Source organism: Hemitrygon akajei, unplaced genomic scaffold (assembly GCF_048418815.1).
Source record: "Hemitrygon akajei unplaced genomic scaffold, sHemAka1.3 Scf000102, whole genome shotgun sequence".
In the NCBI taxonomy this organism is placed as follows: Eukaryota; Metazoa; Chordata; class Chondrichthyes; order Myliobatiformes; family Dasyatidae; genus Hemitrygon; species Hemitrygon akajei.
Window position 1 is genome coordinate 1905263 of NW_027331988.1, and position 72089 is coordinate 1977351.

Sequence of the window (72089 nt, forward strand, 5' to 3'; positions counted from 1 at the left end):
TTCTGCCGTTGGGATTCCCGGTAAGCCGCTGTCACTCCTGCAAACGGCAGAAACTGAGAGTTAATTCCGATGTTCTGAAGTGTTTCTCTCGCTATTTGTTTCCACAGCCACCTGTCCAGTCCCCGCATTTCAGTCATGGGCGGAAGGCGCTGACAATATTAATCCCATTGCTTTCGTAGCAGGCAGTGTTCTATATATGAGTCGAGATGCTGCCTTTGACTGAAATCCTCTCCGCTGTCTCGATGTTATGGAATAATTATGAATAGCACAGCAGGACACCGGTCTACACTGCATCCGTGGGAGCCAGCCGACCTTCTGTTCTGTCCGCATGAATCGACTGTGAATTGCCTGACTGGGTGATGGAACAACGGGAATGGCTCATTTATTTTAGAAATGTGATCAGAGGGAATTGAAGATGTGGATTTCATTTCATTCCTGTGCGGCTCAGAGCCAGTGATTCTGATACTTATTGTCCATCCCTTACAGCGGACGAGGGGCATTTGAACAACTGCCATCTCAACGGTTTGGGAATTCAGCCAGATTTAACCCATCTACGGAACTAGCAACAAGTTCTCTGTCACGCACGTATCAGTGACTCATATGTCCTTGGTCCGGTTTCCATCATCTGAAGCAGGAAAAAAAACACGAGATCAAGTCTAATACTATTATAATTCTGATCTATTGCCCTGACAGGTCAGTAATTTCTCTGCTTCTTTCCCTCCCTCTTGCAGTTAACCTGGTGGCGATTGTTATCCTATCCCGGGGAAAGTGCGGTCTCTCCAAATGCATCACTCGCTACCTGCTGGGAATGGCAGCGGCCGATCTCCTGGTCGTTATCTCTGACCCTCTGCTGAAGTGGACTGTTTTCCTGCACTTTAGGTCTTCCTTCCTCTATTGGACTCCCGTTTGCAGGGTTGTTCGTTGCCTGCTCATAGGAAGCACCGGGGTCTCTGTCTGGCTGACAGTCGCGTTCACTTGTGACAGATTTGTGGTCATTTGTTGTGAAAAGCTGAAAACAAAATATTGTACCGAAAGAACGGCGGCTGTGGTTATCGGGACAGTGAGTGTTCTGGGCTGTTTAGAAAGTATCCCTTTCTACTTTACATTGGATCCTTGGATAATAATTAGTGGCGTTTTCTATGGCTGTGTGACCAAAGAGAGCTTCTATACGTCCCCTTTGTGGGCCGCACTTGAAACGATTCATCGCATTTTAATACCTTGTCTTCCGTTTATTCTGATATTATTGCTCAGTTCTCTGATAGTCAGACGGATTTTTTCCGCTAATAAAGTCCGGATGGGGCTCCGGGGCCGCAGCAACGGAAAGAATGACAAGGACCCGGAGATGGAGAACCGAAGGAAATCGGTCGTTTTACTATTCAGTATAACCGGTAGTTTTATGTTTCTGTGGTTAACACTGCTGGTTTTTGATATTTACGTTCTGATTGCAAACATTCCTCGTTACTCGGGCACGGATCCGATTTATATCGCAGAATCCACGGCGACGATGCTGCAGATCCTCAGCTCCTGCACCAACACATGTATTTACGCCGTGACTCAGAGCAAGTTCAGAGAGGAGCTCAAGAACGCGGTGAAATACCCGCTGGAACTGTTAACCAGATTCGTTAAATCATAGAACTACTTGTTGCTTTCTGCCGAAGAATTAAGTCAAACACCATGTTTCCTTCATAATCTATTCTCTTACCGATATGTAGAACCACGGGTAACAACTGAGCGCTGTGAAATGCGCATGAGTTTTGTGATGATATATTTCACTCGCTGTTTACCCCTTACGGGTGAAATGTGTCCTTCATCAAATATGTAATATGTAGCGGTCACCTCAGCTGTAATTCAGCCCGACGGAGTGTTTATATAGTCAGGTCCCTCCCCTTTTATTTTAATAAACTCCTTTACATCTGATAGCGTTTTCCTCTGTGTTGGTCCAGTTAGGAAGAATCCTCTCCCTTTTCTCCATTCTCACCGTTGTTTCTGATTCATCCTTTTCAGTGACGCTCACGGTGTTTTACTCCCAATATCCCTCACGTTGTCCTCGCTCACTACTTCCCCCACGCCGGTGAGGGGAACGTGATCAGACTGAAACATAGCGGAGGTGTTTGTGTGTGTGTGTGTGTGTGTGTGTGTGTGTGTGTGTGTGTGTGTGTGTGTGTGTGTGTGTGTGTGTGTGTGTGTGTGTGTGTGTGTGTGTGTGTGTGTGTGTTTCTTTCCTTTTCTAACTCCTTTTCCATCTCCGGACTGCTCCGCTTTGTCCTTTCATATCTGCCTCCTTATCTCCGTTCACATCCTGAGGTCCCGTGAAAATCTGTTTCCTCGGTTCCCTGTTTCTCTCTGTCCATACGTCCGGTCCCGTTCGGAACAGAATTTAATCTCATTGCTGACGAGTGAGTTTCACCGTGAGGGAGACATGATCGGGCTGGAACAGAGCGTGTGTGCGTTCCTTTCCTTCTTTTTCAACTCCATCTCCATCTCCGACCTGCTCCCCCGTTGTCCCCGCATCTCTCCGGCTTTATCTCTGTTCACATCCCGAGGCCCCGTCACCGTCTGTTTCTTTCCCTCTGTTTCCCTCTGTTCTCTGTTTCTCTCTGACCACACCTTCCGTCCGGTCGCATAATGAACAAAGTAAATTTCATTGCAGGAACATATTGATAACCAACGCGCGTTGAAATTTAATCAACTTCCAGAGCACCAGGGAATAGTTATTTTTTTTTTCTCTCTCTCTCGAACCAACTGAGCTCTACCTGGAAGTTTGATCGATGTTTGAAAAATAAAAGAATGATACTGAAAATCTGAATAAAAATTACTTTAAAAGACGTTGTACCACTTTGAGGCAGAGTATTACTCACTCTGTTGCATTTCCAGTTCCGTCTCACTGATGTCTGACCCGCCACCGATCAGCGTTACTCAACACCGGTGATTCTCCTCGCCCGGGGTTGACGGAAGTAAGAGTCGACATGACAGATATCTTTCCGAGCGCAGAATAGATTTATGCGCCTCGCGTCAGTTATTGCCAATTCAACGCTTTATCATAAGTAATGCATTTAGTGATACTTGAGGATTATGTCCAATCTCCGGTCACCGTGAACATAGAAACAGCGTGAATCCCAAGCGACGTCATTCTAGTCTTGGCGTATTTAACTCCCAATCAGACTGAGTGGCTTAAAGACTGCGACATAAGTGCCTGGCAAGATTAAATGACAAGACCATTGCATTCCGGAGTTGGTAATGATCCGGGGTTAATTTTGTCTCGTGTAGGCAGCGCAGGTTCTAATGTTGTTGACTGATTTTCAAGTCTAATCGCGAACTGGAGAACATCTGCAGAAGCTGGAAATCAAAGTAATACCCAGACAATCCTAAGGAGCTCAGCAAGCCGGCAGAATCTGTGCAAAAGAGTAAACAGTCAATGTTCCGGGCCGACACACTTCATCAGGGAGATCCCATTTAATAGGTTCGGACGTTTCTACTATCATTATATGTATAAGGTGATGAGCGGCATTGATCGTGTGGTTAACCCGAGGCTTTTTTTTTCCCCCGGGACAAAATGGCTAATACGCGGGGTATGCTTTTAAGGTGCTTGGAAATAGGTACCGAGGGAATGTCAGAGTTCAGTTTTCACACAGAGAGTGTTGGGTGCGTGGAATACACTGCCGGCGGCGGTGATTGAAGCGAATACAAAAGGGTGCTTAAGAGCCTCTTAGACAGGTACATGGAACTTTGAAACGTAGAGGTCTATGCACTGGGGAAATACAAGACAGTTTCTAGAGTGGGTTTCATGGTGGGTACATCATTGCGGGCCGAAAGGCCTGTAATGGGCTGGTAGGAGAGACAACTTATTTTCCGTCTAGGTGGCCTCCAACCTGGTGTCATGAATGTCGATAAAAAAGATCCCTCCTCGTCCCCCCTTCTTCTCTTCACCACTCTCGGCTATTCTCACCCGCCTATCACTTCACACGGCGTCCATGACTACTTCCGGTTTTCCTGTACTCCACTGTCCTCTCGTATCAGATTTATTCCGCTCCAGCCCTTTGGCTTTCAACTTTCCCTTCCTCACGTCATGTTATTCTAGCGCCATTTTGACCCTTACTTTCCAGACATGAAGAAAGATCACCGTTTATTTATCCCCATAAATGCTGCCCGCCCGGTTGAATTCACCCAGCGTTGTGTGTCTGTTGGCTTCGATTTCCAGCACCTGTTGAATTAGTTATGTTTTCAAAGTTTGAAATGGATGGATGGAGACTCACGGGCGAGTGAATCATTAAGAAATAATTTTAGAGATTTCGTTGTTGGAGAAAATGCGAAAAGGAAAAAAAATCATGTCTCATCTTGCTTTTTTTCCTTTCATTTAGTCCTGACGAAGGGTCTCGACCCGAAACGTCGAGAGTGCTTCTCCCTATAGATGCTGCCTGGCGTGCTGCGCTCCACCAGCATTTTGTGGGTGTTTGAATTTCCAGCATCTGCAGATTTCCTCGTGTTCTCTCATTACAAAATCAGCAGGAACAAAAACGGTGCTGCACCTCAAAATAACACAGAAATTGTCACACTTTATTCCATACAGACCATTTCGGATTCAGGAGTGGTAACAGAAATTCAGTAAATTTGTAGTAATTTATAATCACTGTAAAAAGAGAGCAGGATATCAGAAAGGCGAATCAGCAATACACCCCGGCAAAGAAATTGCGACCACACAGAACAATGCAGAAGACAGTTTTAGCATCTTCAGTGAAAACATGTCTCCAGCACCACGGGCCGATAAAGCGTCAGTAATTATGTAGCTTTTCAATCTGGCTTCTGCCACGACAATAATCAAACATTACGGAACCGGAAACAAAAATGTGTTGTGTTGAACATTTGAATCTTTCTCATTCATGCCCATGTCGCTGATAAATTGGATCAGACTTTCCAAATGGCAGATGGTTCTCTTCCTGCCACTGTCGAGAGCAACGCTGCGCTCAATTCGGATGAACTATTTAGAGAAAAAAAATCATTTCAGGATTGAAACCTGGAATATGAGGGAGTGTTTTCCACAACTAGAAAATTCAACTCATTTTCCAACTAGAGTGTAGGGAAATATTTTGCAGGAGTAACTGTAAATTATGGGCAGATCACCTTGAGTTTCGCATGTAGAGGTTAACATAATCTTCATTCCAGGGAAAAAAATTGCAAATCACTCGACAAGTAAGTTTGAGCAGAGAATCAATGTTGATTGTCAGCGATATAAAATGTGCTGTGAATACAGTTAGTTTACTCCCTCCCGGGGTAAAGACGAGGGATACATGAAACAGGGGCAAATGAACGGGTTGCACTGGAACGAGTTGGCAATTAGCGAGGTGGTTGTGTTCTGTAAAGACGTCGGCGCTGCCGGGTCAGTTCCCCGGTAAGAGGATAACACTGCTACTGAAGTACAGACTGATCGACATTCAGTTCATCCCTAAGACAGAGAACAACACCCGTACAGAGAAATCCGCAAAGCCATGAGCTTGAAGTGTTCCCGCTCAGTGACAAATGATTCATACAGAATGCCTACAACATCAAGCGATTATAATGCCAATTATATCTCAAATTTAAGAGATAACGCAGATAACAGAGATCTAGTGAAATTCAGTCAAAATGTTGGAGCTGAATAAACAGTCGAAGTTTTTGATTGAGCCCTTCTTTTGGATTTGTCTGGCGTCTTTATCGCCGGAGTACTTTGTTCTGCTGTGGAAGGACAGTTTGTTCGGGTGTGGAAGGACACTTTGTTCGGATGTGGAAGGACACGTTGTTCGGATGTGGAAGGACACTTTGTTCGGACATGGAAGGGCACTTTGTACGGATGTGGAAGGACACTTTGTTCAGATGTGGAAGGACACTTTGTTCGGACATGGAAGGGCACTTGGTTCGGATGTGGAAGGACACTTTGTTCGGATGTGGGAGGACACTTTGTTCGGATGTGGAAGGACACTTTGTTCGGATGTGGGAGGACACTTTGTTCGGATGTGGGAGGACACTTTGTTCGGATGTGGAAGGACACTTTGTTCGGATGTGGGAGGACACTTTGTTCGGATGTGGAAGGACACTTTGCCTTCAGGTGCTGTTACACAATGCTGGCACCGGGGGGGAATAAAAGAAACCGGGAAAATACGCAGAATGTCATCTGCTGGTCCTTTTACGACCATATGTGGCAAAGCTACAGCGGTCACATAGATCATAAAATTATTCTTCCGTGCCATGCTTACGAAAATGTAAAAAAGAACATACTCCGCTATGAAATCTGACAAACATAATGCAAGATCCAACAGAAACATTTTCTGTTACCATACAGGTTTCCATTCTGGGGTTCACTGACCCCTCGGACAATGACGGGAGTCCATGTGACAAGAATGTTTGGAAACCCCTGGACTACAACATAGTTAAATCTGATTTAATGGAAGGAAACTAAATTACACAGTACGATATTCCTAATTATTTTGCATAAACGCGGTAAAAAAGACGTAATACAGCTCACAAGTAACGAAAAGCACTGGGTAGCGATCCTGCAGGTGCCTAAAACCCATAAATGGTCATGAATTCCTGCACTCCTGATTACGTGTTTGTGACTGGAATGGCATGTCCCCAATCACACCCCGCTCCCCCACCAAGAATACATGTTGACGTCACAATACTGAAGATCTGCACGTGACAAAGGCTTCATTGATATCTGCGCGTGCGTAAGAGACCCTGACGGACAACCTGCATTTTAGATACAGCCGAGTTTCTTACACGCAACAGAAAGCTAAGTCAGAGAGCATCTACGGAGGGAAATTTGCAGTTGTAACTCCCGATGCCATTAGGAAAGGAAAGTAAAGGAAATGAACTGAGCAGAGGTCAGAGTAAAGTAATGTGGTTGGATTCGAGAACACATATTTCAAGTGCCAAAAAAAAGGTAAAACAGCGGCTCTGCCTTAATGATAGTTTCCACAGATTCAGCATCTAAACTTTCACAAACTCATACAGACTCACAGTGGTTTGGTCATCTTATCTTATTTTGCGTGTTCATTCTCTTAACTCGTGTCATCAGCGTACTTATTAATTTACTTTAAAAACTGAACTTCGTTGTTCTTAGTTCTTAGTTTCAGTTCTGCATCTGCCGCAAAGCACTTTGATCTAATGGTATGCGTATGAATAGTCACGTGGTGCGCATAGTTAATAATCATATCGTTGTTGCTTAATCTGCTGGTCACGTTTCCTTTCTTCTCAAATCTTTTTATTGTTATTATTACCCAAAATAACAAGAGTACATCGAAGTAAGTAACACTTAAAATGTCTCAAAGGGAAAAAAAAGACTGTTTTAATGATTGACACATATGGTGACACAAAAAAAAAGAAAAGAAAAACCCTACTAAAGCAAGAGAAAGGTGAGAAAAATAAAGAACCCATGAGGTGCTCAACCCCGGAGCCATGCGTCATACAAAAAGCTTCTAAAGATAAACATCAAACCGCCAGCAAGAAAAAAATATATACCAACGCTGACAATTAGATCATGGAGGAAATCTATCAATTAACTCAAATGGTGGTAACGAGCAAATGAACCCCATCTTTTCTCAAAATCAAACATGGGCTCGAAGGTTCGACTTCTAATTTCCTCCAAACTAAGACATAACATCACTTTAGTGAACCATTGTGACAGAGTGGGAGCCGACGTATCCTTCCACGTCAACAGAATGGCCCTCCTAGCTATCAATGTAACAAACGCAATCACATGTTGGTCAGACAAAGAAATACCACGAATATTTTGAGGAATTATTGCAAAGAGCACAGTTAATTTGCTAGGTTGTAAATTAATCTTAAGGTTGTTTTAGAAATTGTAGAAAAAACCTGACTTACAGGACTGTTCCAGTATAGAATAAGACCAAAACAGTGTAGCTATCCCAGTTTTACATCTATCTCAATAACTATCAACATTAGGAAACATTTTAGACAATCTCTCCTTAATCAAATAGTAACGATGTACAATTTTAAATTGAATCAGTGAATGACTAGCACAAATCGAAGAACAGGTAACCAAATTCAGAATTCGCGTCCAGTCCTCCGTTATAAAAGTCAAAGTAAGTTTATTTTCCCAGTCTTTTCCCAAGTCAAGTCAAGTCAAGTCAAGTTGCTTTTTATTGTAATTTCGACCATAACTGCTGGTACAGTACACAGTAAAGATGAGACAACGTTTTTCAGAACCATGGTGCTACGTAAACCAACACAAAAACTACTCTAGACTACAGACCTACCCAGGACTGCATAAAGTACAAAGAACAGTGCAGGCATTGCAATAAATAATGAACAAGACAAAAGGCACAGCAGAGGTCAGTACGTTGGTAGTCCGATGGCTTGGGGTAAAAAACTGTTCCATAAATAATCGGCTTAATAGCGGCGCCCGGAATTCCATCCGCTTCTGTACTCCCGCCGAGTATTTTGTTGCCAGAGATGTAGACCAATTTAATGTCCATTTGAGGGCAGAATGGATGGGAGGGCCGGCCGGCTAAGGCTTGCGTTTTTCCTGGCACGGACTCCTACCCCCTCGCCTCACTTCCGCTTCCTCGCACACCGCTTAATCTTGTTTAATCTTAAATAACGGACGCTTATCCCATTGTAATAGTAATTTATAAATTCTTCGAATGGAACCCTTCATCAAATGGTTTATACTCGTAATAGTATCTAACAGGACGGCATCCAATAAGTAAGGAAAATTGCTTAAATATTTTTTAAAGAAATGTCTAAATTGAAGGTATTGTAAAAAGTGAGAGTATGAAAGAGAATATTTATCAACTAATTGTTCAAAAGACAACAGTCTATCTTCTTTAAATAGATCCAAAAAATAATTAATACCTTTATTTTTTTCCAAAAATAAATGGATCACTCAAAGATTAATTCCGATAAATTAAACTACAAAGTTTAAATGTTTTAAGATTTAAAAAATTACGGAACTGAGGCAAAGTTTGTAAAGAATACTTTATCACAGAGTATAAATTTAAATTAGCAACTTCAGCTAATCATATAGTTAAATCAGCTTCCAATAATGAGGTTAAATAAAACTGTTTCACAGCTTTCAATTCCAATTCTACCCAAAATGGTCGCTCGTTCTTATCAGTCCAGTGTAAGCAAAAGGACATATATCGCACATTAACAGCCCAGCAATATATTCTTAAATTAGGCAAAGCGAGACATCCATCCCTTTTCAATTTTTAGAAGTGACATTTACTAATTCTTCATCTTTTATCATTCCAAATAAAAGACGAGATAATAGAATCAATCCGATCAAAAATCTTCTCCGTCAAAAAACAGGGATTTTCTGAAATAAATATAAAATAAAATTTGGTAAAATCATCATTTTGACTATATGGATGCGACCAGCAAGTGAAAATGTAAGCGTAGTTCTGTTTCTCACCGTCACTCTGCTTCGGGGAACTGATGATTATAAAATCACACTTCAGGGCTGTGTACAAAACTGATGCAGATCCAGGGTAACTGCCGAGATATTTGTCTACTTAACATCATTATATCGGCCAGACTGGGGAATGCACCGTGCTCCTTCTCTCCCGGGATAATCCCACCCCGGGACACTGGTGTCACAGACTGAGACCCGGTCTCCGAGCTCTTCCTGTCTGTGTAATTCCACCGGGTCTCACGTGGGGGAGTCTCGAACCGGCGGAAGCTGCGACGATGCACATGCGGCGGAAAAAAGTCACGGCGGGATCACTTCCGATGTCACAAAGCGCGATACTGGAGACAGTTCCGTTAGAAACGATGGGAATTAAACCCGGAGTGTGGCCACTGAAGGTAAGCGCGGGAGTTAAAGGGGAGAACGAGGAATCGGCCAAAATGCCCCTATCCCGCGGGCGGGGATGTTCACACATTCAGATGTTCAGACGGTCAATCTCAGTCCGGGTCTAACTCCCTGCATGGATCTCAGCTCCTTCTTCCCGGTCCAACTGAACTGATTCCCATACAGTCTGAAACCGATGGGAGAATAAAGATGAAATAAACAGATTACACAACAGTGTCAGTAATAGGGGACTGGGGTTAATGTTTCAACAACACTCACAGACAAATAGCACCAGAAAATCCGTGGATCCACTGATATTTTATCACATTGAACATTAATACAAACACTCACTCGATACACTCCAGACTCGACAGGGTCAGTATTAGGCGGCGGAGACCGGGGACAGATTGGTCTGTGAGCGAGTTTAATCCCAGGCTCAGCCATGTCAGTGATGGATTTCTACTGACGGCGATGAAGAGAACCTCGGCACCAGAATCTGTGAGACCGATATTGCTCAGCCTGGAGATGAGAGAGAGTGAGGGTGAAGGACACAGAGGCCAGGAGACGGTACAAATCCCCAGTGTTTATCAGTAACACAATTACTGATCACATTGATGTTCAGTGTCAGACACCCAGTGACTGTGAACACAATGTCACACAGTCTGGTACTTACCGCAGTTTCTGTATTTTACACTCCGGGCTCGTCAGAGCCGCAGACACCAGTTTCACTCCTGAATCTCCCAGTTCATTCCCTCCAAGTCTAAACACAAACAGACAAATTGCTGAACAAAGTGATTCAAACCATGTGTCTGAGGGGATTTCTCTCAATAGGTTATTTCAGGAAATATTAAACATTTCGCTCAATATTTTGTTGCAGAAGGAAGTGGGATGGGGAAGAGAGTTCCCACAGGAGGAAGGGGGATGGGGGATAGGATCCCACAAGTGGAAAGGGGATGGGGAAGAGAGATCATAAGGGAGGAAGGGGGATGGAGAAGAGAGATCCCACAGGAGGAAGGGGGAAGGGGAAGAGATATACCATAGGAGGAAGGGGGATGGGGAAGAGAGATACCACAGGAGGAAGGGGGTTGGGGAAGAGAGATCCCACAGAAGGAAGGGGGATGGGAAAGAGCGATCCCACAGGAGGATGGTGGATGGTTAAGAGTGGTCCCAAATCGAACGAGGGATGGGGAAGAGAGTTCCCTCAGGAGGCATGTGGATGGAGAAGAGAGATCCTTCAGGAGGAAGGGGTATCGGAAACAGAGATCTCACAGGAGTCAGGTGATTGGTGAAGAGAGATTCCACATGAGGAAGGGGGATGGGGAAGAGAGATCGCACAGGGGAAGGGTGTGGGTAAGTGAGATCCCACAGTAGGAACGAATGCTGAGGTAGATCGCTTGTGGCCGGAAGGTCTGAATTAGGCCCCATAATCGATGGAGGACATGACTATTTCGGGGCTCGGTAATGCACACAGTCACACAAGTGAAATTATGATGAAGGTCACGCACGGGGAAGCGCTTAGAGAGGAAAATTTCACAGAGGTAATTATCTACCTCTCACTGGGACAGTCCACGAACCGTCTCTTGTCCCTCATCGTGGAGGCTTTATAAAGCTGGGACAGTCCGGTGATGGTCTCTTGTCAAGGTTGGGACAACATGCTGTCGGTCTTTTGTCCCCCTCCAGGAATGGTGTGTGATCACTGACCCACCAGCTGCTGTCAGTGAGGTGGGACATTGGTGAATGGACGAAACACAGGGAGAAACACAGCCATACCTGTGATTTACTACCATTAAACAAATGGCCATTGTTCACTGATATGAGGAAGTCTCCAACATCCCTTCACAAGGAAACCCAAATTCCCCCCCTCCCCCTGTCCTTGGGGAGTTACTGACCGATCCCCTGGCATTTGTCACAATCTTTAAATATGATTTACTACATGTTTTACCCAAACGCTTTACATTGAAACAACACAACTTAGCAGTTTCACAGATAAGAGTGAAAGATACATCAAGTTACCTCAAGTCCTGACACTTGTGCAGCCCGGGTCCCAGCCGCTGGATTCCTTCACACTGAATGTGGCAACGATACAGGTCAAGCTGTTTTATTGTATCACAGAGTCCGATGACATGAGACAGCACCGCACAGTCAACCAGATTCAGTGTCATTCCATTGAATGAAAATGTTTCCACAGATTCCAGTGCGGCCTGAGCCAGTCCACGATTCTGAGACTCAAACAGGTAGTGCAATGTGTTCAGGAGGCTCCTTTTACCAGCTTCACTCTTTGTGTTTCCACTCTGGCGTTTAACCTCCTCCTTCACCCAGTCAATCACCCGGCAGGTTGTTTCATGAGGAAATGGACCCAGAAACTCCTCCAGGCCCCGAGCTGTCATTGGGGAGGAGAGACCAGCAACAAAACGGAGAAATACCTCAAATCGCCCATCTGTCATGCTGTGGGCTTTAGTGAGGAATTTCAGGATATCCCCGGGATGTGGATTCAGGAATTGTGAGACTGCAGCTATAAACTCTTGGATGGTGAGGTGTGGGAATGTGTATACCACGCTCCGGGCAGAATCCTGTCTCTCCAAAAGCTCCATCAGGAACCCAGACAGGAATTGGGAAGGCTGCAGATTGTAGTTGATCAAATCTCCATCAGTAAACAGAATCTTCTTCTCGGACACTCCTCTGAAGGCCATCTGACCAACCCTGAGTAACTCATCACGGGGGTTCTCAATCTCACGGCCGTGGTTTTTCAGGATGTTGTAAATATAGTATGAGTACAGTTGGGTGATGGTCTTGGGAACTCGCTGTGGGTCCCTGACTCTTTGTGTAAAGAAAGGGCCCAGTGCCAGAGCGAGGATCCAGCAGTAGGAGGGGTTGTAGCTCATGGTGTACAGGATTTCGTTCTCCTTCACATGTTTGAAAACAGCTGCCGCCACTGTCTGATCTTCAAAATGCCTGTTGAAATATTCCTTCCGTTCCTCACCAACCAATCCCAGGATTTCAGCCCAGACACCGATCTCCGCCATTTCCAGTAAATGTAACGCCGTGGGGCGGGTAGTCACCAGCACTGAACACCCTGGGAGCAGTTTGCCCTGGATTAAACTGTAGACAATGTCAGACACCTTGCACTTGAATTCAGGATCTGTGCATGAGTCGTGAGGTTCTGTGTCTGTCCTACTGTCAGCAAAATCAATTTTGCCATTGAATTCATCCAAACCATCGAATATGAACAGAAATCCCTTTGGGTTCTTCCAGATTTCTCTCAGGAAATTCCCAAAGTAAGGATACTGATCCAGAATCAGTTCTCTTAGGTTTATTCTGTTATTAATGGAATTTAAAACCCGGAATTTGAAACTGAAGATAAACTGGAACTGTTGGTATATCTTCCCGGTGGCCCAGTCATAAGCAATCTTTTGTACCATTGTTGTTTTCCCGATCCCCGGGACACCGGCCACTGCTGCTGAACTTCCAGATTTGGATTTACTTCGGGAAAAGCTGCTCTGGAACAATTGATCAGTCCGAAGTTTTTTCAGCTTTCTGTGGAGATGTTTCTCTCTCAATTCTTCATGGTCTCTGCCTCTTGCCAGCAGCTCATGTTCCACCAGTCTCCGATCTCGAACAGTAGAAATGACCGTGAGCTCAGCGTATCGATCAATCAGCTGGAAAACCTTCACCTTCTCCCTCATCAGGATCGTGTTCACTCTCAGTGTTTCAGTTTGTGCCCGCAGAGTCTCCTTGTGTTTCTGTTGAACATCTTCCATGGGAACAGACAGTGGACAAACTGTTAGATGCCTCAACTCAGAACTCAGTATTTAAGCACACAAGAGTTATCTCAAAGCTATTGCGTTAACTGAATTCATGAATGGATGCTGGTACAGTAAAGTAAATTTCATTAACAGACACCTGACTGGACAGAGAGGCCTGGTCTACATAAACACCAGATTATCACATTTCCATATTAACTGTGCTGTGAAGCTGAGTATTTCCCTGGTAGTTTATTGTCCCCCCGACTGTCCCGTGCCGGACACACGCAATGGAAAACACAATAAATATAAATATATACGATACAGGAGTCACTCTGACCTCAAGTGGTTCTGACTGTAAATTTTAAAACCGTGCTGGTGGTGGGGTGGGGGTTGTTAGTTGTGGAGGGCTGGCTTAGTCATTGGAGGTGTTGATCGGTCTTACTGCTTGAGGAAAGTAACTGATTTTGAGTCTGGTGGTCCTGCTGTGGATGCTACGTAGCTTCCTCCCTCATGGGAGAGGGGCAAACAGCCCACAGGCAGGATAGGTGGGATCCTTCTTGAAGCTCCTGTCCCTTTTCCGGAGCCTTTCACTATACACGTCCCTAATGGAAGGTAGGCTGGGGGTGCCGGTGATGCGTTGAGCAGTTTTGACTACACGTTGTAGAGGCTTCCAGTCGGCCACAGTTATGCAGCATGTTGGCCTGCCCTCTGCAGCACAGCTGTAGAAGGACGGGAGTGTAGATGTGAGTACAGGTCAGACAACGTCAGTGGAAAGGAGAGAAAGGGGAGATGCTACCGGTCTTTGACTTTAAATACAAGTTTGAAAACCATGCAGATTACAGTTCTGGCGGTGAAAAAGAGAGCAGAGACCGAGGAATTTCGGTAGCAGGTGGTTCAGGATTTCAGCTGAGACAGGTCCTGCATAGATCACAGAACAGCGCAGTAATAGGCCCTTCGGCCCACAATGTTGGTTCCAGCATGATGCCACATCGAACTTGGATGTTTAAACATTCTCCCCATTTAGATAACAGTCTGAAATATTGTTCCTTGTACCAAAATACATTATCATACATTTCCCAACACTGTATTCCGTCTGCCACATTTTGCCCACTCTTCCAATTTGTCTACGTCTTGCTGTAATCACATTGCTCCCTCAGCACTACCTACCCCGCCACCTATCTTCGTATCATCCATAAACTTTGCCACGAAGCTATCAGCGCCATTATCTAAATCACTGACAAACAATCTGAAAAGTAGCGATCCCAATACTGATCCCTGAGGGAAAATCTCCCTGCTTCTAGCCTGTCGGCATTCCTCTATCCATAGCAGTAACTTTCCTGTAACGCCATCAGATTTTATCTTGTTAAACAGCCTCATGTATGGCAACATATCAAACGCCTTCTGAAAATCCAAGTAAATGACTTCCACTGCCTCTCCTTTGTCCAACCTGCTTGGTATTTACTCGATGAACTCTAGCAAATTCGTGAAGCACGATTTCCCTTCATATAAACTAGAACCATAGATCCATAGAACATTACAGCACAGAAAAAGGCCTTTTGGCCCCTCTTGGCTGTGCCGAACCATTTTACTGCCTAGTCCCACTGAACTGCACCTGGGCCATATCCCTCCAAACCCCTCTCATCCATATACCTGTCGTCGTTTTTCTTAAATGTCAAAAGTGACTCCGCATTCACCACTTCATCAGGCAGCTCATTCCACACTCCCACCACTCTCTGCGTGAAGAATCCCCCCCAATGTTCCTTTTAAATTTTTCCCCCTTCAGCCATAACCCATTAACCCATGACCTCTGTATTGTTTTTCTCCCTTGGCCTCAATAGAAAAAGCCTGCTTGGATTCATTCTATCTATACCCATCATAATTTTATACACCTCTATCAAATCACCCCTCATTCTCCTACGCCCCAGGGAATAAAGTCTTAACCTATTCGACCTTTCTCTGTAACTCAATTTCTCAAGTCCCGGGAACATCCTTCCCTGCACTCTTTCAACCTTATTAATATCCTTCCTGTAATTAGGTGACCAAAACTGCACACAATACTCCAAATTCGGTCTCACAATTACAAACTCACCATTACATTCCAACTCTTATTCTCAATACTTTGATTTATAAAGGCCAATGTACCAAAAGCTCTCTTTACAACCCTATGTACTTGTGATGCCACTTTTAAGGAATTATGTATCTGTACTCCCAGATCCCTCTGTTCTACTGCACTCCTCAGTGTCCTACCATTTACCTTGTATGTTCTACCTTGGTTTAACCTTCCGAAGTCCAATACCTCACACTTGTTCGCATTAAACTTCATCTGCCATTTTTCAGCCCAATCCTCCAACTGGTCCAAATCCCCTTGCATCTTTGAAAACCTTCCTCACTGTCCACTACACCTCCAATCTTTGTATCATCAGAAAATTTGCTGATCCAATTTGCCACATTATCATCCAAATCATTGATATAGATGACAAATAACAAAGGACCCAGGACTGATTCCTGTGACACAGGCCTCTACTCAGAGTAGCAATCCTCCACAACCACTCTCTGGCTTCTTCCATTGAGCCAATGTCTAATCCAATTTACTACCTCTCCATGCACACCTAGCGACTGAATCTTCCTAACTAACCTCCCATGCGGGACATTGTCAAATGCTAACTTTGACTTATTTTATCTTTCGGCTCCAAATACCTTGAAACCTGAACATATATAACTGAACTGAATTGAATTAACTTTATTTCTTACATCCTTCACATACATGAGGAATAAAATATATTTACGTTACATCTCCATCTAAATGAGCAATGTATAATCATAGTAATTTAAAATAATTTATGGACTATAACACTTAGATTAGGCCAACTAGCCTATAATTTCACAAACAAGAGAAAATCTGCAGATGTTGGAAATCGATGATGAAGTTAAATGTGGAGATGTTGAGTGATCCAATTCAATCTGCGATGATGAAGCCTTACAATCTCTTGAGCCCATGCACTGCCCCGGGCTCCATTTTCACAGATATGATGGGCTTATGGATGTAGTGAGCTTCCCATCCAGACGGTCACAATTTAACTAATTGCAATATTATTTATAGATATTTTCAGACCTTTGCACCTTCCTTGCCGCAAGTCCACAACCCTCGGTTTCCCTGTCCTAATTCCCATCTCTCACCCTTCCACAGTGTCCATCACACAACACCGGCAGACAGGAATTTCAGCTTCTGTGGACTGAGCTGAGGAATATGTCCCCCAGTCTCACCCTCTCTAACACTGTAGCAGTGTTTGCACTAGGGAGTGCAGATGTGAACACAGCGGGGTTCATCTGCTGCTCTGTGGTTGAACAGACCAGTTGGGATGTTACCTGCTTTTCTAATTAAAGTGATGCTTTTATTACTATTCTGTGACTGGAACTTCAGTGGACGCCCAAGCTAAAAAAAGATAATCTGCAGGACCATGGGGAGTTTAGAAAATGGTTAAGGATGAGGCTGTTCAGTTGGGGACAGTAGCTGGCAAGAGAAGGCTTTGACTTTTTGTCTGAAGAAATATGTTTTTTTGCTTTCCCATTCTCCAGATCCCCCCTTCTCCACTCAGACTCCAGTGGGGATCTGTAGCTGCAGACCCCAGAGCGGTGTGAGCACTTTCCTCAAGCTCGCCAGCTCTCTGCCTCTTTACTCAAAATGTCCTTTGAAAATTCTCCCTCTAGCAAACGTGTCTCCCTGTGTCTCACTGTTTTCTCTGTCACAGTGACAATATTTACCTGGTCAGATCCTTGTGGCTAAACAGCTGAACTGCCCTACGCAAATTATAACCGTTGGTGGAAACGGAGGTCAAGTTTCAACTTGATGAACTCTGCTTCGGCCTCATCTGGGCCATTGCGTACCATTCCGATCGCCCCACTGTTGAGGCTTTAGTGAGGGAGCAGAAGTGGTTTACCAGGATGCTGTCTGGTTTAGAGGTCATGTGCTATCATGAGTGGCTGGATAAAATTAGTTTGTTTTCTCTGGATCATTGGAGGCCGAAGGGAGCTCTGACACAGGATGACAAGATTACGAGAGGCATAGATAGAGTGGACAGAGATAATCAGTTTGTCGTGGTTGAAATGTCTAACACCAGAGGGAATATATTGAAGGAGAGAGTGTAGAATGAAGGGGGATTTCAGGAGTAGGACTTTTAATCAGAGAGTCATGAATGCCTGGAACGTACTGCTTGGTTAGGTGGTAGAAGCAAATTTTCAGAAGCTTTTAAGAGACGTTTAAATAGGCACATGGATGTAAGGAAGATGGAGGAACATGGACATGGTGAAGAAGGAGATATTAGAGTTTGGGTGTGTTTGATTTATTTCTTAGCTATTTCGGCACAATATTATTTGCCTAATGGCCTATTCCTGTGTTATACTCTGCAATGTTCAATGTACATTCACTTACCTTTCAGTTCACTAAGAAACGTCAGTAAATGTTGAGCGGGAATTGGTCGATGGGATGGATCACAACCTGTTTGAATTTAAACAAATTGAGGAAACCATTTTTTTGTAAAATTGTAAAGTGTGCTGTGTTGCGATCCAAATTTAAATTAATCTCTGATATAATCTCACCATATATCTGTATTTCCTTCAGTATTTTGAACAGATTTGGCACACAATTCCACATTTTCACAAAGGTTTCCCACATCACCCTCGGGGCGCGGGAGCCTTTCTCCATCACCAGGCTCAGGAGGAATTTAGAACTGTCCGCCCGCTCTCCCTTATCAGCGAGATCAGAGATTTTCTGTGAAGAGTAGCAGTGAACATATTGGGGACTGACAGATTCACACAGAGAATGAGAAGTAAATGATGTGCTCTGTAACGGGATCACACTGAGCAGTCACCCGGACGGGTGCTGATCCTGTCTGGACATGGACTGTACATTCTGAGTGCAGAGCACACGGAGGGACATTCACCGTGAGACTGTTCCACCAGTCAATGAGATCCTGGCTGGTCTGTGACCGCTTCATTGACGTGGCTCCAAATCCATAAATAATTCCTCACCAGATTTGACAGTGTAAAACAGAAATCAGAAAATGATGACCACAGATTAAAAAAAGAAGTCAGGAGGGTTTTTATAACAGAGTGAGCAGTCTCAGAGAAGTTGCAGAAAAGATGAGGTGATTCACCTCCTCGGTCCGCCAGTGTCCAACAAGACAGTGGATTACCGGCTGACACCTGATGCCTTTCCTTTGCCTTTCCCAGTGGAGGTTTATTCAGTGATTACACATTACAACATGGCAGTATTCCCCGATCCACATTGTTTGCAGTTACAGATTGTAATGTAGTCGTCTCCACCCAGAACAGAACACACTCGAGCTCCTGTGGCACCCACTGATGATGCCCATGTTCACACTGACATCCTGAACCGAAATCTCCTGACATATTTCCATTTAAGCCCACATAACTGTTACCTGCTCAACTCATTCTGAACATTGAGCGGCTACCCACCAGTCCGCGGCATCTTTTCTCTCCTTTCTATCTCTGGTTCAGAGTCACATGTTTGTGATTGTATGTACAGTATTTATTTCCCAGTTGTTCTTTTATCTAATTTAATATCCGTTGAGTTGGAATTCCGACACCCATCAGTCCTGTGATGTGTGAAAATTCAACCCTATTCTCCCTCCCACTCACCCGATGTTCCTCTCCGCTGAACTGATTCTCGGCTGTTAACGCCAGGCTCACTCCATGCACCCCTCCTTCCATCGCCTGCTCCAGCCTGTCCCGGTAGATATCCGTTAACTGCAGCAGCTGGGAATCGTCCCAGCTTGCCAGGAGCTGGGTGATCACTGAGCTCGGACCTGTGAAACACAATGGGGAAAATTAAATAAATTACCGAGCCATAATGGGAAGCAACTTTCTCTCTGGAAACTAAAGATCACCAAACTCAGTCCAATATATATATGGGTGGGGGTTGTGTGGAGGAACAGCCTTGGGGGGCGCCGCAGGTGTAGAAGGGGTTATAGTTCCATCTGTTGAAGCTGCTTTTTCTTGTCCCTGGGAATATACCTCTCTGTTTGGAAAGGACTCTGCTTATTGCTGGGAATATAGTAACCCATCCCCATCACTCTCCTGGTACTGTCCACCACCTCTTTGCTCTGGGTTATTGTCTGCCTGCCTGATCAATCCCTTCCTCAGCAAATCTCTGGAATATCTCACAAAATACAGGAGGTACTCAGCAAGTCAGGCAGCATCTGTGGAGGAGAATAAACGGTCAAAGTTTCGGGCCAAGGCCCTTCATCGGACTGGAAATGAGCGGACAGAAATTCTAGATATTGTCACATTACTTTTTATTCCGTGTGGTCCTAATCCAAAACATCAAACGTTTATTCCTGTCCATGGGTGCTGCCTGACCTCATAAGTTCTGCCAATATTTTGTGTGTCTTTGTGCTGCCCAAAACTTTCAGCATCTGCAGAATGTCTTGTCTACTGGAGTAACTCTCTATTTTAATGTGCATCACAATCTGTTAGAGGAGCAGGAACAGATGGTAAATGTACTCCTTCCACGTGTGACTGTGTTTCCCCAGAGATGTCAACTCTCTCTCTCATCTCTCTGATCAGTTTTCACAGATATTTTGTGAATTGCCGATATTGAATTAAACCCAGATGCAGAGTCAGCAGAGTATTTATAAATAAAAATAAGTCGCCAACATACCCTTGTCCCTTTCCGATGCTGACGTCACTGGAACTCCTACCCTGCTCGCACCTTGACCCATTTTGAGGACAGGTGTGATCAGTTTTTGCTGCTCTGTAACAACAAAGAAAAACAAGAGGGTCAAAGATTAATTGGGGTTTAAAGGAGAACACTGTTTTGTTTTTAAACTGAGGCAAACACTTCCAAACATCTTGAGCCTGTCCACTGAAGCCTTGACATGGCCTGATCCACCTGAGCCCATCCACCCACAGCCACACAATGTCCATTTCCACTCTCTCCAGGGATTGTACACCAGACCAGCATTATCCAGGGTATTTATTCGCTATATTGCAGACAATTCCCTTTTAGGAAACAATCTTGTGTCTTGGTCTGGGAGTGATATGTCAACAGAATGGCAAGGCAGATTGAGCAGACAGCGCCCACGGCTTTGGTCCTCCTACCACTGGTGGCGCTCTAGTGAGTCATGGACAACTGTTACGCCAGTGTGTTGAAACATTTCTGCTGACCAATGGGATATCTACTCCTCTCGTCACTGTATTATACAGATTTCTCAGTCATACCTGATTCTCACTGTCTCTTTTCAGTTTAACATTGCCTAACATTGACGCCTATGGCAATACATGGGTTGAGTCTATCGAGAAACACTCTGCCATCCTGAACAATGCAATCTCACCCATAGCATCACGGCATCTTGTCCTGAAACACTACATTTTCTCCCACAGGACTTTAAGACCATTATTATCACCTAAACTCTGTCAAGGTTTCTTTGAACATATCACCTGGCTATTATCAGATAGTTACATGGCACCTTATTAAGCACAATGTAGAACAGCCATCCATCCACAACAGCAAGTTGGGAAAAGAATCTTTGACATAAGTAAAACAAAATGTTGGAGTCATTCCACAAGACAGTTAATATGTGAATATTTCAGGTGGAGGACCATATATCAGAACTGAGCCTGTGTGTGGGAGCCATGCATCTGTTCTCTGTCAGCATTGTATTCTGCGTTGTGTATTTATGATGCTTTTTATGGTAACAAGTCGCATCAGTGGCGTGTGGTAAACACAAAGGGACTCAGTTACATATTTGTGCTTTATTCCGTGTGATACACAGCTGCGGACTGACGGATATCATATCTTTTGTTACTATCCATTCAAATACACTGAACTGACATTTGGCTACACTTCAGTTTCAGCTCTTCGCGATTGTATGTTTGGTGATTGCCAATAAAGGACCGGATACAATAGACAATAGACAATAGGTGCAGAAGTAGACCATTCGGCTCTTCGAGACTGCACCGCCATTTTGAGATCATGGCTGATCAATTCCTATCGATACCCGGATCCTGCCTTGTCCCCATATCCCTTGATTCCCCTATCCTTAAGATACCTATCTAGCTCCTTCTTGAAAGCATCCAGAGAATTGGCCTCCACTACCTTCCGAGGCAGACCCCCACAATTCTCTGGGAGAAGAAGTTTTTCCTTAACTGTGTCCTAAATGACCTACCCCTTATTCTCAAACCATGCCCTCTGGTACTGGACTCTTCCAGCATCTGGAACATATTTCCTGCCTCTATCTTGTCCAATCCCTTAATAATCTTATACGTTTCAATCAGATCCCCTCTCAATCTCCTTAATTCCAGCGTGTACAAGCCCAGTCTCTCTAACCTCTCTGCGTAAGACAGTCCAAACATCCCAGGAATTAACCTCGTGAATCTACGCTGCACTTCCTCTACAGCCAGGATGTCCATCCTTAACCCTGGAGACCAAAACTGTACACAATACTCCAGGTGTGGTCTCACCAAGGCTCTGTACAAATGCAAGAGGATTTCCTTGCTCTTGTACTCAATTCCCTTTGTAATAAAGGCCAACATTCCATTAGCCTTCTTCACTGCCTGCTGCACTTGCTCATTCACCTTCAGTGACTGATGAACAAGGACTCCGAGATCTCTTTGTATTACTCCCTTACCCAACTCTATACCATTCAGATAATAATCTGCCTTCCTGTTCTTGCTCCCAAAGTGGATAACCTCACACTTATTCACATTAAACGCCATCTGCCAAGTATCTGCCCACTCACCCAGCCTATCCAAGTCACCCTGAATTCTCCTAACATCCTCATCACATGTCACACTGCCACCCAGCTTTGTATCTTCAGCAAATTTGCTGATGTTATTTTCTATGCCTTCATCCAAATCGTTAACGTAAATGGTAAACAGCTGTGGTCCCAATACCGAGCCCTGTGGCTCCCCACTAGTCACCACCTGCCATTCCGAGAAACACCCATTCACCGCTACCCTTTGCTTTCTATCTGCCAACCAGTTTTCTATCCATGTCAATGCCTTCCCCCCGATGCCCTGAGCTTTGATTTTACCCACCAATCTTCTATGTGGGACCTTATCAAATGCCTTCTGAAAATCAAGGTACACTACATCCACTGGATCTCGCCCGTCTAACTTCCTGGTTACATGCTCGAAAAACTCCAACAGATTAGTCAAGCATGATTTACCCTTGGTAAATCCATGCTGGCTCGGCCCAATCCTATCACTGCTATCTAGATATGCCACTATTTCATCCTTAATAATGGACTCTAGCATCTTTCCCAGCACCGATGTCAGGCTGACAGGTCGATTGTTCTGTTTTCTCCCTCCCTCCTTTCTTAAAAAGTGGGATAACATTAGCCATTCTCCAATCCTCAGGAACTGATCCTGAATCTAAGGAACATTGGAAAATGATTACCAATGCATCCGCAATTTCCAGGGCCACCTCCTTTAGTACCCTAGGGTGCAGACCATCTGGACCTGGGGATTTGTCAGCCTTCAGTCCCATCAGTCTTCTCATCACCGTTTCCTTCCTAATGTCAATCTGTTTCATTTCCTCTGTTACCCTATGTCCTTGGCCCATCCATACATCTGGGAGATTGCTTGTGTCTTCCTTAGTGAAAACAGATCTAAAGTACTCATTAAATTCTTCTGCCATTTCTCTGTTTCCCATAACAATTTCACCCAATTCATTCTTCAAGGGCCCAACATTGTTCTTAACTATCTTCTTTCTCTTCACATACCTGAAAAAGCTTTTGCTATCTTCCTTTATATTCCTGGCTAGCTTGCGTTCGTACCTCATTTTTTTATCCCCGTATTGTCTTTTTAGTTAAGTTCTGTTGTTCCTTAAAAATTTCCAATCATCTGTCCTCCCACTCACCTTAGCTCTGTCATATTTCCTTTTTTTTAATGCTATGCAGTCTCTGACTTCCTTTGTCAACCACTGAGGCCCCTTTCCCCCCTTTGAATCCTTCCTTCTCTGGGGGATGAACTGATTTTGCACCTTGTGCATTATTCCCAAGAATACCTGCCATTGCTGTTCCACTGTCTTTTCTGCTAGGCTATCCGTCCAGTCAACTTTGGCCAGCTCCTCCCTCATGGCTCCATAGTTTCCCCTGTTCATCTGCAACACTGACACCTCCGAGCTGCCCTTATCCATCTCAAATTGCAGATAAAAACTTAACATATTATGATCACTACCTCCTAATGGCTCCTTTTCTGCGTGATCGCTTATCAAATCCTGTTCATTACATAACACTAAATCCAGAATAGTCTTGTCCCTGGTCGGCTCTCGTACAAGCTGTTCCAGGAATGCATCCCGTAGGCACTCTACAAACTCCCTATCCTGTGGTCCAGCACCAACCTGATTCTCCCAGTTCACCTGCATGTTGAAATTCCCCATAACTACTGCGACATTACCTTTGCCACATGCCAATGTTAACTCCCTATTCAACTTGCACCCAATATCCATGCTACTGTTTGGTGGCCTGTAGACAACACCCATTTGGGTCCTTTTGCCCTTACTGTTCCTCAGTTCTATCCACACAGACTCTACTTCTCCTGACCCTATGTCCCCCCTTGCAAAGGACTGAATCTCATTCCTCACCAACAGGGCCAACATATCATCGATTTTTGTATCATCATCGGAGATGAGAAAACGCCATGCAAGTACAACAAATCGGTGTGAGTCACCAACAATGGCAACTTGGTTTTGCTAAAATTCATGCTACATTCTCAACCAATGTTTCTCAATCTGTTGATTATTTTAAATATTCTGTGGTACTTGAGTGTATAGACATTAAGAAAGAGGACGTGTTGGAGCTTTTAAAACGCATTAGGTGAAGTAATAAGGCTACCGTGGGAAACAAGGAAGGAGATTGCTGAGCTTCTGACCATGATCTGTGCATCATGGAGATACGTACTAGAGAATTGGAGGGTTGCAAATCTTCTTCCCTTGTACAAGAAAGGAACTAGAGATAACCCAGTAAATTATAGAGCAGTGAATCTTACTTTAGTGATGGGCACGTTGTTCGAGAAGATTCTAAGAGGTAGGATTTATGAACATTTGGAGACACATAACCTGATTAGGGATAGTCAACTTCGCTTTGTCAAGGACAGGTCATGCCTTACGGACCTGATTGAATTATTTGAGGATGCAACAAAACACATTGATGAAGTTAGATCAGTGGAACTGGTTTATATGGATTTCAGGAAGGCATTTGATAAGGTTCCCCAGGCAAGGAAAGTAATGAGGCATGGGATCCAATCGACGTTGGTTTGTGGATCCAGAACTGGCTTGCTCACAGAAGGCAGAAGATAGTTGTAGATGGAGGATCAGTGAGATCTTGGAGTTTGTGTCCATAAGACACTCAAAGCTGCTGCGCAGTTTGACAATGTTGTTAAGAAGACGTATGGTATGATAGCCTTCATCAACTGTGGGATTGAGTTCAAGACCTGTGAGACGTAGAAAAATAGAAACACAGAAACCCTACAACACAATACAGGCCCTTCGGCCTAGAATGCTGTGCCGTATTTACTTCAGAAATTACCTAGGGTTACCCATAGCCCTCCATTTTTCTAAGCTGCATGTTCCTATCCAGGAGACCCTTAAAAGACCCTATCGTATCCCCCTCCACCACCGTCGCTAGCAGCCTGTTCCAAACACACAACGCTTTGCGTTAAAAAAAAACTTACCCTTGACATCTGCACTGTACATACATCCAAGCACCTTAAATCTGTGCCCTCCCGTGTTAGCCATTTCAGCCCTGATAAAAAGCCTCTGACTAGCCGCAGGATTGTTAAAGCTATATAAGAAATTATTTAGACCTCACTTGGAGTACAGTGTTAATTTCTGGTCACCTCACTAGAGGAAGGATATGGATACTGTAGAGAGAATGCAGAAGAGATTTACAAGGATGTTGCCTGGATCGGAGTGCATACCTTATGAGAATACGTTGAGTGAACTCGACCTTTTCTGCTTGGAGCAACGGAGGATGAGAGGTGACCTGATAGAGGTGTATACGATGATGAAAACCATTGATCTTGTGGATAGACAAAGGCTTTTTCCAGGGGATCAAATGATTAACACGAGGGACCATATTTTAAGGTGCTTTGAATTAGGTACAGAGGGATGTCATGCAGATATTGGTGGTTGCATTAAATGCATTGGCAGCAATATTGCAGAGGCGGACACAATATGGTCTTTTCAGGGACTTTTAGATACGGGTATAGAGCTTAGAAAAAAAGACAGTTATGCTGTAGGGCAATACAGGATATTTTGTAGAGTAGGTTACATGGTCAGCACAACATCAGGGGCCGAAGGACCTGTAACGTGCTGTAGATTTCTACGTTCTCTCTTTTCATGTTTTATTGCTTCACACCGTTCAATCACATTTGATTTAATGTGTCTTTTCTGACAATGATCAACATAAAAATACTTAATTCGAAGTGAAAACATCTACTTAAAGTGATTTAAATCAATTCCAAATAGAAAACACAAAATAATTAATTGTAAAAGTATTCCTCCTCTTTTAATATGACACCTCATTCAGCACTGGTGCAGCCAGTTGTTTTTAGAAGACACATAATTAGTTAAATGGAGATTTTTTTTGGACACCTGTGTGCAGTCAAGGTGTTTCAATTGATTGTAGTAATATACACCTGTATCTGGAATGTCCAACTTCTGGGTGAGTCAGTATCCTGGCAAAAGACTACACCCCGAAAACAAAAGAACACTACAAGCAACTCTGTGAAAAGGTTATAGAAAAGCCCAAGTCAGGAGATGGATACAAGAAAATTTCCAAGTCACTGAATATCCCTTGGAGTACAGTTAAGTCAATCATCAATAAATGGAAAGAATATGGCACAGCTGTAAATCTGCCTAGAAGAGTTGTCCTCAAAACTGAGGAAACATGCAAGAAGAGGACTGGTGAGGGAGGCCACCAAAAGACCTATGACGACTCTTGAGGATTTACAAGCTTCAGTGGCTGAGATGTTGCCCGGGCGCTTCACCAGTTTTATGGGACAGTGGCAAAGAGAAACGCACTGTTGAAAAAACGAAACTCACACAAAATCTCGGCCAGAGTTTGCTGGAAGGCATTTGGGAGATCCTGAAGGTTCGCAGGCCTGATTAAGTCAAAATTGTGCTTTCTGGTCATCAGACTAAATGCTATATTTGGTGTAAGCCAAACACCACACACCATCAAAATCACAAGATTCCTACCATGAAGCACAATGCTGTGGGGACGTTGCACTGCAGCAGGCCCTTGAAAGGCTTATGAAGGTAGAGGGCAAAACACAGGGAAATACTGGAAGAAAACCTGATGTAGTCTGCAGGAAAATTGCAACTTGAGAAAAGAGTTTTCCAGCAAGTCAATAACCAAAATCAAAGCTATAGAGGAGGAGCATGAAAACAACAAAGTTAATGTCCTGGGGAGGCTAAGTCAGAGTCCGGACCTCAATCCAATCGAGAATTTTTGGTTGGGCTTGAGAAGTGCATTTCACTAATGATTCCCAGGCAATCTGACAGAGCTTGAACAGTTTTGCAAAAAATGAGGAAAAATTGCCGTGCCAAATGTGCAAAGCTGATAGCGACCTATCCACAAAACTCAAGCCTGTAATTGCTGCCGAGGTGTGATCTACTAAATATGGACAAGAAGGAGGTGTGTATATATATATATATATATATATATATATATATACATATATAAAATGAAATTTTATATAAGTAAATGCCAATAAATCTCACAACATGTATCAGTGATATTAAACCTGTTTCTGATTCTGAGAAGTTTTATCTAGCTGATGTGTAGTTCTGTTTTATGTCCGTTAATCCTCTTCCTCATACTGTCGTAGGTATCGTTCATCTAAGAGTACTCGAGTGTTATTTCAGTTCTTTTTTTAAGTATTCCAAGTCGGTTTCAGACCGAGCTGTTATGCCAAAGGAAGACGTTAACAGGCAGAGCGAACGTGTTTATTGCCTTTGTTTATTGTTACTATTCAGCTCAGTTTGGCAGACTTTCTTAAGCGTTGAATTAAATTTTGTTGAAACATTTCTCTTTATTACATTTTCTTTGTTTGTTGACATCCTTAATATACTTCTGTTTCGCATCCATCCATCTGTTGTATTGAATCCTGATGCTCTGTCATACACTAAAAGTTCTACTGCACATTTCGTAATGTTTAATGATATGTACTTTTCTAGTCTAAAGCTCATGTTTATGCCTTTGGAAATTAGTTACATTATTTTACTTAATTGTTTTAACTGTACTGATGCAAGATAATTTCAAATCATTCTGTGCAGCAGGTGTGTCAAGGTATAAGTTATTAGTGGTATGTCTTCCTGTTTTGATAACCGACCTTTGTCTGATTCAGTAAATTAGATAGCGGGTTTTAAACTAGAGAAAACCATAGTGGGCTTAGCGTTTCGCTCAAGAAAATGCCCTCATTTATTTTGATAACTTTAGTTGTTCCTTTGCGGTTGTTAATAGGGCGATTACTCACCGCCAATGCTTCAGATGTTGTATATTAGGAAGTTCTATTAGCCACGAGTGAAGGACAGAATCAAGTAGTTTTTGATAGACAATATAAGATTTCTGCTTTCCCCGGGGCTTGAAAGAATTACATAATCTATTGTCAGTTATTCCTTAAATCCGTTCATACCCTAACAGTATTCTTTCTGCTCTTCTGTAAGTATATTGAGGTTGTCTAAGTACTTACATTCAGCCTTTTATATCTTCGGCCCCATGGGAGTATGAGAAGAGAGAATGCTTGAGGTGGGTTAGAGTTCAGCATCAATGCTTTGGGCGGGGTTAGCATCTTGTTAACTTGATAGTGTTCTTCCAGGTGGTGACAAATGTGATGGATGAAGTTACACATGGATATTTTCTACTTGAGTGTTAGCATGGTATTTGACAAGGTCCCACATCGGAGGCTCATACAGAAACTTAACATGTTTGGGAACTGTGGAGAATTGCCTTTTGGATTCATAGATATCTTCCCCATAGCAAACAGGTAGTAATGTGGTTTAACCTGGCTGGTGCTCTTTGATCAGGTATGTTCCACAGGGAACCACACTGGCATCGGTTATGTATACACATATGTCCCTTTCCCCAGGAGTGGCCTCAAAACCTACCCAACAATGCTCTGGAAATTACTTTGCCAGAAAGCAACCCTGCCCACCCCACTGACTCACCTATTCCAATTTAGGATGGGAAAAAATGTTTGGACTGTCAAAAAGAGACACTTCCCAGAGATGCTCTCTCCATCCTGGTGAGTACATTTCACTAAATTCATATCCTGGAAATACTCTCTTATCTGGACAGCTGCATTTCCACCAATACACATCTGGAAATAATTAGAGCAAGTAGTACATTTCTTGTAGTGGGGTAAAGGGTGCTCCACTACACCACATGTACCACACCCATACTATTCCCCTCTTTGTGCAACCCTCCAACAAGGAATCACATTTACCCTCCTCCCTGCCGCATTTTGTGAACACATCACCCTCATATTTCACTCACCAGCTCCTTGTTGGGGATTTGACAATTCCGTGTTCAATGAGCTTCTGAGCTGACAGGCAGTCGCCTCATTTGTGCTGGTTCCAGGGTCCTGATCGGTGTCTCTGACGTCACTGTCTCTGGGCTGACTTTGCTCCCCTTCCTCTGTGGCCGGACTGTATTCAACTGGGACATTGCTCTCAATCTGACCCTGCTTTGGTGCATTGTTTCCGGTGTCCCGATCATCTTCACTCGATGAGTCGCCTAGTGACAAACTCTTGAATACTCTCTGTACCTGATTTAATTTCCCACCTGAAATAAAGTACGAATTATTAGTTATACTAGAGTGATTCAGAGCTCAGCAAAACAAGGATTTACAATGGGTGACTACAATAAGATCATAAGACATAGGTACAGAATTAGGCCATTTGGCCCATCGAATCTGCTCCGCCATTCAATCATGGCTGATCCTTTTTTCCCTTCCTCAACCTCATTTCTCGGCCTTCTTCCCGTAACCTTTGATGCCATCTCCAATCATATATGCCTCAAATACACCCAATGACCTTCACCACCCTCTGGTTAAAGAAATTTCTCCGCATCTCTGTTTGAAATGGATTATCCTTTATCCTAAGGCTGTGCCCTCTTACCCCAGACTTCCCCACCATGGTAAACATCTTTCAACATCTACTCTGTCTCGGCCTTTGAACATTCAACAGGGTTCGATAAGATCCCCCACCCTGTCATCTTTCTAAATTCCAACGAGAGAATTTCCAAAGTCATCAACAATGGAAGCAAGACTCTGGCTGACCAGATTTGGAGTGGAACCGTGCTGGTGAATGTGATCCACACTTCCTGCCAGGTGACCATCCCAATAAGCCCGTGACCAGACACATCCAGTCCCAGATACAGAACAGGATAGACACAATAATACTGATCACTGGCTATGCAGTAGTTGAACACACTGATAACCAAGGGATATTAATGGAATGGTGTCCAGTGATACCAGGAAATAACACTGGGATTATTTTCCACAAGCAAATTCTCCCTAGGTCACAGACTGTTCAGTCACTTGTGTCACACACAGATCAACCACTGAATTGCACACTGCATGATCCCCTAAATCATATACTCTCCGTCTGCTGTGTCAAAGTGTCCGATCCTTGGTTCACAGACTGACCATTACCTCGAAAAGCACATGTCCTGTCCCCTGAGTCACAGACTGACTATTACCTAGATACGCACCCTGTCCCTTCCACAGGGTCACAGACTGACTATTACCTAGATACGCACACTGTCCCTTCCACAGGGTCACACACAGATCAGCCACCGGATTACAGGAGACAATGTGTGGAGTCAACATTTAGCAGGTTTGCCATCCTTAGCTGCAGAGCCGAATACAGGCGCAGAGAGATCTTGTGACAAGGTTATAAACTGTTGTTTGGACCAGTTGGAATGACCTGTACAGTTCTGGTACCAATACTACAGGAAGGATGTATTAGTATCTGAGAGACTGCGGATTGAATATTCTATTCACAAAAGATTGAATCGGATGAGAACATTTTCTGACTTAGAGAAAGTACTTCCCCTCCATTAATGCAGCCTGACCTGCTGAGTTCCTCCATCATTCTATGTGTTTTCCACCCTAATTCCCCTCCGGAAATGCCATGGGATTCACTTCAATCCGAATCACCAATAACACTACGTTGTCCCAGTCGCCTTCTTTGATTCTATGCTTGTCTCCTGCTGTTTTATATTTCCTGTGCTATATCAGCATATCAACATTGAAGCTCATTAAACGTCTTTTGTGAAAATCAAGTTCACCATTTGTCCACAGCCTAGACATTCATTGGGGTGTGAAAACACCGAAACTCATCACAAATTTACCTACAATGAGCTGTCTCCTGATCCTCAGCAATTCTAAACGTTAGCAATGTTCTCGGCTGGGCTACAGAAAACAGATTTTGGAAACTCACTTCATCTCCTTTATCTTCTTTATTCGTCAAGAAAATTAAGGGGGGAGTTGCTAGCTACCTGACCAAAACCTGAACTGTTGTGTTATCACACAATCCCTGAAATCCAGGACAGGAAATGCTCCAATCATCTCGTTCTGAATTTTATAAATGAAAGTTGGAGATGTCTTTCACCTCTGAACAGGCCCTGATGTGCAACAATCCCTGAACCTGGACTTTAACGTACCAAACAGCACATTTTTGTCTGTGTTTTACTCTCAGCCACCTGATTCAGAACACCCTGCTGCTTCTAGTCAGGTGAAGCTTTGCAGGGTGTCCTGAGTAATTCCACCATTACCGGTGTCAGGTCCCTGCACTGGAACTGTTAAATTGATCGATTACTGAAGATCACTTTACAATGGAATTCAAAGTCCCTGTTCGATAAAACTTTTCTGTGCCCATTAGCATCTGTGTAAGTTACTTCATCTGATCTATTGTGCACAAACACGACGGAAGTATAATTATAAAGATCCCAGTGATCATACCCGTAGCCATTTTGATTCCGACTGACGATTCCTGGTTGTTGTTTTCTTGTTTACACTTTGGTTCCAGTGCAGAAATGCTCCACCTGCCGGTGATTATCTGAATTACACACAAGCAGGCAGTGAGTCGGAGATATAATTACTTTGTAAATATGACAGAACCTATATCCCCTGTATCAGAGCAGGAGTTGGCTTAGGGACCAACCATGCCCCGTCTGTCGGCATGTCTGTCCAGTGATATCTGGCGCATCCTACTGATAGAGTAACAGAGCAATAGAGCACAAATGCAGACCCTTCAGCCCGATGATAAAATGCTAACCACTGTGCCCACAGATTTGATCCTCTTTTTCTGTTTTAGGCCCATTTCCTCCTGGCATCCTCAATCCATCTGCTTCTGGAAATATACAATTGTGCCTGTCTCATCCACTTCCTCTGGCAGGTCCCTCCACATCATCACCAAGCTCTGCGTGAAACCGTTGCCACTCCTGTTTGTTTTACAATCCATTTACCACTCCTTTGCGCATTTAGATCCCCTATAAGCTATGATAATATTCATCATGAACACCATCTACTAATTTTGTGTCATTAGTGAACTTACTAGTCAAGCCTTGTACATTCGCATTCAAATCATTGCTATCAAATAACGAATATCAAATGTCCCAACTAGCAGTCTTGCGGCCTCTTTTTAAAGAAAAACCTTCAACCTTCACTCTTTGCTTGCTACTTTCCAGGCAATTTTGAATCCATCTAACTTTCTCACCCTGGACCGCATGTGATCTTATTTTCCAGACCGAGCTGTCATTTGGCACCTTGTCAAAGGCTTTACTGAAGCTCAATGTACAACGTCCTTTCCCCTGCCCTCAATGACACTCATCTTCAAAAACTGTAACAAGTCTTGTTGAACACAAATTCCCATGCACAATGCCATGTGTCTCCTGATCAGACTCTGTCGATCCAAATGTCGGTGCATGACTGTCACATATTGTGGAAAATTATCTCCGGCACCTCCCCTACACTTTTCTCCACTCACCATCGAAATGCCGATTTTATATCTATATAATCAACATCAGGAAAGTTGAGGTCAACAATGACAGCAACCCTGTTGCATTTTCACTTTTCGAAAAGCTGCCAAGTTATCTGCTCCTCATTATCCCAGTCGCTTTTGGGTAGGTATGAAGATTACTCCCTTCCCGTTTCTGACTATCATTCACGCTGTGTGAACATGGTCCCTCCATGATGTCCTCCGTTTCTGTTGCTATGATACCATCCCTGATAAGCAGTCACAATTGTCCCCATTTCACCCCCTCCTTATGCATTCTGAAACAACTAAACCCTGAAACATCAAACAGCCAATCCTGCCCTTGTAACAGTCAAGTCTGTGTAACGGTGACAACATGCACCTTTCGTGTACTGAACCATGTTAGATTTACTCTTATTATTAATACTTTTTGTATTGAAGTAAACACATTTCAACCCATCTAACTGACTACATGATTCCCTGTCCACAACCGATCCTTCCACAGTCTCTCTGAACATTGTATCTGCCTTAATCCCAACTGCTCCATCATCTGCACTAACACTTTGTTTGCCGTCCCGCAATGACTGAGTTTGAACCGACCCCGGCAGCTGCAGGAGAGTCGTTCATCTCAAGTACAGATATAACCCATCCCTTTGGTACAGGGTCAAATTGGAACATAACTTCGTTGCAGAACCTATTTCTGCTTAATCACAGGGTCGGAGGTTCTGAGACTTTATTAGTAGAAATATTTGATGAAGGCAGGATATGTAAATGTAAATTATCGATTGGCTTTTGCTTTTTGTGACTGAATGAAATGTGGTACTGGGACGTTTGGCATCAGATGGGTTGGTTCTCAGCAGAGGATTGCACAACCATATACTCGAAGGAAGTATATCATTATAGCTTGCAACAGGCAGAGGAGTCAATTTACATGTCATGTACGGTAGTTCCTGGTAGTTCTACATGTCTGAAATCACTACAGAACGAAGCAATTGCGGCGTCTCATAAAGGGAGGGAATTATCAAAGTATTTTGAGATGATTGTGACCTAACACAGCCAAGCAAGGAAACATCAGAAGTGATCTAAATCTATTTCAGAAGATGCAAGAGCTTGAGATTATCAAACACTGAGGGAATGGGAGTGGCTTTAAAGAACAGGGATCACTGACAGCACATTACCAGACCTGGAGTGATTGCAACTGGGTCTGACAGAGGCATAACTGGTTCTTCTGGGCACATTCAGTTTCACTCCCAACTATTTCCTAGCTTCCTTTGTACAGGTATGTAATGTCTAAAGGACCAGTGTTTGAGTAAATGAGACTCACCAAACTTTCTCCTAACTGAATCACTGGAAACCCTGAGTCTGAAGGGTTCTCTCCAGTTGATGCTGTCAGTCCTCGGGCTGGTTCACTTGTTGATCTTCCTTTGTCCTCAGTTGTGGTTTGCTTCCAGTTGTGGGCTTTTCTTCCAGTAAATCTCTCACCGCTGATCTAGCTTTAAAATGAAAAACAATGAAGCATATTAACAACATAAAGGAGAACAAATCATTACTGCTCAATGTTCCTAAGAGTAAAACTCACTGAAATTTAAACATTGAAGACAAATATAATGATCTGAGTGAACAAATTTGTATTTGTTCCTCACACGTCACAAAACGATATGGGATAAGGAGGAGCTATCTTTCAGTCAGGAACAGAATTATGTGATTTGATCCATCTGGTCTGCCCCACCATTCAACCATGGCTGATGTCATTCCAACACCATATTCCTGCCTTCCTCCTGTAACCCTGAAGCTACTAGGAGCAAACACAAATATATTAACCTCTGCCATAAATATACCCCAATAACAGCTTCATCCACCTTCTGTGGCAACAAATTCCACAGATCAGCAACACTTTACTTGATATTCTCCTCATCTCAATTTTAAAGGGAAGCTTCTTTATTCTGAGACTATGTTCTCAGATCCCAGACTCTCCGTCTAATGCATATATTTCAAACACAAGGCCCGCGGGCCAAATCTGGCCCACGGTAGAATTATCTTTGGCCCGCGAGATAATATCTAATTACTATTAAAGCTGGCCCCAGTAATCGAAGTGCCTATGGCGTATGATATGGCTAATGCTAAGTTTATTCAGGTACCAGTTTTTCAGGGTTTTTAGTGTTTATTCGGCAGTCTTCTTCATAAGAAACGGAGTTTGTAAAGTGAAACATTTTGTAGTTATAGCAGAGACTGAGACACATGAGACCAGGCTGAAAAAACGGAGGCAACGAAAGCTGCGTTCGCACGCGTCCGACTGATCCGGCCCGCATGAAGCTGCATCTTGCTCAATCCGCTCCGTGACCTAAAATGAGTTTGAAACCCCTGGTCTAATGGAAATATCCTCTCCATGTCCACTGTATCCAGGCTTTTCAGCATTCGGTAGGTTTCCTTAAACAAGCACAACACCCACCCCCACTGTCCCTCAGAACTTCGTTGAGAACAGGCCCAGGACCACTGACGAACAGACAGGTGACAGTGAGGGTAATTTCCAAATACACTTTGAACACTGAATCCTGGGTCCAATTCTACTGCTGCAAACATTTACTGACCATCTCTCCATGTGAGGGATGGTAGAGGAACTCATTCTCTCCTCAGATTAGAACTCATCGACTCCAAAGGAACTCCAGAAACAAGCATCTGACCACAGACCATAAACACTCTCTCAACACCTCATGAGCCTGAGCAGCTCGATCCCCAGCTCAATTTCACCAGGGTCAAAATGTGTGATAGGGTCACACAGCTGAACGTGCCACTTACCTCGCACATCGTCCCCACATCAGGGATTTCCCCACAACCAATGTCCAGCAACCCGAGACTTCTGATTCATTGTGGGGGGAGGAATATCCAACCCCATCTACTGAAGTACTGACCTGGTCAAATCCCAAATACTGACAGTTCTATATTCCAGGAGTCTACATACCAGGATTACAGTCCAAGCACCAATTTTCCCAGGACTCCCTTGCTGCCGGTAACATGCTGCAGTGTCTCGGTCATTCAGAGTTCAAAAATTAACACTCCTACATCAAACTGTGGCAGAATTGGAACCTGATAATCCTCTGACTGGAGCAGATATTGGGCTGGAAAACCTGGGCGCGGGTCACCAGTAGGCAGGGATACGTTTCACATTGTCTCCAGCAGCTAAACTGAAAGCATTTTATCATTATCTTATAGTTAAATGAGATTTTGCCCAGCACAATTGGCCGTCGCATTTCCTGTGGGCGAACAGGAATAACATTTCAAATTGAAATTAAATGCTGGAAACTCGGTACATCAGACTGGATCTGTGGAAAGAGAAACTGTGGAAGACTCAGTATCAGAAATGATGCTTTCGGATCTGCTGAACGGTTCCAGCATTTTCTCTTTTGACTTTAAATGATGCACAACTATTGACTGATCACAAGATGCTTGTGACGGCCTGAAAAAAGTCGCAAAAATGTAAGTCCCACATTCATTAGTTTTCTCTTCATTCCAACACAGGGTTAATACAGTCGACACAGTGAATGCTCACAACATCCTCCCCACCCCACTATCAGTCTGTTCCATCTACTCCCGAGGCCGCTAACTCTCAATGAGGGGAAGTGACCGGAGAGCGATTAAAATGTGCACCACTCCCTGCAGATCCTGGCTGCTCCTGGCAACAGGAAAATTGCCTCTCCAAAAATGATCAAAACAGGAAATAACAGATTCCACTTTAAACACTGGGAGTTTCCGTCTGACAAAGATTAACACAGCGGCCATTTGGTAACTTTGAAAGTAAAATTGTAGTGACTGTCTTTATCCTTCCACATTCTGCATTAGATAAATCCTCTGGTAGTTCCAGGTAACAAACTCCGATTTCAGAAATAAGTCCGTGAGGCAAAAGACTTCACAATGAAGGCAACGGTAGAAGAGAGGTTGGCGATATTTATAATCGAGGTGGTGGGATGCAGGATGGACAGAGGTTGAACAAGATGGTCAGGGATTAAGCAGATGGATCGGGTGGGAGAAGGGATCAAGGACGATCACTGATGGCCCTCCAGCAATGCACAGATACTGAATTAACAGTACATACTACTATGTAGTAAAATGAGAAAGATAGAACAGGAACTTTGGCATTTACCCTTCTCCCCGAACCAACTTTTATCAACACAGCATGGAAAATATCCCCAGGTTCGGAGTGAAGGTCTCACAATCCGGACCGACCCCGGCAGGTTTTGTCCAGGAAGCGGGGTGAGACCGCGAGTTCGGCGAAGTTACCGGGACTCACTGCCCAGCATCGCTCGGGACCGGACTCAGTACTCACCGCATGGATCTTGTCGGTCCCGCTCCGCAGAGACTGATCCGACCCCCCGGCTCCCCGCCCGAGGGGGCGAGGACCCTCTCCCGATCCGGATCCCGCTGACAATCCGCCGCTCCGGATCAACACAAAGAAAAAAAATCACTGCCCAGCTCGGGAATGTGAGCATGCGCAGTGCTTATTGCGTCATCAGAGCGTGGGCGGGTCCTCGGAGACAAACCCGCAGAAACTGCCGATTCAAGTTAAGTCACTTTTATTGTCATTTCGATCATAACTGCTGATACAGTACTTAGTAAAAATGAGACAACGTGTTTTTTTGGACCATGGTGTTTGTTACATGACACAGTACAAAAACTGTACTGAACCACATAAAAAATAACACAGAAAAAAAAACTACACCAGACCACAGACCTACCCTGGACTGCATAAAGTGCACAAAACAGTGCAGACATTACAATAAATAATAAACAAGTCAATAGGGCAGTAAGTTGGTGTCAGTCCAGGCTCTGGGTATCGAGGAGTCCGATAGCTTGGGGGAAGAAGCTGTTACATCGTCTGGTCGTGAGAGCCCAAATGATACGGAGACCTTTCCCAGACGGCAGGAGGGAGAAGGGATTGCATGAGGGGTGCGTGTTGTCCTTCATAATGCTGTTTGCGTTGCGGATGCCGCGTGTGGGGTAAATGTCCGTGGTGGCGGGAAGAGAGACCCTGATAATCTTCTCAGCTGACCTCACTGTCCGCTGCAGGATCTTGCGATCGGAGATGGTGCAATTTCCGAACCAGACAGTGATGCAGCTGCTCAGGATGCTCTCAATACAACCCCTGTAGAATGTGATGAGGATGGAGGGGTAGGATTGATGCACCATCAATAACTCTCGGAGACATGAGGCGAGATATAGGCTTATATTGGCTGGAAGAAAGAGCAAGCAGCAATTGACCACCACACTACATCCTGGAGACTGAGGCCGGGGCTGTGTCTCCAATCGCCTTTATACCGGGGTCCGTGGGAGGAGCCACGGTCAGTGGGAGGAGCCACAGGAGCAGTCAGCGGGGGGGGGGGGGCGTGTCTAGACAGGTAAATGTAGTTCACCACAGGGAGATGGACTTCCCTCAGCCTTTGCAGAAACTAGAGACACTGCTGGGCTTCCTTTGCTATGGAGCTGATGTTGAGGGATCAGGTGAGATTCTCCGCCACGTGAACACCAAGAAATTTTGTGCTCTTAACGATCTCTACTGAGGAGCCGTCGATGTTCAGCGGGGAGTGGTCACTCCGTGCTCTCCTGAAATCAACAACCATCTCTTTTGTCTTGTTCACATTCAGAGACAGGTTGTTGGTTCTGCACCAGTCCGTTAGCCGCTGCACCTCCACTCTTTAAGCTGACTCGTCGTTCTTGCTGAGTTGACCCACCACGGCCGTGTCATCGGCGAACGATGATATGGTTCGAGCTGTGTGTTGCAGCACAGTCGTGGGTCAGCAGAGTGAACAGCAGTGGACTGAGCACACAGCCCTGGGGAGCCCCTGTGCTCAGTATGATGGCGTTGGAGATGCTGCTCCCGATTCGGACTGACTGAGGTCTCCCAGTCAGGAAGTCTAGGATCCAGTTGCAGAGAGAGGTGTTCAGGCCCAATAGGCTCAGCTTTCCAGTCAGTTTCTGAGGGATGATTGTGTTGAATACTGAACTGAATTCTATGAACAGCATTCGAACGTATGTGTCTTTTTTGTCCAGGTGGGCCGAACTGCCAAGATGATCATCACTAATCAAATCTCACTGAGATTGCTCAGATCCTGTTGAATTTATTGCCAAGTGCACAAGTACGGGAAGGTACAGGTACAGAGAAACACTGACTTGTGGCAGCATCACAGGCAAGTACATTCAGATAACACACGGAACACAAATTATACGATTCTCTCTCAGTACTAATCTGTAAATTTGTTTTATGTCAATAACAATATGTAAAATACACTGCTTCATGAACAATATTAAAATGTGCATTTTGTGTCAATAACAGACTTGGAAATGTTGAATTTGGTCCCTGTCTCCATTCCTCCTGTAATCCACAACCAGCTCCTGTGTTTTTGTCACAATGAGGGAGAGGTTGTTTTCTTGACACCACCGTGTCGGGGTGATGACTTCTTCTCTGTCGACTGCCTCGTTATTATTTGAGATTAGGCCAGTCAGTCTAGTGTCGTCAGTAAATTTAATTAGCAGATTGGAGCTGTGGGTGGCGACACAAGTCATGGGAATACAGAGAGTAAACGAGGGGTCAAGAAGACCACCCTGTGGGGTATGTGTGCTGAGGGTCAGAGAGACAGAGGTGAGGGAGCCCACTCTTACCACCTGCCGCCGATCTGACAGGAAGTCCAGGATCCAGCTACACAAGGCAGGGTGAAGGCCGAGGTCTCTGAGCTTCTTGTCGATACTTCATGCCTTTGTATGGCTACTGCTCTGCCCATGACTGCAAGGAACTGCAGAGAACTTTGGAAAGCAGCGAACATCAGAGAAACAAGCCTCCGCTCCATGGACTCTTCCTACACTTCCCCTCCCTCGGAAAAGCAGGCCACGTACTCAAAGAAGCTCATAACCTGAACATTCTTGCTGCAAACCCGCTCCCCCATCGGGGAAGAGATACAAAAGCCTTAAAGCGTGTAACACCCGGCTCAAGGACGGCTTCCTGTCTGCAGTTATAAGCCAAATGAATGATAAAATGGACTCGACCTCACAATGTAACTCGACGTGACCCTGCACCATATGTCTATCTGCACTGCACTTTCTCTGCAGCCATAATGCTTTGTTACAGTGATTGTTCTGTCGTATATCAGCTCAATGGACTGTTGCAATGTATCTATCTGTGTGGATGGTACGTCAGGCAAGATTTTCACTGTAGCTCAGTACATGATGATAATAAACAAATTCCCCATTTTAATTGTGTGGAAATATTAGACAGACTGAGCTTCTGCTCTGGAACCTCAGAAGGAAACTGAACTGTTGTCATTTCTGTGGAAAGCAAATATATGGAAAAGGCTTCAATCTCTCATTACGATCTGCAGTAACTGGGATCAGGTGACCGGTGGTGGGTCTCCCATATCAATATCAGAATCAGGTTTAATAGCACCGGCATATGATATGAAATTCGTTGTCTCTGCGGCAGCAGTAGAACCTAATTCATAACAATAGATTTTAACAATTATGTTTTAATATAAGAATATAAATATTACATAGTTAAATTATATAAATAGTACAAAAATAAAAAAAATAAGAAATGTAATAAACTATTTTGATTGTGTGGAACTATTTGACTGACTGGGTTGTTGCTTTGGAAGTAATGGAGTGAAGCTTAACTGAACTGTAGACATTTATGAGAAGCTCAGAGAAATAGAAAAGGCTAAATTCTCACATAAATGGGTCAGACACCCAGAAACATCGGCTGCACATCAGCAGATAAAAACAGTGGAATGAAACATGCTGAAAATATTGCCGGAAAAAAAAACATATTGTCCACCACAACGAGAGGACGTGACCGATCCGGATCTCACTGCCTTGTCTGAACGGGGAAAGATGAAGCTACACGTACACGTAGAGCAGTAACCCGCAGATGCTGCAGATCTGCAGAAAAACGTGAACAGGAAACGGGATCACATGACGGTGGAGGGTCTCCCACCCAAGGCAGTGACTCCAGCTGCCCAATACTCTGTGGAAAGAAGCAAACTTGCCGCTCATAACTGCTACCAACTTAAATGTATTAGACATTTCAAGCTCCAGGAAAATATATCGTCTGTCTACTCTATCTATTCCTCTCGTAATCTTATAAATGTCCATCCAGTCTCACCCCAGCCTACGCCGCTCTGGAGAAAACAACACAAGCAGTGTCCTAGTAAACCTCTTCTGCGCCCTCTCCAAAGCCCCGGCATCCTTCCGAGAATGGGGGCGACCAGAACTGTATGAAACACTCCAGATGTGGTCTAACAAGTTTTATAAAACTGTGTTACGAACTGTAACGTTTTAGAAACGAACCGGCAGCAATAGAGTTCACACTGGAGTCTGCTTTTGATGTTAAAACCACTCTCTTTATTAGCATCTACTTATAATATAGTAACTTAATGAAATAAAGGAAAGTTAGCTGTGTTATGTGTATATATGTGTAAATATAACTGCCAGACTATCAAGCCTGAGGGAACAAAGCTCAGAATCTTGAGATGGTAAAGTAGGAAAGTTCAGTAATCCACGGAATAAATGACGGGAGAGAGATATTTGTAATCCAGGGTGAAACGTACAGAAACGGCCGTTACATCAAAATAACCGCCGACGACGTTCTTATCCGTTGAATCCGTCCACATACGAGTTATCAGCGAAAGTGACCTGTCACAGGAATACCGTCTTCCAGGGGTTACCACACAACATACCCAGGCAAGGGTTAACACAAGATATTCCAAAACCCACTCCTATGGATTATGCGAAGTGACAGCCACACACAGTCGTTGTGGTTCCGTGTACCGATGATCAACCCACTCTTGTGGGCAGAGGAGAGTTCCAAGCCTCAGCTGCGACTAACTGAAGCTATCAGCTTTTCCAGTCTCTCTCTCTCTCTCTCTTTAGACTGGCCGACTGCCTGTCTGCAGATCGCTCTCTCTCTCTTATGGTTCAGTCCGCAGTTAGCGCTGTCAGCCTGTGACTGACATCATAGTCCCGCCTCCTCACGCCTGCGCTCTTAAAGAAACAGTCACAGTACGACCGCAGGCTCGTAACAGCCGCAACACAACTTCCCGACTTCTGAACTCATTGCTTCAACTAATAAAGGCAACCATGCCATTTGCCTTCTTAACCACCCGATCAATCTCTGCAGTCTCTTTCAGGGAGCGATGAACTTGGAGTCTAAGATCCCTCTGATCATCGACACTGTTCAGGGTTTTGCATTTAACAGTGTACTGTCGCATACATTCGACCTACCGAGCTGCCAAGATGATCATCACTAATCAAATCTCACTGAGATTTCTCAGGTCCTGTTGAATTTATTGCCAAGTTCACAAGTACGGGAAGGTACAGGTACAGAGAAACACTGACTTGTGGCAGCATCACAGGCAAGTACATTCAGATTGCACACGGAACACAAATTATACGATTTTCCGTCAGTAACAATCTATAAAATGTTTTATGTCATTAACGATATTTAAAATACATTGTGTCATGAACAATATTAAAATGTGCATTTGTGTCAATAACAGACTTGGAAACGTTGAATTTGGTCCCTGTCTCCATTCCTCCTGAAATCCACAACCAGCTCCTGTGTTTTTGTCACAATGAGGGAGAGGTTGTTTTCTTGACACCACTGTGTCGAGGTGATGACTTCTTCTCCATACGCTGCCTCGTTGTTTGGGATTCGGCCGATCAATGTAGTGCCGTCAGGAAATGTAATTAGCAGATTGGAACCCGCCACTGCAGCCCCACAGTGCACTATGTACTGATTGCAAAGCTACGAAATTGCATGTGAATAGCCTCCCCTCCCCCAACTCCACTCTTTCTGCGTCACCAGCAGACTGGGACATCTCAGATCTCGCTGCCTCCGCCAGGACATTAAACTGCGAACAACTGTGGTCAGGGACTGATCTCTGGGGTACTCCAAAGGCTACCTCCTTCCAGTCTGAAAACCATCCACTCATCCAGACACACACTACCGGCAGTTTATCGATCTCCAACGAAAAAGCCTAATCACCTACTCCCGATGTTCAATACCATTGCTGACTCTGAGTTTACCACCGTCAAATGCCGGGAGAGACATAATAATCAGAAAGTCTCTAGTCACAGCCGTGTAAATAAAATGTGATCTCAGTAGGTGTGTGGCGCATGCTCAGACTGGGAAGGAGACAGACAAACTGAGCCAAGTCACAGACTGATGAAGGGGAGGAATGATCCATTTTGATACAGAGAGGGAAGCAGAGAGTTTGATATTGTGCCTGATACCGGAACTGTGGCCAGTTAGAAGATGAAGTCTTGTCCCCCCAAATTGTTTTGAGATGTGACAGTCTTTTAATCAGAAGGCACCATGGAGACCAAAATTATTTCAGTTGAAATGTTGTCCTTCACCCACCGACGTGCTTTGTAAACGTTTAGCTGTGTAGGAAAGTCAAAGGATTTGTGTATGGGAATCACAAACACAACAGCACGTTAGTTCCGCTGTATCTGTCAGTTCACCAGCGCTTGAATGCCGCCGATCCTTGAAGGTGGAGGCGGAGATGTTGGAGAAGACAGCGCCCCACTCGCTACAAGGAGAGCTCGAACACGTGTCCATGTCCGTGATCTGATTGGATACATTGCCATGACGTTGATAGCAGTGTGACGTCATTCACTGGCTCTCATTTTGGAAGGGATTCAGTCGGCCATCGCAGATACACCAACAGATTCGCTCTGGGAAGCGGCCGTTCACCTGCTCCGTGTGTGCGAAGAGACTCATTCAGTTAACCCACCTTGTGATGCTCCGGTGAGTTCATAATAAATAGAGGCCACATTTCTGTCCGGAGTGAGCAAAGAGTTTTACTCAATCATCCCAGCTGCTGCAACACCAGCAACTTCACATCAGGGAGGAAGTTCAAATCAGCTCCGTGTTAAATGTTTAACCATCACGGTGACTGAAGGCAGCTGCAGGTTCATGAGGGACTGTTACTGTCAGATTCTGCCGTTCTTGCGGCTGCTCATCGCACCCAGGACTGAACCCTGGTCACTGAGCATTGGAGGAGTCTGTTCTGCTGATGTTAGCCTTAAACTAGACTGGTGTTTAATATTGTGGATCTGTTGAAGATAAATCAGTTTGTATCAAATCCCGTGTCTCGCTTGATAGGCCACTCGGCCCAGCTGGTCCCTGCCCATGTTTCTGTTCCGTATCTGTTTATGAAAATCTATCCCTGCCGTTCCCCTCTCACTCTCCCTGAGATGACAGGTTGCAACTAGTCACCACTCCGTCGGATAGGAGATTTCTCTTCAATTTCATAGAATCACAGAAATCTACAGCACATTACAGACCCTTTGGCCCACAATGTTGTGCCGACCATGTAACTTACTCTAGAAACTGCTTAGAATTACCCTACCGCATAGCCCCCTATTTTCCTAAGCTCCATGTACCTATCTAAGAGTCTCTTAAAAGACTCTATTGTATCCGCCTCTACCACCGTCACTGGCGGTGCATTCCACACACACACCACTCTTTGTTTAAAAAACTTGGCTCTGATATCTCCTCTGTACCTACTTTCAAGCAGCTTAAACCTATTCCCCCTCGTGTTAGCCGTTTCAGCCCTGGGAAAAAGCCTCTGGCAATCCACACGACCAATGCCTCTCATCATCTTATACACCTGCATGAATTTCCTGCATGATTTTCTCCGGGCTGAATAAGACGATGAGCTCACTGTGGTTGTGACGTTCTTCAGGGCTCCGGACGAAGTTGGTTAAACTCCTTCTTCCCCGCTCTTTTCAACGTTTTGGGTCATTTTCACCAATTTTAAAGGACTGTGCCTCAGACAGCTGGGTTGTTGTAATTGTTACGTACCTTCAGCAATAGATCACTAATGGAGTCTGGTTTCGATGTGAAAACCACTATCTTTGTTAGTATCCACTCCAAATATAAAAGATTAAAGGAAATAAACAGAAGTTAACAGTGTAATGCGTATATATAGCTCCCAAACTATCAAGCCTGGGTAACAATGCTTAAAGTCTTCAGACGGTAAAGTGGAAAAGTTCAGTAATACACGGAATAAGTGAGTGAGAGGAGAGATTTGTAAATCCACACGAACAAGTAGAGAGAAGGCAATTACGAAGAATTCCACACACATTCCACGCTGGGTAAACGAAATAACAGTCGCCGAAGATCTTATCCGTCGATAAGTTCCGAAATCCACTTAGAAATATCACCAGGTGACAGTGACAGGAATATCGTCTTCAAGTGGTTACCACAGAACACCCCGATTCCAGGTAAGGGCCAACAAAAGTGATACCAGCAGATCCACACATATGGATGATACGAAGTGCCAGTCACACATCCGTTGTGCACTGCGTGCCGATGATCAACCCAATCTTTTGGGCATAGCAGTGACAAGCTGAAGTCTCTCTCACTCTTTCTCTCTTCCTCTCCTCCATTTCTCTCCATCCCCTCCCTCTCCTCCCTCTCCTCCCTCTCTCCTCTCCCCTCTGTCTCTGTGTCTGTGCTGCAGCGCCTGTGTGACGTCACAGCCCCGCCTCCCTCAGGCACTTAAAGCGACACTCACAGTAAACGAACCTGCGGTCTCGCAACACAATGCACCTCTAAAGTCTGACAGCAGACTAGCGAGTGAAACTTCGATGGTGCAGAATCAGAAACCAAAGAGTTGCCAGCCTGAGTCAGGGCTTTGGGGCTCCAGAGAGAGAATGGGTCTAGAGTTTAGGAGGAGGAGGAGGAGGAAGAAACAGATAAGCGGGATTTGGCTACAAAAGGAATATCAGAAAAATTTGGAAACTGGTTGACCGAAAAAAAAAGATGGTTAGTTTCTGCAAAATACTGGTGGAAATCAAAAGATCAGGCAGCAATTGTGGAGAGGAATAAATAAACAACTTTTAGATCGAGCATCTTCAGCATGCCTAGACTGTGTACTCCGCTGCCTAGTTGCTGCCTGAACTGCAGAGCTCCTCCAGCATTTTGTGTGTGTGCGTCTCTGTATTTCCAGCAACTGCAGAATCTCCTGTGTTTTATATCTGCATTTTACTTTGGCATTAGATACACGTTGATATTGAGTACATTGTTTACGTGAGCCGCTTCCTGCGTTAAAACAGCTGCAGATTTTTTCTATACACCCGTAAAAAATGAGATATGGACATTGAACAGGTGCTTCAAGAAATGCTTAATGGCACCGTTAGTACCCATAAGGCCCTACGCGAATAATTTTTATCAGGTGCTGAAGCACTGATGAACTGCGCAGGCGTCAGGCTGACGACGTTCCCGAGTCTCACGCATGCGCGCAGTACACAAGACTGAAAATGTCGGTTGCAGGTAAGAGCGGTTCTCCGTGTTTTTATCTTAAACACCGACTTCAGGATAATTCCTCTGAATTTCGGACACCGTGACCAGCAATCCCGGGACAGTCCTGCCCTCTTCCTTCTCTCTCAGCCCCACGATCCGTACACGGGCCCCGGGGAGCTTCCGGTTGATGAGGGAATGGGAACCGATGGATCTCTCAGACAGAGCTGAGCTCCAGCTATCCAAATGCAAGGATTAGGAACTGGGAGAAAGGGATCAAAACTTATCAATCACCCATCTGTGGACACTTTCTGGAGGTCCAAGATTCGTATGTTTATACGAGCGCTGGACTAAGTGTGTAAATGTAGGAGTGAACTATGTTGAAAAATAGATGTGCTAGATTTTCTAAAATTGACTCCTTCTACCTTAGGCCACAAACTTATCTATCATTCCTTATTTTTTTTTATCTATCTATTTATATATGTATATAAAAGCAGTATAACATCAGATGATCAGCCACATAAGATGAAAGTTTAAATCTTAGCCTTTGTTTTAAATTAGCACTTAGTCTTTCCTGTGATCAGAAAATAGGAATCTTGGCTAAATTACCAGACATAAAGTATGGTGAGGTACAGTGCTAGCATTGTAGATTAGCAAAGATTCTACTTTGGATTCGACTTCCAGAGCACACTTACTGGATATCCACAGGACAGTACTGTCGAAGACTAAGACAGTACTTTCAAATAGAATTGGAAAGGAAATGAGAGGGAAGTTTTGCAGTGATGCAGGGCAAGAGAAAAAGATTGGAATTGAGAGGATAGTTCTGGTTGATGATCTCCTTTCATGCCAACAATAATTTTATAATAATTATTCTGTGTGAAGCTTTCCCTGGTCATTTGCCACCTCTTCTTGTGATTCTGCTCCTAAATGTGAAGACATGGAGAAGTGAGTTTAAAATTATGCCATCGAACTGGTTGTAAGAATGGACCACACCTATTGGTCCTCATTTGCTTTATTCAGAGCCTTGTCAATAGCATGAATAACTGATTAAACATTTCATTAGAATGGGGTGGATTAAACTGAATATATAGGATCTTTAAATTATACCCCTTCCCATTTATTATTTTCGCTGGAAAAGAGATCTTGAAATTCTAAGTAATCCTGACTAAAGTGTAATAATGGTTTTTTTAAAAAAGCTCAAGGTCAAATAAGTGTGAAACATTTGCAGAGCATTTTATAGGAAGGGACATTAAAGACATTCATCATTCATGCTGATTTTTCCTCCCAGCACTGCCGCAAATACACGAACCACCCCACCTCCCTTCAAATCTACTCCATGCTGTGCCTGATGAACCAGCCAAGATTAGCAGTTCGACATCTGTGGGAAAAATTGAGTACAAATACCTAATAAGGTTGGGATGTGTACATTCGTCTCCCAATTTATGATGTAGGAGCATTGATATTATGCTGCTTTATGCGTAAAATATAAAATCCTCTTTGTTCAATTCTTTGTTTGCTAGTGAACTTACAAGTTTGCTTCAGGGAGTTAAGCAATTTAATTTTAAACAACAGTATGAATTGATAAATGTTACCAATTTTAAATAGCAAAAAGGTTATAGTATTTTTTTCCTGGGAAAAAATAAAAGGGGGAAAAAGAAGACTTTTGGTCTGAAGTTTGAATAGTGTTATGATGTGACTGCATTTTTCGAAAGAAAAGAACAAAAATTGTAGTTATCCAAATGCAGAAAGGTTAATCCTACATTAAATGTGAATTACGATTAAGAGATCCAAGATAATGTTAATTTAATAAAATAATTTAAATCCAATTATTGCTTTAAATCTACATTATACATTCAAGAATGCATTTTAGGTAGCTCAACACCTCATGCAGGTCAATCAGGTATCACTGCTCCCTTTAAACTTGCACGTTTCTGTTTCCCAGATGCCTTTGAAACTTACTTTGACCTTATTTTCTGAGCTCCTTTTAAAATTGCAGGTTATGTGGAATACATCATTCTGTAATGTGATGTCTAAAAACTGTGATTTGGAAGTGAGGTATGATGTACTAATATGAGAACATCTAATAATACAGAAAATCTGCTAGTCCGACACCCAAGACCCAACAATGGCAGGTTCACTAAGTTTTACTGTGGTTAGTCACAGGTTTGGAGGGCTGTCGCCTGAAAGTAATGATCATTAATCACCATCAATGTTACATAGTTCACACTAAAAATAAAAGCACAAGGGAGAAATCGGCCTCTGCAGCAGCTTTTTCTTTTAGAGTGCTCAGTGGTTCATTTGAAATCAGGTCCAGAATTTACCTGCACTTCTGATGGGAAATCTGTTGGATGTGTTTCTGACAAACGTACACCCAAAAAATGTTATGAGTCAATGCACAAAGTGGATTGAACGCCAGCACTTTTGAACGGTGTGTTTCAGCCTATTCTGTTTCAATCTTTATGAAACGTGAAAGAATCTGAAAGATCTAGAACTTGATAGAGGGCTAAAAGATTATGAGAGGCATAGACGGGGTGGATAGTCAGTACCTGTTTCCCAGGGCACCAATAGCAAACACCAGAGGGCATATGTATAAAATTAAGGGAGGGAAGTTTAGAGGAGACATCAGGGGTGTTTTTTTTACACAGAGGGTTGTGAGTGCCTGGAATGACTTGCCAGGGGTGGTGGTGGAGGCTAAAACATTAGGGGTATTTAACAGCCTCTTGGACAGGCACATGGATGAAAGAAAAATGGAGGGTTACGGGGTAGTGTGGGGTTAGTACTTTTTTTTAAGGTTTATATGGGTCGGCACAACATGGAGGGCTGAAGGGCTTGTACTGTGTTGTAGTGTTCTATTCTATGGCTCTAAAATCTTTTACATCACCAGTTGAGAAAGTCATCTTTGTTCTACCTCCAATCACAAAGAGGAAATCTGCAGATGCTGGAAATCCAAGCAACACTCACAAATTGCTGGAGGACCTAGGCCTCATATGGAGCCAGTGATCATTAATGGAGAATGTGTGGAGCAGGTTAAGACCTACAAGTATCTGGGAGTGCAGTTAGACGAGAAGCTAGACTGGACTGCCAACACAGATGCCTTGTGCAGGAAGGCACAGAGTCGACTGTACTTCCTTAGAAGGTTGGCGTCATTCAATGTTTGTAGTGAGATGCTGAAGATGTTCTATAGGTCAGTTGTGGAGAGCGCCCTCTTCTTTGTGGTGGCGTGTTGGGGAGGAAGCATTAAGAAGAGGGACGCCTCACGTCTTAATAAGCTGGTAAGGAAGGCGGGCTCTGTCGTGGGCAAAGTACTGGAGAGTATAACATCGGTAGCAGAGCGAAGGGCGCTGAGTAGGCTACGGTCAATCATGGAAAACCCTGAACATCCTCTACATAGCACCATCCAGAGACAGAGAAGCAGTTTCAGCGACAGGTTGCTATCGATGCAATGCTCCTCAGACAGGATGAAGAGGTCATTGCTCCCCAATGCCATTCGGCTTTACAATTCAAGCGCCAGGGGTAGGATATGTTAAAGTGCCGGGGTTAGGACTGAGCTGATGTTACCATTCAATGTATTTAAATAGTTAAGTATTGTATGTAATTAGCTTTGCTACAATAAGTCTATGGGACATTGGAAAAAATGTTGAATTTCACCATGGGGATGAATAAAGTATCTATCTATCTATCTATCTATCTATCTATCTATCTATCTATCTATCTATCTAGCATTAGTACTCTTTTCCATAGATGCTGCCTGGCCTGCTGAGTTCCTCCAGCATTTTGTGTGTGTTGCTTGTTCTAGCTCCTCTCGGTCTGCACTTTTCTACCGGTGAGAACATGCTTCCACCAATTCTGTCTGGCTACATAATGATATCAAACACCTTTGCCCTGGCCAACAAGTAGCTTTCACATCACAAATGTGCCAGACTCCGGTGAGACAGACTACTGCCCTTCCCTTCATATACGTTGGCATTGCCATCACTGAGTTCACCACCGTCAGTCATTGGGGGAGGGTTCAGAGGGAATATTTATGTACAATACTGTGTGTATTGTGGTGATGCAAGAGTTGCTGGAGAATTTTCAAGTGGGAAGAAGTGGAGTGATATTTGGAAATCTGAAATTTAAAGCATCATTTAGGTAGAAGATCACAAATAGGTGGTTTGTCAAAGCTGTGGCGAGTAAATCCTTCATTAACCTGTTACATAGGTTGTATGAGAGTGCAGATGAACTCAGTCAAGCCCAGAGGAGATTAAAGTTCTTACTGACAGTGATCTGAAATGAATATCTCTTGATTTGCTCGCTGTTGAAATGAATACCTCTCTATAAAATTCAGTTTGCACATGTTGTTGTCACTGGGTAAAAATTGTACAGCACAAGATTTTTGCACACACCGGTCATTACAAATTAGAGGGGACATTGGTGGGAAGGTGGGGAGACCTCCAGTGTCCCTGATGCCCTCAAGTAGAAGGTGTATATCCAGCTGCACTTTAAGGAGTTGGAGCTGGAAATGGATGAATTCCGCATCATCCAAGTGTCAGAGGGTGTGATAGGTATGACGTGCAGAGAGGTGAGTTACACCCAAGGTGCAGGACACAGGAAACTGGGTGAGAGTCAGGAAGGAGAATGAAGTTAAATAGCCAGCGCAGAGTACTCTTGTTGCCATCTCATACAACAACAGGTGGACGACTTTAGAAACTGTTGGGGGGGGGGGGATTACCTGGCAGAGGAAAGTCAAAGGGGGTGATAGGGGATTTGTTAGTTAGGGGAACAGAACTAGAAGGGGACTAATATCCTAGTGGCAAGGTTTGCCTGTGCTCCCCTGTGGGGTGGGTGGTTAAACTAAAGTTGCAGGGAGGATTGGAGCCAGAATGACAGAACAGATAGTGGAGAGGGTGAATTGAATTGAATTGACTTTATTACATACATCCTTCATATACATGAGTTGTAGAAATCTTTATGTTACATCTCTGTCTAAATGTGCAATGTGAAATTTATAATAGTTTATAATAAATACTATGTACAACAGGACAGTCAGGATAAATAAAAGTACAATTGTATCAGCATGAATTAATCTATCAGAGGGCCTGGTGGAAGAAGCTGTCCCTGGGCCTGTTGGTCCGGGCTTTCAGGCTGTGGTGCAGTTTCCCAGATGGTAGCAGCTGGAACAGTTTGTGGTTGGGGTGACTCTGGTCCCCAATGATCCTTTTTACACAGTGGCCCTTTTTACACACCTGTTTTTGTCAATGTCCTGAATAGTGAGAAGTTCACATCTACATATGTGCTGGGCTGTGCACACCACTCTCTGCAGAGTCCTGCGATTGACGGAAGTACAGCACCCATACCAGACAGTGATGCAGCCAGTCAGGATGCTCTCAATTGTGCCCCTGTAGAAAGTTGTTAGTATTTGGGGCCCCATCCCAAACTTCCTGAACCGCCTGCGGTGAAAGTGGTGCTGTTGTGCCTTTTTCACCACACAGCCAGTATGTACAGACCAGGTGAGATCCTCGGTGTTGTCTATGCCAGGGAACTTGAAGCTGTTCACCCTCTCAACCCCAGATCCTGGGTCAGCCTGTCTCCATTTCTCCTGTAGTCTACAGCCAGCTCCTTTGTTTCAGTGACATTGAGGGCAAGGTTGTTTTTTTGACACCAAACAGATGTCGTTCAGACCTCAGGGCATGAAATTAGGATGTTGTAGCCATTACTTGGACTTGCTTGCGCCCAACAGTCTGAGGGAATTCAAGGAACAAATCTGTAGAGAGATTGCGGACTATGCCAAGAAACAAAGGTTGATAAAGTGAGTGATTTTAACTTTCCATTTATTGACTGGACTCCTAGGCTGTAAAAGGACTAGATGGGGTAGAGCTTATCAAATCTACCTTAATCAGTACGTAAAATTCCCGATGTAGAAGTGTGCAATAAGCTATTGGGAAGTGATCTAGGGCTAGTGATAGAAATTAGTGTATGGGAACACTTTGTATCTACTGAACATGAGATTCCAAGTAAATACAGAAAAACAGAGGCCTGGACCTCTCTTGAGATTCTAAATTGGAGAAAGTCCAATTTTTATGATATTTGCAAGGATTTGACAAGCGTTAATTGGGACAGGATGTTTTTTAACAAAGGAGTACTTGATAAGTGGGAGTTCTTCAGAAGTGAAATTTTAAGAGTGTAGAGTTTGTATGTGTCTGACAAAATAAAAGTTGAATGGTAACTAGTGCAAGGAATCTTGGTTTTCAAGAGATATTGAGGCCCTGGATATCTCGTTCCTCTAAATGCTGCGGACTGTTGGGTGCAACCAAAACTCATTAATGACAACCATTTCATTATTCCACTCCCAAACTCATCTGACTTTCCTTTAGTTGTCTTCTGTTGGATTCTAAAAGCTTCCTAACGGTCTTTTGCTCTTTTGTTTGCCCTCTCCTCGGCTTTTATGTTGGTTTTGGATTCTCATTTAACCCACGGTTGTGCCCTGCTGCCTTTCCAATGCTGCAATGTCATTGGGATGTATCGATCACTCAGCTCTCGAATTGCTCCCAGAAACTCCAGCCATTGCTGCTCCATTGTCACTCCTACCTTTTCCCTTCCAAACAAGTTTGGCCAGCTTCTCTGTCACAGAAACATGGAGAAGTTCAGTGGAGAAACAGGCTATTTGGCCCATTTAGTCAATGCCAAAAACATTTAAGCTCTCTAATGCAACTACCTGCACCGGGATCATCACCCTCCATACCCATACCATCCAGGTACCTGTCAAACTTCTCTTAATGGTGAAATCGAGCTCATATTCACCACTAATGCTGACATCTCATTCCACACTCTCACGACCATTTCAGCAAAGTGCTTTTCCACATGTTCCCGTTAAATTTTCACCTTCCCCACTTACCCATGACCTCTGGTTGTCGTCCCACCCAATCTCAGTGGAAAAAGCTGCTTGCATTTACCCTATCTATACCCTCATAATTTTGTTTATTTCTAACAAATCCTCAAAGCAATGTATCATTTCCTTGTTTATGTTTAGAGCCTTTTTTAGGTGTATAAGATGATGAGGGGCATTGAGTGTGTGGATAGCCAGAGGATTTTTTCCCAGCGTTAGAATGGCTAACAGGAGGGGGCATAGTTTTAAGGTGCTTGGAAATATATGCCGAGGGGATGTCAGGGGTAGGTTTTTTACACAGAGAGTGTTGGATGTGTCGAATGCACTGCCAGCAGCGGTTGTCGAGGTGGATGCAACAGGGACTTTTAACACTCTCTTAGATAGTTACATGGAGCTCAGAAAAATAGAGGGCTATGCGCTAGGGAAACTCCAGGCAGTTTCTAGAGTAAGTTACATAGTCAGCACAGCACTGTGGGCCAAAGGGTCTGTAATGTGCTATAGATTTCTATGATTCTATGAAATTCAAGGGAAATCTCCAAACCCACGGAGTGGTGACTAGTAGTGAATAGTGGGAAAGTTACTGGAACGTATGTGCAGGAACCGGAAATATAAGTATTTGGATAGATGTGGACTGATTAAGGATAGACAGCATGGCTTTGTGCATGGTAGGTCATGTCTAACCAATCTTATAGAGTCTCTCGAGGAAGTTATCAAGGAAGTGGATGAAGGCAAGGCAGTGGATGTTGTCTGCATGGACTTTAGCAAGGCACTTGACAAAGTCTCATATGGGAAGTTGGTCAAGAAGGTTCGGTCACTCAGCATTCAAGATTAGACAGTAAATCGGATGAGACACTGTCTTTGGGAGAAGCCAGAGTGTGGTAGCAGATGGTTGCCTCTCTGACCGGAGGCCTGTGACTAGTGGTGTGCCACAGGGATCAGTGCTGGATCTGTTGTTGTTTGTCATCTATATCAGTAATCTGGATGATAGTGTGATTAACTAGATCAGCAAATTTGTGGACGACACCAAGACTGGTGGTGTAGTGGACAGTGAGGAAGACTATCATGGCTTGCAGTGCGAACTGGACCAACTGGGAAAATGGTTTGAGAAATGGAAAATGGAATTTAATGCAGACAAGTGTGAGTTGTTGCACTTTAGTATTACCTACCAAGGGAGGTCTTTCACAGTGACTGGTCGGGCACGGAGGAGTGTTGTAGAAGAAAGGGACCTGGGAATACAAGTCCTTAATTCACTGAAAGTGGTTTCACAGTTAGATAGAGATGGAAAGCAAGATTTTAGCCCAATGGCCTTCATGAACAAAAGTACTGACAACAAAAGGTGGATGTTATGTTGACTTGTAGAAGACATTGTTGAGGCCTAATTTGAAGTATTGTGTGCAGTTTTGGTCACCAACCTATAGGAAAGATGTAAAAGAGTTTGAAAGAGTTCAGAGAAAATTCACAAGGATGTTGCCAGGTCTGGAGGACTTAGGTTAGAAGGAAAGATAGAACAGGTCAGGACTTTATTCCTTGGAATGTAGAAGATTGAGGGGAGATTTGATTGTGATAGACGTATTTGCAAGCTAGATTTCTCCACTGCGATTGGGTGGGACTACAACCAGAGGCCATGGGTTAAGGGTGAAAGGTGAAATGTTGAGTGAACATGAGGGGAAACTTCTTCACACAGATGGTCATCCGCGTGTGGAATGAGCAGCCAGCACAAGTGGTGCATGCGAGCTCGATTTCAACATTCAAGAGGTTTGTGTTGGTACCTGGATGGTAGGAGTGTGGGAGTGGGCAGTTTAAATAGTTCAGCACAAACAAAATGCCCAAAGGGCCTGTTTCTGTGTTGTACTTTTCTACAAGAACCTGAAATATTACAAAAATTCACTCTAACCCCTTTTAACAGCTGTGCGGACCAACCATTAATCTCAGCAGGAATTTTTTATATGGTGTTAAAATTCTGGCACTTTAAGTTAATAACACATAAAAGAAGATCCCAGCTTCACGTGAAGAAAGACAATTTGCGTGAGACTGTTTCAGTTACTGTGGCGTCAGGCACCCATGCTGCTCAGCAGGAACAGGGAATAATACCAATGGAGAGAGTTAAACTGAGCCAGGTCACAGATTGGAGATGGCAGAAATGCCCCATTCTTATAGAAACAGGAAGAGCATCAGGGAATTGATGGTCATTCCAGATACCAGCACTCTGCCCAGTCAGGAGATGGTTTCTCTGTCCAACTTGGGTTGAACCTCACTGTAACAGTGTGATACCAGATTACACCTTGACAACTCAAGTGATCTCATCTGAAATGTTGTCCTAAACCCATTGATGGATTTTGTAAATCTTTTTACAGGTTAAAAATGAGAAGGAATTTGTCTCCAGGAATCTCAAACACAGCACACCAGTTTTGTTGTCTCTGTCTGGATATTTAAGAAGTGGAGCAAGGGATTCAATCGACCATCCTTCCTGCTCAGACTGTGGGGAGGGATTCACTCGGTCATTTGACCAACTGGTACGCCTGTAATTTACACAGGAGAAAGGCCTTTCGCCTGCTCAGACAGTGGGAATGGATTCACTCGGTTATCAGAATTGAAGGTACATCAGCAAGTCCACTCTGGGCAAGGCCATTTAACTGTTCTGTGTGTGAGAAAGGATTCAGTTGGTCTTCCCACCTGCGGACACACCAGTCAGTTCACACTGGACAGAAGTTGGTCATCTGCTGAATTTCTGGGAAAGGATTCACTTAGTCATCTGACCTAATGGCTTACCAGCGAGTTCACACCGGGGAGAGGCCGTTCACCTGCTCAGTCTGTGAGAAGAGATTCACTCACTCTTCCACCCTATTGAAACACCAGCGAGTTCACACTGGGGAGAGGCCATACACCTGCTCAGTCTGCGGGAAGAGATTCACTCAGTCATCCACCCTGCTGGTACATCAGCGAGTTCACACTGGGGAGAAGCCGTTCACCTGCTCTGTCTGTGGGAAGGGATTTACTCGGTTATCCCACCTACAGAGTCATCAGCGAGTTCACACTGGGGAGGAGCCATTCACCTGCTCAATCTGTGAGAAGAGATTCACTCACTCTTCCACCCTATTGAAGCACCAGCGAGTTCACACTGGGGAGAAGCCATACACCTGCTCAGTCTGTGGTAAGAGATTCACTGAGTCATCCAACCTACAGAAACATCAGCGAGTTCACACTGGAGAGAAGCCATTCACCTGCTTAGTCTGTGGGAAAGGATTCACTGAGTCATCCAACCTACTGGTTCATCAGCGAATTCACACTGGGGAGAAGCCGTTCACCTGTTCAGAATGTGGGAAAAGATTCAGTGAGTTATCCAGTCTACTGAAACATCGGCGAGTTCACACTGGGGAAAAGCCGTTCACCTGCTCAGAATGTGGGAAAGGATTTACTGATTCATCTACGCTACAGAGTCACAAGCGAGTTCACACTGGGGAGAAGCCGTTCAACTGCTCAGTCTGTGGGAGGAGATTCACTCGGTTATCCAGCCTACAGAGACATCAGCAAGTTCACACTGGGGAGAAGCCGTTCATCTGCTCAGTCTGTGGGAAGGGATTCACTGAGTCATCCACCCTACAGAGTCACCAGCGAGTTCACACTGGGGAGAAGCCATTCACCTGCTCAGTCTGTGAGAAAAGATTCACTCACTCTTCCACCCTATTGAAACACCAGCGAGTTCACACTGGGGAGAGGCCATACACCTGCTCAGTCTGCGGGAAGAGATTCACTCAGTCATTCACCCTACTGGTACATCAGCGAGTTCACACTGGGGAGAAGCCGTTCACCTGCTCTGTCTGTGGGAAGGGATTTACTCGGTTATCCCACCTACAGAGTCATCAGCGAGTTCACACTGGGGAGAGGCCGTTCACCTGCTCAGTCTGTGGGAAGGGATTTACTCGGTTATCCCACCTACAGAGTCATCAGCGAGTTCACACTGGGGAGAGGCCGTTCACCTGCTCAGTCTGTGGGAAGGGATTCACACAGTCATCCCACCTACAGAGTCATCACCGAGTTCACACTGGGGAGGAGCCATTCACCTGCTCAATCTGTGAGAAGAGATTCACTCACTCTTCCACCCTATTGAAGCACCAGCGAGTTCACACTGGGGAGAAGCCATACACCTGCTCAGTCTGTGATAAGAGATTCACTGAGTCATCCAACCTACAGAGACATCAGCGAGTTCACACTGGAGAGAAGCCATTCACCTGCTCAGTCTGTGGGAAAGGATTCACTGAGCCATCCAACCTACAGAGACATCAGCGAGTTCACACTGGAGAGAAGCCATTCACCTGCTCAGTCTGTGGGAAAGGATTCACTGAGTCATCCAAACTACTGGTTCATCAGCGAGTTCACACTGGGGAAAAGCCATTCACCTGCTCAGAATGTGGGAAAGGATTTACTGATTCATCTACGCTACAGAGTCACAAGCGAGTTCACACTGGGGAGAAGCCGTTCAACTGCTCAGTCTGTGGGAGGAGATTCACTCGGTTATCCAGCCTACAGAGACATCAGCAAGTTCACACTGGGGAGAAGCCGTTCATCTGCTCAGTCTGTGGGAAGGGATTCACTGAGTCATCCACCCTACAGAGTCACCAGCGAGTTCACACTGGGGAGAAGCCATTCACCTGCTCAGTCTGTGAGAAAAGATTCACTCACTCTTCCACCCTATTGAAACACCAGCGAGTTCACACTGGGGAGAGGCCATACACCTGCTCAGTCTGCGGGAAGAGATTCACTCAGTCATTCACCCTACTGGTACATCAGCGAGTTCACACTGGGGAGAAGCCGTTCACCTGCTCTGTCTGTGGGAAGGAATTTACTCGGTTATCCCACCTACAGAGTCATCAGCGAGTTCACACTGGGGAGAGGCCGTTCACCTGCTCAGTCTGTGGGAAGGGATTTACTCGGTTATCCCACCTACAGAGTCATCAGCGAGTTCACACTGGGGAGAGGCCGTTCACCTGCTCAGTCTGTGGGAAGGGATTCACACAGTCATCCCACCTACAGAGTCATCACCGAGTTCACACTGGGGAGGAGCCATTCACCTGCTCAATCTGTGAGAAGAGATTCACTCACTCTTCCACCCTATTGAAGCACCAGCGAGTTCACACTGGGGAGAAGCCATACACCTGCTCAGTCTGTGATAAGAGATTCACTGAGTCATCCAACCTACAGAGACATCAGCGAGTTCACACTGGAGAGAAGCCATTCACCTGCTCAGTCTGTGGGAAAGGATTCACTGAGCCATCCAACCTACAGAGACATCAGCGAGTTCACACTGGAGAGAAGCCATTCACCTGCTCAGTCTGTGGGAAAGGATTCACTGAGTCATCCAAACTACTGGTTCATCAGCGAGTTCACACTGGGGAAAAGCCATTCACCTGCTCAGAATGTGGGAAAGGATTTACTGATTCATCTACGCTACAGAGTCACAAGCGAGTTCACACTGGGGAGAAGCCGTTCAACTGCTCAGTCTGTGGGAAGGGATTCACTCAGTCATCCACCCTACAGAGTCACCAGCGAGTTCACACTGGGGAGAAGCCGTTCACCTGCTCCGACTGTGGGAGGAGATTCACTCGGTTATCCAGCCTACAGAGACATCAGCAAGTTCACACTGGGGAGAAGCCGTTCATCTGCTCAGTCTGTGGGAAGGGATTCACTCAGTCATCCACCCTACAGAGTCACCAGCGAGTTCACACTGGGGAGAAGCCATTCACCTGCTCAGTCTGTGGGAAGGGATTCACTCAGTCATCCACCCTACAGAGTCACCAGCGAGTTCACACTGGGGAGAAGCCGTTCACCTGCTTAGACTATGGGATAGGATTCACTCAGTCATCACAACTACTAGCACACCAGTCAGTTCACAGTGGGGACTGGCCATTGTTATGAATCCCTGGGTTTCCTTTGCTGAGGACTGTCATTTTAAGAGAGAGAGACAGAGATTAGGATGCCGACTCAGTCTGACTTGCAGCTTGTTTACATCGCTCGCAGCTTGTTTAGTTTTTACTGAGGACACAGACACTCAGAGTCAGATGGAGACGAATGAGGAAAAATGGAAGGATCGAAACAAGGCAACCAGTGGCCAAGGTTCACTGTTTGGAATTTTCCTATGCCCACAAGGGTAGGTTAATTATCGATTCACCGTACATCGAATGTATGGTTGTTACCTTGTTTGATCTATAGGATTGGATCTGATTTGGGGTATCCTGTGAAGACCACTGATGTGTTAACCCTTGCCTGGGTGTGGTGTGGTAATTCAGTTGAAGATGATACGCATTCTGACAAGTCAGTTTGGGTGATAATTAGTATGTGGATTTGGAAGGACGACAGACAAAATCTACAGTGACTGTTCTCTTGTTTTACCACCATGGAACCTGTGGAATTCGACATAATTGCCTTCTCTTGACATTTACCCTAGATTACAAATATCTCCCTCTCATCACCTATTCTGTGGTTGAACTGAATTTTTATACTTTACCATCTCAAGACTCCAAACCTTGTTTCCCCCAAGCTCAATAGTTTTGGATTTATATTAACACACATATATACACATAACACTGTTAACTTTTGTTTATCTTGATTAAGTTACTATATTATAAGTAGATTCTAATAAAGATAGTTTTAACATCAAAAACAGACTCCAGGTGTAGTCTATTGCTGCTGATTCGTTTCTAAAGCGTTACGATTCATAACAAAATTGGGGCCTGCGTCCGGGATATGAACTGCAATGGGGTATAGTCATTAATTATCGATTTAATTGGGGAAGTTCCTTTTGATTTATTTGTGTGTGGAAAATCAGCTGCAGTGGATGCTGTTAGATGTCTGGAAGCACCAGCCTGTGAGGCATTAGAGGACACCAGAAGGATTGAGTTGTTGAGCCTTGCTAGAAGGTTAAAACTTGCTAAGGTGAAATTGACAATGAGGAGGGCCCAGATGCAGAGGATAACAGCTGACCATTATGTATCTGAGGGTGTGTTTAAAGTGGAGGAGTTAGAGGTGTTTCCTGAAAGTAAACCTAGTGAGGAGCTCCAGTACAAGTGAGAAAAATTAAAGATGGAGGCTGTGGAAAGGCAGAGGCAGTTTGAGGCTGGAGAGGCAGAAAATCAGAGAGGAGGCAGAAAAGCAGAGGGAGGAAACAGAAAGTCAGAGGCTGTTCGAGCTGGAAAAGATAGATTGCAGCAAAGGGGTCCAGCGTTAGACTCTGGTGATAAGTTTGAGGCCAGTCTGGAAGTTAAAATGATACCTCCATTTGATGAGGCAGAGGTTGATAAATACTTACAGCATTTTGAGAAAATTGCTCTGAGATTAAAGTGGCCAAAAGAGGGTTAGATCTCTTACAAAGTGTAATTAAGGGGGAGGCTTAGCAAGACTATTCTGCTTTGTCAGTTGATTAAGCAGCTGATTATGACTTAGTGAAACAGGCTGTGCTCAAAGCTTATGAATTGGTCCAAGAAACATACAGGCAAAAGCTTAGAAATTTGAGGAAATCTGTGAACCAGGCTTATATGGAATTTGCTTATGAGAAGTTTGTGTGTTTTGACTGCTGGTGCACATATAAAATATAGATGATGATTTTAATAGCTCGAAAGAGTTGGTTTCAAAGGAAGAATTCAAAAGGTGTGTCCCTGAAGACATAAAGACGTATTTAGATGAAAAGGATGCTGCCACTTTGCAGGAGTCTGCTAGATTAGCAGATGAGTTTGCTTTAACTCATAAGGTTAAGTTTACCCAGAATAAGAGCTTCCAAAAGAGTAGCAGGGATCACCAGGGTAAACCAGAAATTAAAGCTGGGACTAGTGACAAGAGTAAGGATGAAGGGAAGCAGTTGAAGGAGAAATATTCTGGTCTTACTTGTTACTATTGTAAGAAAGCTGGTTATATTATGGCTAATTGTTCCATCCTGAAGAAGAAAAAGGAAAAGGATTCAGTCCCAAATGCCTGTGTTCAGTCTGTTGAAGCACCTATACACCCACAGGGTTCTGAACATTCTGTTGAGGCTCAGTTAAGGACCGAGTTAAGACGGGATTCGATCATTTTATGTCAAATGGGTTTGTATTAGTAAATGAAGGGTCAACCCCGGTACCAGTGAAAATTCTTCGAGTTACTGGGGCTTCTCAGTCACTTATATTAGACAGCGTTCTAAAGTTTGGTGATGAGACTGACACTGGTGAGGTAAATCTTATTAAAGGCATTGGGGACGGCGTGGTTTCTGTGACGTTGTACAAGGTAACTTTACAGTCAGGGTTGGTTTCAGGACCTGTTAAGACCGGATTATGCACCAGTTTACCGGTGGAAGATGTTACTTTGCTGTTAGGGAATGACCTGGCAGATGGTAAAGTTGTTCCTGCAGTGCAGTTGACAACTAAGCCAACCGCTGTCGACCCACAGATGGATTTTAGCATTTATCCTTCCTGCGCAGTAACTCGAAGTATGGCTAAAAAGTCTGCCGACACAGACGGTTCTGTGCAGCATGATTCTGATACCCATGATAGCCAAAATCGAGATTCAGGTTATGATAACTTGTCAGGGAATTTCTGCCTTCATTGTTTCAACAGGGTTCAGGTTGTAAGTCTGATGAGAAAAATTTATCCCTGTCTAGGAAGGAGCTTATAGCAGAAGAGAACCGAGACCCTGAGAGTGAAGCTTTGAAAGAAACAGCTCTCTCAGATGATGAGATTAAGAAAGTGCCAGTAGGGTATTATCTCAAGGATGGAGTGTTAATGAGGAAGTGGAGGCCACCTGCTATACCAGCGAGTGAGGAATGGGCAATTGTTCACAAAGTTGTAGTTCCTAATGTTTATAGGGCTGAAATTTTAACTTTGGCCCACAATATGCCCTTAGGTCGATATTTTGGAGTGAATAAAACTGTAAACAGGATTATGAAATAATTCTACTGGCCTAATTTGAGGAAAGGTGTTGTGACCTTTCGCAGAAGCTGTCACACTTGTTAAGTTGTGGGTAAACCTAATCAGGTCACCCCAGTGGCCCCACTGTTGTCTAAACCCGCATTCGGTGAACCCTTTTTAACATTTATAGTGGATTGTGCTGGCCCATACCTGTGGTTTATACCTGCATTCAGGTGAAATGCAATAGACCGTATGAAATAGTCTCTCAAATTAATGATGTGAATTATGTTATTAAAACACCCGACCGACGTAAACTAACACAGGTGGTACACATAAATATGATAAAGCTTTATTTTGTCAAGCAGTCACCATCTGTGAGTGTTGTTGTCAAAACATATGAATCTGGTAACCCTGAGAATGAAACAATTGACTCGTCTGAGACTTTTCACAAGCCAAACGTGGTCCCAGTTAGGCTAATGAATTCGGTTGTTCCAGAAAATATTGATAACAAGTTGGCTCATCTGCAGCCAAAGCAACAACAACAGCTGAAGGAATTAATTCTGAAGTTTAAAGATTTATTTCCCGATGTTCCCAGGCAAACCACGGTCGCAGTACATGACGTAGATATTGGTCAAGCCAAACCGATTAAGCAACACCCATATTGCATGAACGTAGAAAAGTGTAAATTAGCTGAGCAAGGAATTGAATATATGCTTAAAATGTTATTATTAGTCCTGCAACATCAGATTGGAGCTCACCCTGCGTTATTGTGCCCAAACCTGACGGTAGTGTTAGATTTTGCACTGATTATAGGAAGGTAAATGCAGTAACAAAAACAGATGCCTATCCCATCCCTAGGGTAGATGATTGCATCGATAAGGTTGGAATAGCTAATTTCTTACAAAGATAGATCTGTTGAAAGGGTATTGGTGTGTTCCATTGATGGACAGAGGGAGAGAAATTTCTGCATTTGTGACAACATCTGGGTTGTGTGAATACAGTGTTTTGCCTTTTGGAAGGAAAAATGCTCCAGTAACATTCCATAGAATGATTGATTCTGTAATTCGAGGGTTAGAACACATAGATGCCTATATTGATGACTTAGTCACAAGGAGTGGCACTTGGGAAGAGCATATCTCTGCAGTAGAAAAGCTGCTTGACAGTCTTTCCCTGGCCAGCCTTACAGTTAACTTGGTTAAGAGTGAATATGGCCATGCCACTGTGACCTGTCTTGGCTATGTTGTAGGTCAAAGCAAGTTGGCTCCTGTTCGGGCAAAAGTCCAGGCAATTTCTCAAGTTCCTATTCTGACTGGTAAGAAGGCTCTTAGAAGGTTTCTGGGAATGGATGGATATTACCGTAAGTTCTGTAAGAACTTTGCTGCTATCGCTCTTCCTCTGACTAATCTCCTGAAGAAGGGTGAAAAGTTTGTCTGGACTGAGCCCTGTCAGGAGGCATTTGATCGATTGAAAGTTATTATTTGAGATTAGGCCAATCAATGTAGTGCTGTCAGCAAATTTAATTAGCAGATTGGAGCTGTGGGTGGCAACACAAGTCATGGGTGCACAGAAAGTAAATTAGAGGGCCAAAGAGACAACCCTGTGGGTTATGTGTCCTGAGCGTCAGAGAGACAGAGGAGATGGAGCCCACTCTTACTTCCTGCTGGCGATCTGACAGGAAGTCCAGGATCCATCTACACAAGGCAGGGTGAAGGCCGAGGTCTCTGAGCTCCTTGTCAATACTTCACACCTTTGTATGGCTACTGCTCTGCCCATGACTTCAAGGAACTGCAGAGAACTTTGGAGAGCAGAGAACATCAGAGAAACAAGCCTCCACTCCATGGACTCTTCCTACACTTCCCCTCCCTCGGAAAAGCGGGCCATGTACTCAAAGATCCTCACAACCTGGACATTCTTGCTGCAAACCCGCTCCCCCATCGGGGAAGAGATACAAAAGCCTTAAAGCGGGTAACCCCCGGCTGAAGGACGGTTTCCTATCTGTGGTTATAAGCCAAATGAATGATAAAATGGACTCGGCCTCACAATGTAACTCGACGTGACCCTGCACCATATGTCTATCTGCACTGCACTTTCTCTGCAGCCATAATGCTTTGTTACAGTTATTGTTCTGTCGTATATCAGCTCAATGTACTGTTGTAATGTATCTATCTGTGTGGATGGTAGATCAGGCAAGATTTTCACTGTAGCTCAGTACGTGATGATAATAAACAAATTTCCCCATTTTAATTGTGTGGAAATATTAGACAGACTGAGCTTCTGCTCTGGAACCTCAGAAGGAAACTGAAATGTTGTCATTTCTGAGGAATGCAAATAAATAGAAAAGCCTTGAATCTCTCATTACGATCTGTGGTAACTGGGATCAGGTGACCGGTGGTGAGTCTCCCATATCAATATCAGAATCAGGTTTAATAGCACCGGCATATGACATGAAATTTGTTGTCCCTGCGACAGCAGTAGAATCTAATTCATAACAATAGATTTTAACAATTGTGATTTAAAATAAGAATATAAATATCACATCGTTAAATTATATAAATAGTACAAAATTAAAACGATGTAATAAACTATTTTAATTGTGTGGAACTATTTGACTGACTGGGTTGTTGCTTTTGAAATTGTGGAGTGAAGCTTAACTGAACTGTACACATTTACGAGCAGCTCAGAGAAATAGAAAAGGCTAAATCCTGACATAAATGGGTCAGAAACACTCAGCGAGTTCACACTGGGGAGAAGCCGTTCACCTGTTCAGAATGTGGGAAGAGATTTACACAGTCATCCCAACTACTGAGTCCTCAGCGAGTTCACACTGGGGAGAAGCCGTTCACCTGCTCATTCTGTGGGAAGAGATTCACTGATCCATCCACCCTACAGAAACACCAGCGAGTTCACACTGAGGAGAAGCCATTCACCTGTTCAGAATGTGGGAAGAGATTTACTCAGTCATCCCAACTACAAAGTCATCAGCGAATTCAGAATGGGGAGAGGCCGTTCACCTGCACAGTCTGTGCGAAAGGATTCACTGATCCATCCACCCTACAGAAACACCAGCGAGTTCACACTGAGGAGAAGCCATTCACCTGTTCAGAATGTGGGAAGAGATTTACTCAGTCATCCCAACTACAGAGTCATCAGCGAATTCACAATGGGGAGAGGCCGTTCACCTGCACAGTCTGTGGGAAAGGATTCACTGATCCATCCACCCTACAGAGACACCAGCGAGTTCACACTGGGGAGAAGCCATTCACCTGTTCAGAATGTGGGAAGAGATTTACTCAGTCATCCCAACTACAGAGGCATCAGCGAGTTCACACTGGGGAGAGGCCATTCACCTGCTCAGAATGTGGGAAGGGATTTACTCAATCTTCCACCCTACTGAGACATGAGCGTGTTCACACCGGTGAGAAGTTGTTCAATTGCACAGAATGTGGGAAACGGTTCACTCTGTCATCCCACCTTCTGGAACACCAGCGAGTTCACACTGGAGAGAGGCCATTCATCTGCTCAGAATGTGGGAAGAGATTCACTCGCTCTTCCACACTACAGAGACATCAGCGAGTTCACACTGGAGAGGAGCCATTTACCTGCTGAGAATTGCGGGAAAGGATTCACTCAGTCATCCCAACTACTGGCACACCAGTAAGTTGTTATGAATCCCGAGGTTTTGTTTGCTGTGGACTGTCATTTTAAGAGAGAGAGATTAAGAAGGTGAATCAGTCTGACTTGCAGCTTGTTTACATCACTCCCAGCTTCTATATTTTTAACTGAGGACACAGACACTCAGAGTCAGACGGAGATGAATGATGAAAAATGGAAGGATCGAAACAAGGGAAATAGGTGCCAAGGGTCACTGTTTGGAATTTTCCTATGCCCACAAGTGTGGGTTAATTATCGATTCAGCGTACATCGAATGTGTGGTTGTCACCTCGTTTAATCGATAGGAGTGGATCTGATTTGGGGTATCCTATGAAGACCACTGATGTGTTAACCCTTGCCTGGGTGTGGTGTGGTAATTCATTTGAAGACAATACGCCTTGTGACAAGTCACTTTGGGTGATAATTTGTATGTGGATTTGGAAGGATGACAGATAAAATCTACAGTGACTGTTCTCTTGTTTTACCACCATGGAACCTGTGGAATTCGACATAGTTGCCTTCCCTTGACATTTACCCTGGATTACAAATATCTCTCTCATCACCTATTCTGTGGTTGAACTGAACTTTCATAATTTACCATCTCAGGACTCCAGACCTTGTTTCACCCGAGCTCAATAGTTTGGGAGTTATATTTACACACATATATACACATAACACTGTTAACTTTTGTTTATCTTGCTTAAGTTACTATATTACAAGTAGATTCTAATAAAGAGAGTTTTAACATCAAAAACAGACTCCAGGTGTAGTCTCCACGAGGAAATCTGCAGATGCTGGAAATTCAAACACACACAAAATGCTGGTGGAACACAGCAGGCCAGGCAGCATCTATAAGGAGAAGCACTGTCAATGTTTCAGGCCGAGACCCTTCGTCAGGCAGTCTCAGGCAGTCCTGACGAAGGGTCTCGGCCTGAAACGTCGACAGTGCTTCTCCTTATAGATGCTGCCTGGCCTGCTGTGTTCCACCAGCATTTTGTGTGTGTTGTTCCAGGTGTAGTCTATTGGTGCTGATTCGTTTCTGAAGTTTTACGATTCATAACAAAATTGGGGCCTGCATCCGGGATATGAACAGCTATGGGGGCGTAGTCATTAATTATCGATTTCATTGGGGAAGTCCCTTTTGATTGATTTGTGTGTGGAAAATCAGCAGCAGATGCTGATTATTGTTTGGAAGCGGCAACCTCTGAGGCATTAGAGAATTCCAGATGGATTGAGTTGTTGAGTCTTGCTAGAAGGTTAAAACTTTCTATGTTGAAATTGGCAATGAGGAGGGCACAGTTGCAGAGGATAACAGCTGAACATTATATACCTGAGAGTGTGTTTAAAGTGGAGGAGTTGGAGGAGTTTCCTGAAAGTAAACCTAGTGAGCTTGAGCTCCAGTATGAGTGAGAAAAATTAAAGATGGAGGCTGCGGAAAGGCAGAGGCAGTTTGAGGCCATAGAGGCAGAAAATCAGAGAGGAGGCAGAAAAACAGAGGCTATTCGAGCTGGAAAAGATAGAGTGGTTGCAGCAAAGGGGTCTAGCGTTAGACTCTGGTGATAAGTTTGAGGCCAGTCAGGAAATTAAATTGGTACCTCCATTTGATGAGACAGAGGTTGATAAATACTTCCAGCATTTTGAGAAGGTTGCTTAGAATTTAAAGTGGCCAAAAGAGGGTTGGCCTATTCTCTTACAAAGTGTAATTAAGGGGGAGGCTTAGCAAGCCTATTCTGTTTTGTCAGTTGATTAAGCAGATGATTATGTCCTAGTGAAACAGGCTGTGCTCAAAGCTTATGAGTTGGTCCCAGAATCATACAGGCAAAAGTTCAGAAGTTTGAGGAAATCTGTGAACCGGACATATGTAATTTGCTTATGAGAGATCTGTGTGTTTTGATCTCTGGTGCACATATATGATGATGATAAATATATGATGATTTTAATAGCTTGGAAGAGTTAGTTTTAATTGAAGAATTCAAAAGGTGTGCTCCTGATGACATAAAGACGTATTTAGATGAAAAGGATGCTGCCACTTTGCAGGAGTCTGCTAGATTAGCAGATGAGGTTGCTTTAACTCACAAGGTTAAGTTTACCCAGAATAAGAGCTTCCAAAAGAGTGCCAGGGATCACCAGGGTAAACCAGAAATTACAGCTGGGACTAGTGACAAGAGTAAGGATGAAGGGAAGCAGTTGAAGGAGAAATTTTCTGGTCATACTTGTTACTATTGTAAGAAAGCTGGTCATATGATGGCTAATTGTTCTGTCCTGAATAAGAAAAAGGAAAAGGAGGCAGTCCCGAATGCCTGTGTTCTGCATGTTGAAGCACCAGTAAACCCACAGGGTTCTGAACATTCTGTTGAGGCTCAGTTATGGACTGAGAGTTCTGACCGAGTTAAGAAGGCTTTTGATCATTTTATGTCAGATGGGTTTGTATTAGTAAAGGAAGGGTCATCCCTGGTACCAGTGAAAATTCTTCAAGTTACTGGGGTTACTCAGTCACTTATATTAGACAGCGTTCTAAAGTTTGGTGATGAGACTAACACTGGTGAGGTAAATCTTATTAAAGGCATTGGGGATGGCATGGTTTCTGTGCCATTGTACAAGGTAACTTTACTGTCAGGGTTGGTTTTGGGACCTGTTAAAATTGGATTATACTCCAGTTTACCATTGGAAGATGTTAATTTGCTGTTAGGGAATGACCTGGCAGATGGTGAAGTTGTTCTTACAGTGCTGTTGACAACTAAGCCAACCACGGACGACCCACAGATGGATTTTAACATTTATCCTTCCTGCCCAGTAACTCGAAGTATGGCTAAAAAGTCTGCCGACGCAGACAGTTCTGTGCAGCATGACTCTGATACCCCTGATAGCCAAAATTGGGATTCAGGTTATGATGACTTGTCAGGGACTTTTCTGCCTTCATTGTTTCAACAGGATTCAGGTCATAAGTCTGATGAGAAAGATTTATCCCTGTGTAGGAAGGAGTTTATAGCAGAACAGAACCAAGACGCTGACATTGAAGCTTTAAAGGAAACAACTCTCTGAAATGATGAGATTAAGAAAGTGCCAGTAGGGTATTATCTCAAGGATGGAGTGATAATGAGGAAGTGGAGGTCACCTGCTATACCAGCGAGTGAGAAATGGGAAATTTTTCACCAAGTTGTAGTTCCTAAAGTTATAGGGCTGAAATTTTAACTTTGGCCCACAGTATGCCATTAGGTCGACATTTTGGAGTGAATAAAACTGTAAACAGGATTATGAAATAATTCTACTGGCCTAATTTGAGGAAAGATTTTGTGACCTTTTGCAGAACCTGTCACACTTGTCAAGTTGAGGGTAAACCGAATCAGGTCACGCCAGTAGCCCCGCTCTGGCCTATACCTGCATTCGGTGAACCCTTTTTAACATTTATAGTGGATTGTGCTGGCCCATTGCCAAAGACTAAAGCTGGCCATCAGTATCTGCTAACTATTGTGTGTACTGCATCCAGATTCCTAGAGGCAATACCTCTCAGAAATATTAAAGCTAAAACTGTGGCGAAGGCTTTTACCAAGTTCTTTACTTTATCTGGTTTGCCTAAAGAAATCCAGTCTGATCAAGGAAGTAATGTTACATCTGGATTATTCCAGCAGGTAGTTTATGAACTGGGAGCGAAACAAATTACATCGTCTGTGTACCATCCGGAATCACAAGGGGCTTTAGGAAGATATCATTCTGCTCACAAAACAATGACTCAGACATACTGTGTTGAAAATGGAAAAGACTGGGATGAAGGAATAAATTTGCTTTTGTTTGGAGTAAGAGAGTCGGTACAGGAATCACTGGTCTTTAGTCAATTTGAACTTGTATTTGGTCATAGAGTGAGGGGACCTTTGACCTTGTTAAAGGATCAGTGGATTGATGGGGATGTACTTGTTAACTTGTTAGACTTTGTTTAGAAGTTCAAGAATAAACTACACCAAGTCTACAGACTTGTCTAGTGAGACAAAACTTAAAGATTTCTCAAAACAAAATGAAGTGTTGGTTTGATAAGTGGGCTTGAGAAAGAAAATACCAGGTGCGAGATAAGGTGCTTGCCTTATCTCCAATATTGATGAATCCACTTCAGGCGAAGTTCAATAGACCGCATGAAATAGTCTCTCAAATTAATGATCTGAATAATGTTATTAAAACACCCGACCAACGTAAACTAACACAGGTGGTACACATAAATATAATAAAGCCTTATTTTGACAAGCAGGCACCGTCTGTGAGTGTTGTTGTCAAAACATATGAATCTGGCAACCCTGAGAATGAAATAATTGACTCGTCTGAGAATTTTCACAAACCAGATGTGGTCCCAGTTAGGCTAATGAATTCGGTTGTTCCAGAAAACATTGTTAACAAGTTGACTCATCTGCAGCCAAAGCAACAACAACAGCTGAAGGAATTAATTCTGAAGTTTAAAGATTTATTTTCCGATGTTCCCAAGCAAACCACGGTTGCAGTACATGATGTAGATATTGGTCAAGCCAAACCGATTAAACAACACCCATATTGCATGAACGTCGAAAAGTGTAAATTGGCTGAGCAAGGAATGGAATAGATGCTGAAAATGGTATTATTAGTCCTGCAGCATCAGTTTGGAGCTCACCCTGCGTTATTGTGCCCAAACCTGATGGTAGAGTTAGATTTTGCACTGATTATGGGATTCTGGTGCAGTGAAGCATCCCCACAGCTTGATGCAGCCACCACCATGCTTCACAGTTGGGATGGTGTGTTCTTGATGATGTACTGTGTTTGGCTTTTGCCAAACATACAGGAGCATTTAGTTTGATGGCCAAAAAGCTCAATTTTGGTTTTATCAGACCACAGAACCTTCTTCCAACTGACATCTGAGTCTCCTGCATGCCTTCTAGCAACCTCCAGTTGAAATTTCTATTTTTTTCCCCCTAACAGTGGTTTTCTCTTTGCCATTTTCCCATAAAGCTGCAACTGGTGAAGTACCTGGGCAACAGTTGTTATATGCTCAGTCTCTCCCATCTCAACCACCAAAGCTTGTAGCTTCTACAGAGTTGTCATAGGTCTCTTGGTGGCCTCCCTCACTAGTCCCCTTCTTGCATAATCACTCAGCCTGCTCCAAGCAGATTTGCTGCTCTGCCATATTCTTTTCATTTCTTGATGATTGACTTAACTGTACTCCAAGGGATATTCAGTGACTTGAAAATTTTCTTGTATCCATCTCCTGACTTGTGCTCTTCAATAACCTTTTCACTGAGTTGCTCAGAGTGTTCTATTGTCTTCATGGTGTAGCTTTTGCCAGGATACTGACTTACCAGCAGATGAACCTTCTAATGACAGGTGCATTTTTACTAAAATTAATTGAACCACCTCAACTGCACACAGCTGATCTCAATTTAACTAATTATTTGACTTCGAAAACCAACTGGCTGCACCAGTGCTGATTTGGTGTGTCATATTAAAAGGAGTGAATACTTAAGCAATTAATTAATTTGTTTTTTATATTTGTAATTAATTTAGAGAATGAATGATTCTGTAATTCGAGGGTTGGAACACACAGATGCCTATATTGATGACTTAGTCACAGGGAGTGACACTTGGGAAGAGCATATCTCTGCAGTAGAGAAGCTGTTTGACAGGCTTTCTCAGGACAACCTTACAGTTATCTAAGAGTGAATTTGGCCATGCCACTGTGACCTGTCTTGGCTATGTTGTTGGTCAACGCAAGTTGGCTCCTGTTCGGGCAAAAGTCCAGGCAATTTCTCAAGTTTCTATTCTGACTGCTAAGAAGGCTCTTAGAAGGTTTCTGGGAATGGATGGATGTTACCGTAAGTTGTGTAAGAACTTTGCTGCTATCGCTCTTCCTCTGACCAATCTCCTGAAGAAGGGTGAAAAGTTTGTCTGGGCCGAGCCTTGTCAGGATGCATTTGATCGATTGAAATTTATTATTTGAGATTAGGCCAATCAATGTAGTGTTGTCAGCAAATTTCATTAGCAGATTGGAGCTGTGGGTGGCAACACAAGTCATGGGTGCACAGAGAGTAAAGGAGGGGGCCAAAGAGACAACCCTGTGGGTTATGTGTCCTGAGGGTCAGAGAGACAGAGGAGATGGATCCCACTCTTACCACCTGCCGGTGATCTGACAGGAAGTCCAGGATCCAGCTACACAAGACAGGGTGAAGTCCGAGGTCTCTGAGCTCCTTGTCGATACTTCACGCCTTCGTATGTCTACTGCTCTGCCCATGACTGCAAGGAACTGCAGAGAACTATGGAGAACAGAGAACATCAGAGAAACATGCCTCCCCTCGTGGACTCTTCCTACACTTCCCCTCCCTCGGAAAAGCAGGGTATGTACACAAAGATCCTCACAACCTGGACGTTCTTGCTGCAAACCCGCTCCCACATTGGCGGAGAGATACAAAAGCCATAAAGTGCGTAACACCAGGCTGAAGGACGGCTTCCTGTTTGCAGTTATAAGCCAAATGAAAGATAAATTGGACTCGACCTCACAATGTAACTCGACGTGACCCTGCACCATATGTCTATCTGCACTGCACTTTCTCTGCAGCCATAATGCTTTGTTACAGTGATTATTTTGTTGTATATCAGCTCAATGTACTGTTGTAATGTATCGATCTGTGTGGATAGTACGTCAGGCAAGATTTTCACTGTAGCTCAGTACATGATGATAATAAACAAATTCCCCATTTTAATTGTGTGGAAATATTAGACAGACTGAGCTTCGGCTCTGGAACCACAGAAGGAAACTGAACTGTTGTCATTTCTGAGGAATGCAAATAAAATAGAAAAGGCTTCAATCTCACATTACGATCTGCGGTAACTGGGATTAGGTGACCGGTGGTGGGTCTCCCATATCAATACCAG

General features: G+C 44.0%; 2 protein-coding genes across 2 annotated transcripts; one reads left to right on the forward strand and one right to left on the reverse strand.

Annotated features, from left to right (window-relative positions):
* Positions 1-8953: 8953 nt before the first annotated feature.
* On the reverse strand, positions 8954-31528 carry LOC140723154 (NACHT, LRR and PYD domains-containing protein 3-like). The gene is made up of 11 exons (XM_073037779.1): positions 31519-31528; positions 29049-29336; positions 20207-20299; positions 19186-19352; positions 18124-18295; positions 17957-18022; positions 12999-13535; positions 11798-12857; positions 10458-10544; positions 10136-10303; positions 8954-9971 (listed from the first exon to the last, which is right to left on the reverse strand). Exons 1-11 carry the CDS (start codon positions 31526-31528, stop codon positions 9884-9886), a joined length of 2736 nt encoding a protein of 911 aa, XP_072893880.1. The 3' UTR covers positions 8954-9883.
* A 23379-nt stretch (positions 31529-54907) lies between these two features.
* Positions 54908-65310, forward strand: LOC140723139 (uncharacterized). Its single transcript, XM_073037769.1, has 2 exons — positions 54908-58502; positions 64727-65310. The coding sequence occupies exons 1-2, from the start codon at positions 55447-55449 to the stop codon at positions 65160-65162; spliced, it is 3492 nt and encodes a 1163-aa protein (XP_072893870.1). The 5' UTR covers positions 54908-55446; the 3' UTR covers positions 65163-65310.
* The last annotated feature ends 6779 nt before the right edge of the window (positions 65311-72089 follow it).

Excerpts from the sequence above, each read along its gene's own strand:
- LOC140723154 (XM_073037779.1), bottom strand. Across the intron at positions 10,545-11,797 it reads CACAAGTGTCAGGACTTGAG|ACTTGGAGGGAATGAACTGG; the intron begins GTAACTTGATGT and ends GTTTGTGTTTAG. Across the intron at positions 10,304-10,457 it reads TGTAAAATACAGAAACTGCG|GCTGAGCAATATCGGTCTCA; the intron begins GTAAGTACCAGA and ends TCTCATCTCCAG.
- LOC140723139 (XM_073037769.1), top strand. The coding sequence starts at position 55,447 with ATGGCTTACCAGCGAGTTCACACCGGGGAGAGGCCGTTCACCTGCTCA. Across the intron at positions 58,503-64,726 it reads CGAGTTCACACTGGGGAGAA|GCCGTTCACCTGCACAGTCT; the intron begins GCCGTTCACCTG and ends CAATGGGGAGAG.